The 71,724-nt window shown below is 43.1% G+C and overlaps 2 protein-coding genes and 1 pseudogene across 2 annotated transcripts; all 3 read right to left on the reverse strand.

Moving 5' to 3' along the window:
* Positions 1-6,543: 6,543 nt before the first annotated feature.
* Positions 6,544-25,640, reverse strand: Cfap107 (cilia and flagella associated protein 107). Its single transcript, NM_001109629.1, has 4 exons — positions 25,350-25,640; positions 11,145-11,258; positions 7,851-8,028; positions 6,544-6,953 (listed from the first exon to the last, which is right to left on the reverse strand). Exons 1-4 carry the CDS (start codon positions 25,458-25,460, stop codon positions 6,772-6,774), a joined length of 585 nt encoding a protein of 194 aa, NP_001103099.1. The 5' UTR covers positions 25,461-25,640; the 3' UTR covers positions 6,544-6,771.
* Positions 16,809-18,551, reverse strand: LOC101241876 (ubiquitin-conjugating enzyme E2H pseudogene; annotated as a pseudogene).
* Positions 25,641-36,340: 10,700 nt separating the features above from the next.
* On the reverse strand, positions 36,341-46,374 carry Aadacl3 (arylacetamide deacetylase-like 3). Its single transcript, NM_001191768.2, has 4 exons — positions 46,152-46,374; positions 40,300-40,516; positions 39,553-39,616; positions 36,341-38,977 (listed from the first exon to the last, which is right to left on the reverse strand). The coding sequence occupies exons 1-4, from the start codon at positions 46,320-46,322 to the stop codon at positions 38,203-38,205; spliced, it is 1,227 nt and encodes a 408-aa protein (NP_001178697.1). The 5' UTR covers positions 46,323-46,374; the 3' UTR covers positions 36,341-38,202.
* Between the last annotated feature and the right edge of the window lie 25,350 nt (positions 46,375-71,724).

Raw genomic sequence — 71,724 nt, forward strand, 5'->3', positions numbered from 1 at the left:
TCTTGCCCTGAAACTCCCTTGGGAAAGTGGGAAAGCCCCCAACCCTGTTCTAGAAACTCAGGGTCAAAAATACCCCAGCCAACTATATGGACTTGGCTCTTGTTAAACTGTTTGCTTGCTTTCCCTTGCAATTGCCAAGCAGAATGCAGTTTTTCTGTGTTCTTTATCTTCAAAATCCCTGTAATATGCATTGGGGCTGCTCTGTGAGAAATGCTTCTCTCTTCAGGCAGTCACGGTCTCCAGACTCTCTCTTTTCTTCTTCTTCTTCTTCTTCTTCTTCTTCTTCTTCTTCTTCTTCTTCTTCTTCTTCTTCTTCTTCTTCTTCTTCTTTTTCTTCTTCCTCTCTCTCTCTCTTTTTCTTTCTGACACACAAGACACAAGCAACCATTCGGTTGCTGAGAATTGAACTCAAGAACTATAGAACTATAGAAGAGCAGTCCGTTCTCTTACCACCCCGCTACCCCCAACCCCAGCCACTACAGACTCTCAATTCTAACTTTAGCCATGGTCTTTGGGCCTTTAGCTTGTAACAGGAACAGCTACTTGTGAATGCATTCTGCTTTAGACCCGGGCCAAAATTATTTGTGCTTGTTTTCTCTCTCTCTCTCTCTCTCTCTCTCTCTCTCTCTCTCTCTCTCTCTCCTCTCACTATGCTTTGGCTGGCCTGAAACTTGTAGATTAGGGTATAACCTTGAACTCACAGAGATCCATCTGTCTCTGCGTCCAGAGGGCTGGGACTAAAATGTGTGCACGACTCCCACCCAGGTTCCTAGCTATGCCTATAGTCTTTGTGTATCAAACATTAGCAGCTACTATGCCCAGCCTTGGGCTCTATATTACTTTGCCTTGTGCCTTGATCTGACAAAATATCTAACATAAACAGCTTAAAAGAAGGAAGGAAAAAGAAAGAAAGAAAGAAAGAAAGAAAGAAAGAAAGAAAGAAGAAAGGTGTCGTTTAATTACCTCAGCTAACTGTGTCTAGAAATTTCCTCACAGTGGTGCTCACGGATGTCTCCTAGGTGATTCTAGAGTCTGTCAATTGGGTTGAGAATTCCATATTAGTCACCACAGGCTTAATATTTTTGTCTGAATTAGCAATTACTACTGTGCCCATTAATAAATGAAGACACAGATTCAGCAGTAACATTGTAGACCTATTACAGCTAGGGAAACCTTTAGGATATCTGGTTTGGTGTTTAATATATATATTTTTTCTTCCTTTCCTTCTTTCTTTCTTTTTTTCATTCTTTTCCTGTGACAGGATCTTATCGTGACAGGGCAAGAAAAGGCAACGTTTCCTCCATCTTGTGTTCTTGCCGAGTCAATTTCAGGATTAACTAGAATTGGATCTCCTTGGTGGAGAAGTTATCCAATTCTGTGTTAAAACCCAAGGTCAGGATGTCCTGGCTGTCTTGTTTCAGCTTCTGCTGAACTGCCTTTCTAGTCAGAACTCCCTCCAGCTCACTGCTTATTTTAGCCTATATTAAAACTTCTTCCTTCAAACTGCTTACTTCTGCAAAGCCCCCCCCCCCCCTGCTGAAGCTGCTCAGAAGGATGTCAGGATGTGGTTTATAAACCTGTCTATAAAGTGCGTGGCTATAAAAGTCATCTCTGGCGGCCTACCCATAGCATCATGTAGCTCAGGCTAACCTCAAAGTCACTGTGTAGCTAAGGATGATCTTGAACTTCTTACTCACTGGCTTCCACCCATTGGGTGCTAGGGTAGAAAATATACATCAGGGTTGGGGATTTAGCTCAGTGGTAGAGCGCTTGCCTAGCAAGCACAAGGCCCTGGGTTCGGTCCCCAGCTCCGAAAAAAAAAAAAAAAGAAAAAAGAAAAAAAATACATCACGTGGGTCAGTTTATGTCATACTGGGAATGGAACCCAGAGTTTCACGTGTACTAGGCAAGCACCCCACCCGCATAGTACCACCTCTAACCCTTTCTCTTTTCGCTGTAGAATCCATTATTTCAGAGAAATTATATAAATAGAAGGAAGAATAGCTTCTAGGAGTGATTGTCAGCTACAGCAGCAGTGGCAGCCTGTGAAAAGTTTGTTGGACTAGCAATGGCAGCAACTCCCCTTTGTCCTACTGATCTAGAAACTGTAGAGTGGGCCAGTGACCCCTCCCCCCACCCCCAGGGCATTCTGTTGCTGGACAAGGGAGAGACTGGGAGCAGAGGAGGAAGGGCCTCCCTGGAAAAGAGTTTGAGAGTCAACCATTCACAGATTGTTTGAGACAGGTTCTGTATCCTGTTGTGATTTTCTTTTGTGTACAGATTTTAATCTGTTTTTGAAGAATATGTTCTTGTGGCGATTATCTCTGGAAAATATGTAACTTGGGGCTATGCGGTAATTTTCTTCCCAATAGAAAAAAACTTTGTCAACAAGGGGTATAAAATGGGGTTAAAAGAAGAGATAACTTGTTAGAACTTGTCTTTGCTTCAGCCATCCTGTGTGTGTGCACGCACGCACACACACACACACACACACACACACACACACACACACACACACAAACACACATCCCTTGCTTTCTTTTCTCTTACTGCTAGCTACCGTAGACATTGGCTCCTGTAGGTATCTGGATTCACCTCTATTAGCCAGCTGCTCTCAGTTTACTCTTTGGTGACAAAGCTGGTCTCTGACATTCAGTGGTAAATAACAATATCAAAATATGAGCCAAATAAACCCTTTCCTCCCCAAGTTGCTTTGGTCATTGTACTTTATCACAGCAATAGAAACCCTAAGACACTGCATATGCATACGTTAGGCAGTCCTAGTCTCCAGGGCCTAAGGTCAATTCTTCCCACAGGTCCAGCTCAGCTGTCTGCACAGGATATGCTATAATGGCCTAGAGGGAATAGGAATGGAACTGTAAATGTTGAGTCGGGTATAGTTGTCCCAGCTGGGGAAAAAGAAAGAAAGAAAGAAAGAAAGAAAGAAAGAAAGAAAGAAAGAAAGAAAGAAAGAGAGAGGAAAAAAGAGAGAACCCACAAGGGAAGAATTCATCCTGAAACCCTGCAGAAGGAATGAAGCCCTCTAGACCACATCCCTTGTAGCTGTCTCACCTCCAGAGCTGTAAGAGCATAGGCGTTCATCCCTTTAAGGCAATGGGGCTCTGGTGTTTTGTTACAGCAGCTGCAGCCAATTAACTACCGTGCTGAACTTTTCACAGCTGCCCAGCAACTGAAACTGGAAGAGTTTTTCCTCCTATGCTTGCTACAGGCTGAGCTACCTTTCCTCTCTCCGTCCCTTCAGCATTGCCGTCTTGACTTAAACATCTTTCCTCAGGAAAACCTTCATTGGCAATACCTGGTTAGATCAGATTTCTCCATCATGGGGGTCATGGCCTCTGCTTACTCTGACACACCCTCATATTTTTCCAAGGTCTCCAGTCCCACAGGTCTGTTCCCCAACTCCTGTGTCCTGTAGGTATTTAATAGGCCTCTTCTCCTGCTGGAAGGAGGTTCTGTGAGGGCAGCACCAGATCAATCATAGCTCAGTGGATGTTTATGGGTTCACAGTCTGGGTGCTGGAGCAAAGAGGCAGTCCAGCTCTGTCTTCTAGAGCTTTCTTGACCTAACCTTTCTCCATCACCTGATTCCCCCTTCTGTCATCCCTCCCTCCCTTTAGTCATTCAACAAACATTTGTCAAGCCTTTAGTACGCGTCAGTGTCTGAAGTTCTGGATACTTGGAAAAATACGGAAGGAGCCAGAGTAGGTGCAGAGGTTACCCTGGAACAGAAGGCTGGAGGCCAGCAGGCTTCCTGCGAAAGGGATGACACAGACTCAGGCTCTAAATGTTGAGTCACACTATTTGCCTGCAGTGTAAAAATCACATGCTCACTCTGGCTTGTGAGCCAAGCACAGAGAGGACCCCAGCTGTCATGTGGAGAGGCACAAAGACAAGGGCTCAAGGAGCATGAGCGCAGCCACTTCTCTGAGTCCAGCATCCAGCTGGCTCTACACCTCAACAACTGTGTGACCTCAGGCCATTCAGTGAATACTATCTCTTCCTCTGCCCCTGTAAAACAGGACTGTCCCCAATGATTCTGCAGCTTGGAATGTGGCAGTTAATCAGTGAGGGAGTCCACCCTGAGGCAGACATAATACTCAATCCTCAACGAAGGTTACGCTCAGTCAGCTAAGCCCTCTCCTCTCTGTTTCAAAAATGTAAGAAAATGAGTTTCTATTAATTGTTTTTCTGCAAAACAGGTAAACAGTTGCTGTTTGTTTGGTCGGGAAAATACATAGATAATCAAGAAGAACCAGTTGCTCTGACATTGTTGAGATTCGTGAATGGCTGGATGGACAGAGATGGACAGCTGTATTGTTACACCATGTCCGCTGTATGCCACGAGGAAGGGAAGAGAATACACTAGCAGGCGTGTGAAACAACAAAATCCTTTCATTATTCCCACGGCCTAAGTGGAGTCACTAATGGTTCAGGGCCACTAGACAAGGACCCAGGAGCCTTGTTTCTACTGCCAGACCTTAGTAGTACCAAGGTGTAAAATCCAAAAGCATCTGGGCCAACATATGGTTATAATTTTTACCAGTCAGAACTGAGGGATTAGAGACTTTCTCAAGGGTTCCATCATTGTCACCTGGCATTGAATGTAAGTGTTTTTGCCCAACCAATCAAATTCATTTGTTCTTTCTGTGGTTAGGAACAGGAATTATGTTCAGGGTAACTATTCTTGCTTAGAAGGGGAATTGGTCAGCTTAGGTAAAATGGAGTTTGAAGTCAAATGGCAGTAAAATTTCCTGTTATCTCCTCCCTACAGTATGAATGCATGTATGCATGGATGAATGAATATGTGGGTGGAAAATGTCTATTTATAGAATGAGTGAATTAATGGATGGATAAATGGATGGAGTGATGCATGTATGTATAAGGGGATGTATGTATGTATGTATGTATGTATGTATGTATGTATGTATGATAGTAGATGTGCTGAGGACAGAGCTATCTTGAGGTGTAGTCCTCTCTCGGGTTGGCCAAAAAGGTCCAAAGGAGGAGGCACTTGCTCTGATGCTTGGCGGGAAGATTTGCGATCTGTGAAGAACAGGGTCTTCTGGGACTGGGATTAACCAGTCCTTAGGAATTCCGCTGGAGGCACAGAATGACAGAGACTCAAAGGAATAGTATGCTGGGTCTGAGAGGCATTCCCAAAGACACAGGTTATTCATATGCATTCAGTTAAGCATCATCTATATACAGGGCATTCATTGTACTCACAGTAGTGGATGCCAACAGCTGGAGTTGGGTTGGAGGCCCCACAGCAGAGAAAGGCTCTTCCCAGAAAGACTGGACTGTAACTGTTCTGCCAGCCTGGTGACCTGAGTTCAACTCCTGGGGCCCACATGGTAAAAGGAGAGAACTGACTCCTCCTGTAAGTTGTCCTCTGACCACATAACACTTTGTGGTGTGTGCATGCTCAAACTTGCCCTCCCCTCAGAAGATATGAAAAATATCCTGGAAAAAGGTGCCAAATTAGAATCATATCCTTAATTTGGGACAAGTTCCCATGGCCAGTGGACCACTGTTCTGGGTGAGAACAAGGCTGTTTTCCCCCCCTCAGGAAATCTACTTTATTCCAACATCCTTAAAGATCTCTCCTTCCCAGACCCCCAAAAAGATCTGGGAACCCAAGGCAGAGGACAATGTCCCATGACTCCCTTTATGCCAGCATACCCATTCTGTAGCCTGAGCAAACATCAGTGAGATGGACGTCTTTCCTATCACCCGCTATTTTGATATACTCCCCAGGTCACTGTCCCTTTTCTCTGCCGTTTCCTCATTGGTCTCAGAGCCAAGAATGCTTCTCACCCTTGGGCCCAACATCCCTTGAAAGTACACACGAACTTGTAAAGATCTAAGGGAGTCTGTGGCCTCTCTCTGCCTCAGTTTTCCCTTCTGTGGAATATGGGAAAATCAAACAAGGACCTGTGATGAGGGTTGCCGAGAAGGTTCAGGGAGTAAGGTTGCTTGCTGCCAAGTCTGGCCATCTGAATTCAAGCCACAGAAGCCAGAGAGAGGAGAAGCCAGAGGAGAGAACCTGCTCACACTAGTTGTCCTCTGACCCCCCCCCCCCATTTAGGAATGCACACACGTGCATACCCATAAACAAACGAACACATTTTAAAGGGCTTTGTGATGGTATTAATCCTGATGGTCAACTTGACAGCTCTAGATTCATCTAAGAGACAAGCTTTGGGCACGCCCATGAGGGATGATCTAGATTGAATTAACTGTAGGTGGTGTCACTCCATGGACTAGGATTCCGAGACAAAAAGAAGTCAACTGCTGAACCTACCTCTCACTTGGGACGCAAGGGACCAACTACCTCCTGCTTCTGCCCCCAGGCCTTCCCCAGCTTAATGAACTGTACTCTGGACCCATGAGCCAGAACAGAACCTTTTTCCTTTAAAGCATTTGTCTGTCAGATCACAGTGACCAATGCAATGGACTCAGGACCCTTTTGCTTTTCTCCTATAGTGTCTCTTTGTCCTCTGTACACACTTGGCTTGACGGTCGTGTTAAAAAGCTTTAATTATGGGATGTAACCCAAAACAACCTATGAGTTTAGAGACAAGATACCATAAAATACAAATCATGATTCCAAGAGATTCCTACACTCCACACAAAACAATGGTCCATAATTCATTCTTGGGGTACATCTGCAGATGTTTGCTATCTCTCAAGTCCAGTGAGGTTGTGGGGTCTTCTGGCTCGGGCCAGACTGTAAGTGGAGTGGTAATTCTCAGGAGCGTGGCATAGGCTGCAGTCGAGTGGGAGGGACTGGGATGGCATGCTCCCTTCTGGACATAGCACACACGGGTAACCTGGGGTAGGATGTAGTGTAAATGCTCTCTTTCAGGCCAGTCTTGGGAGCAAGCCACTTTTGCTGCAGTTGCTCTAATAGTCCATAGTTTGTGGGAGGTCCTGCAAGAGAAACCAGGTTTGAGTGACACAGGGCTTCAGGAGTCTTGCACATAGTGGTTATAAGAACACGTGGAAAGGGCAGTGGTGGGTACACGCCTTTAATCCCAAAACTTGGGACGCAGAGGTAGGCAGATCTGTGTGAGTTGGAGGCTAGTTTGGTCTATAGAGAACACACACCGTAGTCACATCACCCATCAGAGCAGTAAAGCCAATTAGTTCTGGAATGGCATATTAGTTGCCCACCATGGCAATTTTGTGCTAATGGAGACATCTCTAGGAGCTGCCGGGTGTGTGTGTGTGTGTGTGTGTGTGTGTGTGTGTGCACAATTGTTCACACTCCTGTTACATTTTCCAGGCCATTATAAAAGAACTAAGGCTAGCAAAGTGAGCAGAGGCCAGAGAGGGCATGAAGGCATGAACGAATGTCTCAAAAGCTCTACCACTACCTGTTTTATGTTTTTGTACACTATACACCCCTATCTTGTTTATTCAATCTCCTCTTATTTATTAATAAGATAAATATGTTTCCTTCTTGGATCAACACCCTGAAGGTGAAAATGTATGCTTAGCGTCACTATGTCCCCTAGGTACCCTAACGAAGATTCAATTATTGTGCACAGAGGGAAGGCCCAGCAGAGGAGTAGAGAATGTGTTGTTTCTGACCACTTTTGGTCCTAGTAAACAGTCCCCATGACATACAGGTGAGGCTGTCATTACAGAACCATCCCTGATGTCAAGGAAAGGAGGCAGGTGTAGTTCCAAGCCACACACAAACCTCATTTTCCTTTGACCTCACCCTCATGTAGGTCTTTGTGATAAGAGCCCACCTCAGCCCTGTGCATCTGTGGTCCCCTCATTGAATAAAGACAGGGGTACAATCTCCAATTATAAAAGTACCAAGAAGGGGAAAGTCAGACTTCTCTGGCAGCCACAGCAACTTCTGTCCATTCCAGGTACGCAGGGCAGGCAAGCTTGGGTTATAATTGTGCCGATTGTAGTGGTCATCATAGGTGCTGATCAGATAGCGATGCCAGGGCTCCTGGTGATGGGTCATCAGGTAATTGTGTGGGAGACCCTGGAAGGACACAAGCAGTCGCCATATTATCCATCAGAGCAATGTGTCCCTTCCAGCCCAGGATAAGGGCAGTGACCACCTCCCAAGAATCTCCAGGGGAAAGAAAGCCTCCATCGGTCACCAGAGACTTCTAAGGGCCACAGAACTGTCTATCTCACCGGACCCCTTCCTCTTTCAGTTATATACCCCTGCTCGCTGCTTTCACATCTCTGGCCAAGTACATTCACCCCCAGGGTGAACTACAATGGTAAATTAGTATTAAAATCAGGACGATCTGCTGAATGGAAACTGTCAGGGCCGCTCAGGGTGCAGCTTTGGGATCTGACATCACATCCTTTGGTTCAATCTTTCCTTGTCACCCTACCTGCCTGTTTCCAAGGCAAGGGGGCATTTGGGCCTCACGGTCCCTTCATTTACTCTTGGAAGACCCAGAGAAGTGTCTGCAAATCGCCTTTCCCCAGGAAGGGTTTACGATACCCTCAGCTTCAAAGCAAGGAGCCCTCTCTTCGGTGAAGAGTTATTTACCAGGAAGGAGAAAACTGTTTTTCTGCCTTTGGGATGCCTGTCTGAAACTGGAGTTTCCCGAACGAAATCCTTCTAGCTTCGAAGGGAATTCTAGGGAACAGGACTGATTGAGGGGATGGCGTGTTTGTCGTGGGCTATAGAAATCCTGTACCCCAGACTTCAAAAGGTGATCCCATTAATTAAAATCAGAGCACAATGCCAGAGAGAGACGAACGGGTTAGACTGGATATGATGCAGAGTTCCCAAGCTGCACCAGGAGGGACTAGGAGTGGCTTTGTCATCTAGCCAGTGAGCTGGTGGTATTCCCTGGGTGATAGAAGGTCAGGGGCTAACAGAGTTTTGTTGGCGTTTCTTTGGGTTCTGAGTGCCGCCCTGCTGTCTCAAAAATGATACGGTGGCAAAATATTTTCTTAGACCCTTCGGCTCTCATGAGGAGGGGCATGCAATACCATTTATGGCCACACGAGGTGGCAGAGAGCAGGCCAGGGACAGCCAATTAACCTTGAGAGAGGGACTTGGCGAATCCTTAGGAACAGAGAGAATATTGAGGAAGGAAGTTCTGGTTGTTTGGCTGTGTGTGGGTGTATGGTGGTTGTTGTTGAGTGTCAGGGAACTTTTTTGAGAAACAGTTTCTCTTTGTAACAGCCCTGGCAGTCTTGGAACTCACTCTGTAGACTAAACTGGCCTCGGAATCACAGAGACCCACATGGTTTCTACTTCCAGACTGCAGCAATTAAACTGCTGGGCCTTCAGGGGAACTTTAAAATAAATATGTTATTTTATCTTTATTTATTTGCGTGTGTGTGCGCGTGCACGCGCGCCTGCGTGGAGATCAGAGGTCAACTGGCAAACCTTATGCTCTCTCCTTTCACCAAAGAATAGTCAAGGGATGGGATGTCAGGTGTGGTGATAGGAGCCTTTTGCCGAATAAGCTACCTTGCCAGCTGGCCCTCATGAAGGTTTTGTTTTGTTTTATGGTTGGTGGTGTTTGTTTTTGTTTTTAAAGATTTATTCATTTATTATATATAAGTACACTGTAGTTGTCTTCAGATGCATCAGAAGAGGGCATCAGATCTCTTTACAGATGGTTGTGAGCCACCATGTGGTTGCTGGGAATTGAACTCAGGACCTCTGGAAGAGCAGTCAGTGCTCTTAACCGCTGAGCCATCTCTCCAGCCCTTGGTGGTGTTTGTTTTTATTTTTTGAGACTGTGCCTTTCTGTGTAGGCCCAACTGGTCTGGAACTCCCTATGCAGACCATATTGCCCTAAAATTCATAGAACTCCACCTGTCTCTTCCTCCTGAGTACTGGGATTAAAGGTGTACGTCATCACACTTAGAATCTCCTGAAGTGTTTTATTGTCATAAAACAAATCAAAGCCATAAAATGAAGTATTTTCCAAATGCATCAGTTGGAACATCAGGTAGGTAAGTTGTAACAAAATGGAGAAACCTCTGGGACATGTCTCAGATGCTGTGTGATGAAGTTCTCAGCTTTGGTTAGGGGAGAGCTAGGTTAATGCATTTCAAAAGGATTTCCCCAGATAGCTAGAAGGATGTTGGGTCAGACACAAATGCAGTGAGTGGCTGTTAAGAGGAAGAAGTTGGCTCTGTAGCTGTAACATTCTGAAACATTTCAATCAGAAAGTTCTGATCAGTCAATCAGGCTTGTGGAACCTTTTAACACAGGTGCAACACCCCCCCCACCCCACCCCACCCCACCCCCCGGGGACTTCAGTCCCTGCTAAAATGAAAAGAATTTCAGTTCATGATGAAATAAAATTAAGTTGTGCTGGAGAGACGTTTCAGCTGGTAAAGCTGCTTGCTGTCTGGGGACTGGGGGTTGATCCTCAGGTTCCACATGGGGGATGGAGAGAACTGATTCCTGTAGATTGTCCTCTGACCTCCACACGTGCACACATCCATTGGTGTATCCCACAGCGAAGGAACAGATAATTTTTTAAGTTAAAAAAAAATTAAAAAAGGGCTGGAGAGATGGCTCAGTGGTTAAGAGCGCTGACTGCTCTTCCAGGGGTCCTGAGTTCAAATCCCAGCAACCACATGGTGGCTCACAACCATCTGTAAAGAGATCCGATGCCCTCCTCTGGTGTGTCTGAGGACAGCTACAGTGTACTAGTATATAATAGATAAAAGAAGTCTTTTTAAAAAAGAGAAGAGATACATGCACGGTCTGATTTATAGAAAAGCCACTCACTTGTTCCTTTACCATTAAGCCACACAATTTGAAAGAGTTTGTTCCCTGCCTTTGGATTCTGAATAGCTGATTTCCAGGGTCCCTCCTTACACTAAAATTCTGATTCTTACAAACCACACTTTACTCCTTCCTTTCACCCACCTAAGTTTGAACAGGTGCCAGGCAGATAGAATGGGGAGGCAACAGGCTGGCAAAACAAAACACTCAGGATTCTCACTTGGGATTCTCAGAGTGTGGTGGCACAGAGCACGACTATGTCCTATGGATGAATGCTGACAAGCTTGTCCCCATCGGAAGAAAGTCTGGTAGGAGATGACCCTCCCTGATGTACCCAGAGTCTCTGAAACACTCCCACCTGCTAATAAATGTCACTTTACCTCCATTTTCCTTTTTGTATACCACCGAGAAATGTAGTCTGGTCTGTGGTCTGGGAGGGGAATATATTCCATCCTGTAATTGCACTGAGGTGTGTGCTCAGTGGCTTTGGTGAACTGGAAAAGAACATATATTCATGAGAACATCTGAGATGCTGCCTTTCATACCCCTGCTTTATCCCTCAGAATATAGGCAGGTAGAGAGTGAATTAAAAAGTCCAGGATAAGAAGGGCTTGAGCTAAAGGTCTCAGAGTCTGTCTCAGACTCACTTGGCCACTTTCCTTTGTCCTTTCTTTTTTCTTTCATTTTATTCCAATTTTTATTTTTATTTTATGTGCCCTAATGTTATACCTTCATGTATGTGTATAGGGGGGTGTTTGGTCCCTTGGAACAGTTGTGAGTTACCATGTGGTAGCTGATAATTGAACCCGGGGCCTCTGGAAGAACAGCCAGTGCTCTTAACCACTGAGCTATCTCTCCAGCCCAGATCTATACTTTCTCATTTTGTTCTTGGCATTCCTCTATGCTAGTAGTTCTCAACCTTCCTAATGCTGCAACACTTTCATACAACTGTTATTATAACTACATTAACATGTATAGTATGTGGTGACCTCTAACTCTACAGTTACTCTCATTGCTATTTCATAACTGTAATTTTGATACTTTTATGAATCATAACACGAATATCTGACAGTCAGGTTATCTGGTATGTGACTCCTGTGAAAGGACCATTCAATGATAACTGACCACTGCTCTAAAGTCTCTTCCTTTCCTTTCTCCTTTCTGTTCCTCATTTTCCAACCCCTTCTTCCCTTCCTTCCTTCCTTCCTTCCTTCCTTCCTTCCTTCCTTCCTTCCTTCTCCCCCCCCCCCCCCAGTTTGGTTCGGTTTTTCGAGTCAGGATTTCTCTGTGTAGCCCTGCCCTGAAAGTCACTCTGTAAGCCAGGCTGGCCTTGAACTCACAGAGATCCCCCTGCCTCTGCCTCTTGAATGCTGGGATTAAAGGCTTACACCACCACCGCCTGATCAATTTTAGTCATTCACATTGTTATTCAGTCACCCCCAATATTCCTATCCAGAATGTCCACATCCCAAACACCAGTGCCCATTCTTCTGGCCATGTTACTTTCAGTTTCTATGAGTGTGCATATTCTGGACACCCAGAAAAGGGGTCACATAGTGTTTGTCCTGTTACACTGAATGCATTTCACTCATGTCTTCAAGATTCATTCACGAGGGAGGTTATACAAATTTCCTTCCTTGTAAAGGCTGTATGACCTGGCATATCTTGTTGACCCATCAATCCGTGGGTGAGTACCCACATTGTGTGCCTCTCTCTTGGCTAAATGTGAAGAATGTTGCTCTGCACGTGGGTACAGCAGCATCCTTCTGAATCTCAGGTTTCATTTTTTAAAAAATATTTATTTAATTCATATGAGTACACCGTCACCGTATTCAGACACACCAGAAGAGGGCATCAGATCCCATTACAGATGGCTGTGAGCCACCATATGGTTCCTGACAGTTGGATTCAGAAACTCTGGGAGAGCAGTCAGTGTCCTTAACCACTAAGCCATTTCTCCTGCCCCCAGTTCTCATTCTTTTCAAGTTATGTACAGAAGAGCTGGAAGCTTATGTGGTCATGATATGTTCAATTATTTCTATTCCTTCCCCCCTCTTATTTTAAAAACATTAAAAAATTAATTTTATATAATAAAATTACATATATATATAGTTTATGGGTGGTTGTGAGCTAACTTGTGTGGTGGGAACTGAACCTAGGTTCTCTGGGAAAAAAACAAACAAACGAAAAAACAGTAGTCTTAACTACTGAGCCATCTTTCCAGGTCCTCAAAATTTATAATTTTAGATTTATTTTTATCATCAAAATATATTTAACAAATTCTCAAAGAATAAATAAAAACACCTCTAGTAGATTTATTTGTTTTTATTTCATGTGTATAAGTGTTTTGCCTGCATATGCCACTTGTGTGCCCAGCGTCTTTAGACATCAGAAGAAGACACTGGATCTCCTGGAAATGGAGTTGCAGATAATTGTGAGTCTCTGTGTGTGCTAGGAACTGAATCCAGGTCCTCGGAACAACTATGCATCTAACTATTGAGTCAGTACTCCAGCTCTATCTTAAAAGAAATGTTTTTTGATTTTTATTCACTATAATAATTGTATGTATGTCATCGAGTGTGCATATGTACAGGTGCCTGAAGAGACCATTAGTATTAGAATGTACTGATATACTGAATATACTGGAAATATAGAGGCAGGGGGAGCGCTGCCTGATGTGTGTTGTAGTAAAATAAAAAAAAAAGTTTCTTTTATCCCACACTAGATCCAACATGACATCTGTTGGACATCTTCATCTCAGTCAGGAAAGTGCCTCACCCGCTCTGCTCCATCCCTTATCACTCTGCCGATGGCCTCCCTCTGAGCCTGGCAGCAATCTCTCTACCCATCTAGTTCCCAAGGCAGGTTGCCACCATGCCAGACATACACATCCCAATTCTGTGGCGGCCCAGTGGGTCCAGCCACCACACACTCTCTCAAACTCAATTAAATCAAGAACACAGAACATGATAACCTCTAACCCAATTGATAAGATATAATTTGCTCATCTAGACCTACAAAGTCCTGTATCCCTTAAGAATATTCATTAACAACCTGTAAATGTGCAGAGAGGAATCTAAACATTGGCCTCCATGTTCTCTCAGCTGCTTCCCTCTCTCTTGTTCCTGTCTCCTCCTCATCCTCTCTAAAACTTTTCTCCTACCCATCCTTCCTTCTCGTCCAATGGCAGGCCTTGTTTATCTTGTACCTGCCCTCACGTGCATAATGACATCATCCTACAGATGTGGGTATTGGGAATCAAACTAGGGTCTCTGGAAAAGCAGTGCATGTTCTTGACTGCTAAGCTATCTCTCTAACCCCTTAAAAACAGTTTTTAACATGTATTTATTTGACAGGGTGGGGGAATGTGGCGTATACGTGTGTCTGATGCATGTGTGGGGGTGAGAAGACAATCTAGGAATCAGTTCTCTCTTTCAGCCGTGTGGGATCTGAGGATTAAACTCAGACCATAATGCTTGGCAGTAATCCCCTTTACCCACTGGGCCATCTTGGTAGCCACCCCCCCCTCTCTCTGTCTGTCTCTCTGTCTCTCTGTCTCTCTTTAAAGATTTAATTAATTAATTAATTTTATGAATATGAATACACTTAGCTGTCCTCAGACACACCAGAAGAGGGCATCAGATCCCTTTACAGATGGTTGTGAGCCACTGTGAGGTTGCTTGGAATTTAACTCAGGACCCCTGGAAGAGCACTGACTGCTCTTAACCTCTGAGTCATCTCTCTAGACCCCAAATATATATTTTAAAAAAGAAAAGAGGGCTGGAGAGATGGTTCAGAGGTTAAGAGCACTGACTGCTCTTCCGGTCCTGATTTCAATTCCCAGCAACCACATAGTGGCTCACAACCATCTGTAAAGGGATATGATGCCCTCTTCTGGTGTGTCTGAGGACAGTTACAGTGTACTCATATACCTAAAATAATTAAATCTTTAATTAATCTTTCAATTAGAAGTTCATCCTTGAGAAGGACTCTTTGTCTAGCTCCCAATGCTATTGCCTGAAGTTTGTTGTATGTGGGTAGGGCCCAGTATCCTGCTCTCATCATTTTTCTTTCCTTCCCTCTCTTCTTTCCTTCCCTCCCTCCTTCCTTCTTTCTTTCCTCCCTGCCTCCCTGCCTCCCTTCCTCTCTTCCCTTTCCTTCCTTTCTTTTTTATTCTGAGACAAGGTCTCAGTATACAGCTCAGGCAGGCCCCAAACTCAGAATGCTTCTCTGCCTAGGCCTCCCACATACCAGATTAAGTGTGAGAAGGTAGATGGGTCTCTAACCACTGAGCTACATCCCTAGCTTTTTTTTTTCTCCTCCTCCTCCTCCTCCTCCTCCTCCTCCTCCTCCTCCTCCTCCACCTTCTCCTCCTCCTTCTTTTGACTCAGGCAAGTCTTGAACTGATGATCTTTTGTCTCAGGGTCCTGGGGTTTTGTGCCACCACACCCTCTGCACCATTATTCTTAAGAGGTTATTAGTTTGATTTTTTTTCTTCACATCTTTGCCTTGATATCAGGGTAATGCTGGTTTTATTTTTTCATTTTATTTCCTCCCCTTCAAATTTGTAGAGTATTTGAGAAGGATTGGTGTTAGTACTATTTTTAATTTTTATTTTATAAAGTAAAACACGTTAAGTTTTTTACGTGGATGCCTGTCTGTTCACCAACTGCATGCAGTACACACAGAGACCAGATGATGGCGGCATTGGACGCCCTGGAACTGGAGTTACAGATCCTTGTGAGCGATCGCGTAGGTGGGTCCCATAGCAGAGCCGCTTTAACCGCTGAGCCTTCTTTCCAGACCCCAGTGTTATTATTATTTCTTTTTTATTTTCCTTCTTTTTTAAATTTTTTCTCCATGTTTGATGAAGTTCCCCAGTAAGTTCTCTGTCTTGGAGTTTCCTTTAAGGTTCTGATTACAAATCCAGTTTCCTGATAATTATAGATCTATCTCAGGCTTTTTTATTGATTTAGAATTCAGTCTGATAGATTGCGTGTTTCTAGGAATTTACATATCGATTTTCCAGTTTTTGCAGGGGTTGGGAAGATGGCCCAGTGGTTAAGGGCATTTGCTGCTCTGGCAGAAGAAAGGAGCCTCCAGTACCCATGCCAGAGACTCACAACCTCTTCTGATTCCAGTTCCCAGGGTTCTTATGGCCTCTTCTGATCTCCATAGCATTGCATTCATGTGGCGTGTGATTAGATACACATAAATAAAAATCAAATCTCAGAAAATAATTTTTAGTATAGTGATTTCCCCACTTTCATTTTACTATCTAAAGTTGTTTTCTTTGTCATCAATGGACTATGAATTTTGTCCATTTGTTTCTTTTTAAAAATATTTATTAGCGCTTGTGAGTTTGTACAGCGTGGGTGGACTACATGGTGTGGTATAGAGTGGTGCATGTACATGTGTGAAATGCATGATGTCTGTGTAGAGTATATGATGTGTCTAATATATGGTGTGTGTGCATCGTATGTATGTTGTGTGCAGTGTACATGGTATATATAATCTATGTGGTGTGTGTGGAGCATATGGTGTGGGAGGTTTTTATGGTTTGTGTAGTGTGTACGGTTTGTCTAGGCTGTATGTATGTAAGTGTTTTGTGCGAGTATGTTGTGTATGGTGTGTGTAATTTGTGTATGTGATGTGTAAGAAGGCACATGTTGTCCCATGTTTGTATGTTGTATATGTGGTGGTCAGAGGACAACATCTGGTGACATTCTTTGCCTTCCCCTTGTTCAAAGAGCGTCTCTTATTGCTGGCCACTGCACTGTCCAGCCTGGGCTGGCCTGCAAGCTTCAGAGAATGCTTGTCCTTTTCCCTCCCCTTTGGCTATAGGTGCTGAGATCACACACTTGCCACCACAGCCAGCATTTACAAGGACTCCTGGGATCTGAACTCAGGTCCTCAGTTTTACACCATGTGCTTGTAAACTGGGTTAGAATCATCGGAAAAGAGGGAACTTCGATTGAGAAAATGCCCCCATCAGATTGGCCTGTAGACTAGTCGGTGGGAGTATTCTCTTAAGCCAACAAGTGCACCGGATGGCAGTTACTGGTAGCAGTGGGTCAGGCACTTCCAGCTGTCTGACTGGCTGTTATCACAGAGGGAGAAAGTGTTATCCCCTCAACCTGCCTCCGTGACAATTCACAAAAGTGGTTCTTCCCCACTTCGAGACACTTTGGTACAAAACTTCCGTTTGTTTCAACTGTTACCCATTTCAAAATTTAAGATGTTTTGGGTCTCAAATATCCCCATTACCCACTCCCATAAGCAGCTGGAAGCTTCCAGGAGCAAAACTACGGCTGAAGTTCAAGGGCCATGCAAGGGCTCAAGTAACGAGGCCAGCCTTCCTCCATCTGATGCTCCACTGAGCGCCTTGTCCAGGAAGGAGACTGTCTCTTGGTAGGTGGAAATTAAATCTGTAATCTGTCTAAGTACAATTCACACAGATTTTAAAAAAAAATTGAAAGAAAAAAAAGAGGGACAAACAAAAACCAAAACCCCTTCCAGTTTCACGGCTCAGTCCAGGGGAATGGTCTCTAACAGGCCCAGCTCTAGATCAGATGTCACTCTACATCTTCTTGTCACCTTTCTCCTCCAGTCCTGTTCTCTCAAGGTGCTCCTCTGGATGACAAGCTGGACACCCAAAAGGAAATGGGTTCAGAAAATACTTCCCAGATGTCCTCCAAGGCAAAACCAATGTGGTCGCAGGTCTGGTAGTAGAGAGGGCGGAAATCTACCTAAAAAAATTGCATTTAAATCTGAGTCAAAAACCAAAAGCCCTGAGTCTCACTTCTCATCAACTTTGTCTCATGTTGTTCCACACCCTGCTTCTCACACAGGGCCACTTAGGACTAGGGAGCAGCTAACATGGACAGAGCGGCTAGCTTTGCAGACTCTCAAAGCACAAACCCCTTCCTTTTCACTCTGAAAAAGCACGGTTCTATCTTCATCCAAGAGCTGGAAGATTTGGTGTGTTTTTTTGGAACCATCAATGAAAAGAAGCAAACTTTTCCTGTTATTTTTTTTTTTCATGTTTACCAATCAGAGCGGCAATCTCTTGACAGTTCAGTAGCACACAGGCTGACTTGGCCAAATGGACTTATGAATGGACGCATTTGGAACGCATATCGCTACCGAAACGGAATGTGGGAATATTCCATGCACTTCGCCTCTCATGTTTAGGATACAATAGTCTTTCTGAAAAGCAGATGCCTTTTCTACTACAACTCCTTGTCCTGGGCCTCAGCTTCTGATTAGTCAGACATAGAACTCTCCAATGAGCTGTCACCAGTGCCCTTCTTCGGTTCCTTCAGGCCTCCGTTGCATACTTCAGGACGTACTCTTTAATTTTCTGCTTGTATTTCTCTGGTCGGTGGAGGTACATGGCTGCAGCAGTGACACCATTGAGAGGATCTATGGGGTTAGGATAGGCCAGCAACTGGGGCACAAAGGCCTCAAATATATTGGTAAGATCATAGAGAGCTGTCCAAGTTTGATTAATTACATCTAGACACACAGTTCCTGACGCTTCATCAATGTGAGGAAGGAAAATTTTATTCATGAATCCTACAGATGGAGATTTGAAAGGGTATTTATCACGAAGGTCCACTCTAACTTTCCACACCCCACCTTCATATGGAGTTCCCTGTGGTCCATAAAACTTGTAGGATTGTAACTCCATGTTTGCTTTCAATGAGCTTGACTACACCCGTGTTATCCTTCTCTTGCAGGATGGCGTGGTGTCGCTGCTGCTGCTTCCTCTCCGCCTGCCCTGCTGGCTCTCCATCTTGGCTCCCTATCTTGGCCCCGGGCCCGGCTCGCAGGGCCCCGCAGTCTCGCCCGCTCCTCGGCGGAGGTGGCAACATCCGCGCGGTCCCGTGGGGTCCGCTCAGCGGCCGCCGCACCCGCCCCGGGGAGGGGAACACCCCGCACTGTCCCGCCCAGTGGGGCGGGGACCGAGGGGCCCGCGTAGCTGCCAAACAGCTGTGGCTCCGCCCGGGTCCAGGCAGCCGCTGCTCCACACTGTGCACCGCCCCCTCCCGCCTGCGCTCCCTTGTTTGCTTGCCTGCCTGCTCCCTGATTTCTACATGGTGTCAGAAAAGGATCTTTGTTGGATTTCGGGTTTTTTGTTTGTTTGTTTTCTGTTTTTTTTTTTTTTTTTGGTGGGGGGTGTTGTGAGACTTGTTTTGTGACCTATGACATGGTCCTAGGAATTTGTCATGTGTGCTTGAGAAACGTGTATCCTTGGACCGAACCCAGGGCCTAAGCGCTCTACCCCTGAGCTAAATCCCCAACCCCTAGATACATGCATATATTACGTTCAAACAGTTTGCGGTGGTGCTCAAGCCCTTTGTTTCCATGTTGACCTTCTGTTTGATTGTTAAATAAAGCATTAAGATATTTTTTTTCTTGGTTTTTCGAGACAGGGTTTCCATGTGTATTTGTAGCCTTGGCTGTCCTAGAACTTACTCTGCAGACTATACTGGCCTTGAAGTCAGAGAGCTGCCTCCTGAGTGCTGAGATTAAGGGCAGCACAACCACCCAGCTTGGGATAATTTTAAAAGAGAGATTGTTTTTGTTTTTATTTTACATGTAAGAATATTTTGCCTTGGGCTGGAGAGACCACTGGCTGCTCTTCCAGAGGTCCTGAGTTCAATTCCCAGCAATCACATGGTGGCTCGCAACCATCTGTAATGGGATCTGAGTGTATTCATCTACATGAAATAAATAAATAGATATTTAAAAAAAAAGAATGTGGGGATTTAGCTCAGTGGTAGAGCGCTTGCCTAGGAAGCGCAAGGCCCTGGGTTCGGTCCCCAGCTCCGAAAAAAAGAACCAAAAAAAAAAAAAAAGAATGTTTTGCCTTTATGTGTTTGTGTGTACTGTGTATGTGGCTGGCGCCTGTGGAGGTCCGAAGTGGGCATCAAGTTACAGATGATTGTGAGCCACGATGTGGGTGCTGGGAATGGAACCCAGGATTCTCTGGAATAGCAGCCAGGGCTCTTAACTGCAGAGTCATCTGTCCAGCCCCTGTTTCAATCACTTAGTGAATATTTATTTCGAGGCCTAAAGCAGGTTCAGACTAAACAAAATGATACTGTAATTTCTTATAATATAAGCCCTTAATACAAAGTTTCTGAAATCGAGAAAATCAAGCCCGGACCACAGGACTTGAAACTTGCCATGAACCCTGATGACCAGAGTCTGATAACTGGGACCCACCTGGTAGAAGAAAAGAACTGACTTCTAAAAATTGTCCTCTCACCCCCACAGTGTATCAGCAAAAGGCACCACGCCCAAATACACATAATTGAACAATATTCGTTCATTTGTTCGTTTGTTTGCTTGTTTGTTTGAGACAGGGTTTTTCTGTGAAAGCCTCGACCATCCCAGAACTCATTCTGTAAATCAGGCTGGCCTTGAATTCAGAGATCCACCTGCCTTTGCCTCAACATTGCTGGGATGAAAGGTATAAGCCATTACGCCCAGCTAAAAAATTTTAAATTCTATTTTCAGGGCTCAGGGAATATAGGTCAATGTCAAAGCGCTTGCCTAGAATTCACAAGACCCGGTGCTCCGCCTCCAGCATCAAAGTAAATCTATCTTGAAAATTTACCTCCCACGCACTTCAAGGTCTCCTTTATGCCTGCCGCTTCACCAGTGCCTCCTCATGACCTACCTGATAGGCACACGGCATTCTGTAAATGAGTTTCCCAATTAACCACAATGCCAGTGTTCTACCAATGTAAATAAACAAACACAAAAGCCCTCAAGGAGCTCAAACCCACAGTTTATAAGAAGAAACGCACACAGCGTAAGGACTGTTAAAACTGTAAACCTCTTGTCTCTAGCTACAGTTCGTTAGATGTGCAGATGGGACTACACGAGGCTTCAATTCGCTGCAACAAATGAGAGCAACATTTTAAAAATTCTATTTCCTGATTTAATTGGCTATGATATAGGTTTCCTGTGATGAAACAAGACTGTGTGTGTTTTCAAAGCTTGTCACATATTTTCTACATAGATGCGCGGAGCAGGGGTGGCTGGGGTGGAACATGCCATATATGGGGAACTCAGAGGACAATTTGTGGGAGTCAGTTCTCTCCTTCCACCCATGTGGCTTCCAGGGATCAAACTTAGGTCATAAAGCTAGGGGACTGGCACCTTAACGCACTGAACCATCTTGCATGTCCTGTTTTTTTTTTTTTTTTTCTTTTTTTCGGAGCTGGGGACTGAACCCAGGGCCTTGCGCTCGCTAGGCAAGCGCTCTACCGCTGAGCTAAATCCCCAACCCCATCATGTCCTATTTTTATTTTATTGCTGTCACCAATGACACCAACATGAGTTCTGTGTTCGTTTGCATAGATCTACAGCTTTTATATATTTCTCCCCTAAATTGTGTAGGAAGTAACAGGTAGTTACAAATTTTAAATTACATAATATTGTTTTTTTTTCTTTTTATCTTTGTGTATTTTCATTTAAGGGAGCTATCGTCCCTTTGTCTTGACTTGAATGATTACGTTGGAAGGCGGGTCTCTGGCTCTCCAGAGCTCCAGCTGATAAACTCCCTCAGTTTTTGCCTGTCTCGAAATATCTTCATCACTTCCTTGTTTTTAAAGGGCAGTTGTGTGAGCTATAGAATCCTTAATCGACAGTTCTTACTCTTTACTTTGAATATGTTATCCCACTGCTTCTAGATTTTTTTGATGTAAAACCTCCACTGATATACTCTGGTAAGTTATCATTACTGTCCCTGATATATTATTGTTCATGGTCTTTCTATCTTCCTTCCTTTCTTCCTTCCTTCCTTCCTTCCTTCCTTCCTCCCCTCCCCCTCTCCCTCCCTCCCTCTCTCTTCCCTTCTTTTCTCTCTTCCTTTCTTCCTCCTCCTCCTCCTTCCTCCTCCTCATTCTGTAGATTTATTTAGTTCATGTATATGAGTGTTTTGCCCGCATGCATATCTGGGTACCATACACATAGCCTGTATGCCTTGAAGGCCAGAAAAGGGCATAAGATCCTTTGGACCTGGAGTTACAGGTGCTTGTGAGTCACCATGGGTGCAGAGAACTGAACCTGGGCCTTCTGCAGGAGCACACAAGTGGTCTTAACTGCCGAGCCACTTCTCCCACTCACACTTCTGAAGCTTTTAGGACGCCCTGCTTCTTTGGTTTCTAATAGTTTGATGCCATGGGTCTCTAGATGCATTTATTCTCCTCGGAATTCCTTGAACTTCTTAAAGTTCATAAAGTCATGTCTTTCCTCAAGCTGTGATACACACACACACACAAACATATAATATACACACATATATATATAATATACACACACACATATATATAATACACACACACACACACACACACACACATGCACACACACACACAGGACCTCTTACAGATCACAAACTCACACAGATCTGCCTGCCTCTACCTCTTAGAGCTGGATTTAAAGGTGCCACCACACACATCCATACTTCTTCTTTACCTAGAGAGACTCTGCTATCTTGTTTATTCCTTTGCTATGCTTTCCTTTTTCTTTGAATATCTAACACTTTTCATTGCTGAAAAATATTAAAAATTAAAAACACCAACTCTCTCACTCTTTGTTGACCAGATGTATACAAGGGAGAGACTTTTTTATTCTTTTAAGCTAGCTGGTCTTCAGAGTCAGCTGTTAATGAAGGCTGACTCAAGTCTCAAGCTTTTTCTTAGAACATATCTTGCCTGGGTTTCTGTATAGTTCATCATATTCACATACACACTTCCTACTAAATGTCTCAATTTACCTATAAATTTTCACCTCCCCCTTTCTTTCTTTTCTTGGTGTGGTCTTAATATATAGCTTATGTTGACCTTGAATTTACAATCCTCTTGCCCAGCCTTTTCAAGTGTTGAGATTATAGACATGTGTCACCAAGCTCAGCTTTTTTCTTCATGTGTTATATTGGATTCCTCTAATTCCCCTTCCCCCTCCTCATTCTACCCTGTCCCCAGACTCACTCACAAAGTCTCACTATGCAGCTACACAGCCTTGGGTGGCCTGAGGCTCCCTGTGTACATCAGGCCTCAACTCCTAGAGATTGCTCTACTGCTTCCTAAGTGCTGGGATTAGGGGTACGCACTACCTTTGGCCTTCTCTACCCGCTGTCTCCTGTTTGAGACTGTCCAGATTTCCTTCCAGCTTTTTCCTATAGGGATTGTGACTGATTATTTACAGACTGGAGTCCCTTGTAGCTTTTTTTCTACAGGAACCCTAACTCCTTGCTGATCTGGTCATTTCCCCTGCACTCCTTGGTGCTCCTCTTCCTCATATCCGCCAACCACAATTGAAGCTAATGATGACTCATGCTGTGTCTGGTGATGACGAATGTTCTCCATGGAAACTATCTTTTCTAGTCCAAAGTAATGGAACTCGGTTAAAAGAATGGTGATCAGTGCCCGGGGGTGGGGGGGAACTGTGAGAAACATTTGCATTCAATTTTTAAGACATTTATTCCTTTTGGATGTCAGAACACAGCTATAGAAACCAATCTGAGAAGGGATATTCTGAGTGCGGTCCTCAGGGTACCCTCAATCTGGATGTGGACTTCTGCCTTACTTTCATGCATTCCCAGATGTAATCTATAGTATGTGCCAGGCAATCGTCTTTAAATTGGTCTGTCCTGAGAAAGTCCTGGGAAAGGGCTGCTATGTTAATATTTACTGCGTACTTATTGGCATTTTTTACATGCTTTTCTGAACTCAAACGACCTTCCTTGGATCATTGCTTTTGGTGTTGTTGTTGTTAGCTTTGTGTGTAAAAGTACACTAAAACCGCAGTAGAGTTTGCAGCATTAGACTGTAGTTCACCTCCTTCTTTAAGGTCCGCAAATCTTAGGTCTCCCAGAGATTTTCATAAGTGTCTGAAGGATGACACAAAACGACCATCAACTTTCCCCATTCTCCCCAGATCAAAGCTGGCAGTTCTATCTTAACCTCTTTTGTTTTTCATTTCTCAAGATTATATGAGGATATCTAGGAATTGCTGAAAAGAAAAATATCATACACACACATTACTATACTATATAATACTATACATACATACATACATACATACATACATACATACGTACGTACATGCAGACAGACACACACACATATTAATCTTGGCCTGGCTTTGTACTTGATTTGCTATCAAGAACGACCTTGGATATAGATCCTTCTGCCACTATCTCAGAAGCGCTGAGTGCTCTAGAGCACAGACATACCACACCTCACCTAGTTTATGCTCCTCTGGAAATTGAACCCTGGGCAGGTCCTGTGCATGTTTGATAAGCACTGTGTCAATTGAACAACCCAGGCCCAATCCTGGCAAAACTCTAAGTGGCTCCTTCTTTCTATCCAAAAAGGTAAAGTTTCAGTTTCCAGTGTCCCATTCAGTTGATGCCACCACCAAGAACCTGTCCTGTTTTGAGAGATAACCATGAACACAGGCAGGAGGACTTGTGGAACTAGTGCAGTGAGTAGCAACATAGCCATTAACGTCACTGCAGAGAGTGCTATGCCTGCTTTAGTAGGTGCTACGATCAGAGAAGGGCCAGGATGAGAAGAGTAGAAATTCTCCAAACAGAAGTGTAAATAATGACCCAGAGTTAAAAGTGTTTACTGTTCTTGCAAAGGACAAACTTTGGTTCCTATTACCCACAGTGGGCTGTTCCTAACTGCCCATAGCTCCAGTTGCAGTGGATAGGACTCCCTCTAATGGCTTCTGCAGGTATCTGCATGCAAGTGCACACGTGCATGTGATCACAGAGACATAAACGTACACACACACTCAAATTATTGTTTTTAAAGATTTACACATTATTTTATTATATATTATGTGATATATATGATATAATATCATGTGATATGTACATATCAGCGTTTGTATCATGTTTATGCAGCATGAGGAAGTCAGAAGAGGACATTGGATCCCCTGGAGTTGTATGTGAGCTGCAATGGGGACTGGGAACTAAACTCCAAACCCAGTCCCCTGCCACAACATTAAGTGCTCTTACCCATTAAGCCTTGTGTCCAGCCCAGTAAAAACAAACAAACAAACAAACAAACAAACAAACAAACAAAAAGAGAAAACTTTAAAGAACTATAAAGCTGGTGGCACACAACTTTAATCCAAGAACTGGGGAGGTGGAGGCAGGAACTCTGTGAGTTCAAGGTCAGCCTAGACTACATAGTGAGTTCAAAGACAGCGAGGGGATATGTAAAAAGATTATCTCAGAAAGCAAAATAAACAAATACCTAAACAAAAACAAAATTTAAAAGTACAAAAGAATTGGGGATCTCCTGGTACTCTGAAATTCCTCAGTGACAACAGTGTTAGCATTACAACTTTATTAATACCCCTGCTATAGTGTCTTTCAGGCATAAGGAGGGACCTTAATTATTGCTTGAATGCATCTTTTCTATGTAGAGCACGAAGGCCCTGCCTTACGTCAGGGTCTTAAGTTGAACCACACACTACCTCACATTTCAGAATAGCAGTGACTTTATTCCTCTCTCTGAGTTATTTTCCCACTGGTTCTTCCTCCTTACCTTCCCTCTTTCTTCTACCCAGTTCCCAACGAGCACTTTCGTTGAATACTTCTTTTCAATCTGCCAGCCTGGAGTGGAAAATGCCTCGGGAACCACTGAGGTCGAAAACATGACCAGGAGCGATACCACGTCTCTTTGCCTTGGCAGATTCAGGGACGAGAGAGACGTTAGGAGGTTATTAGATTCTTCAACTCCTCATCTACCCTTCATGAGTGGGTAGTAGTTGATACTCTGCCAAGCTTGGGAAACTTGAAACAAAGCCGGAGAGCTCACTTTCCTCTGGGGAGAGTGATGTGATCTTGGATTGCCTTCTGTTGACTGTCTCCATGGTGACAGAGTCTGGGCATAAATATTCTTTACCAGAAGCAGTTGATTCTGGGGGAGCAAATCTCTGGTCCCACAGCACAAGCCAAAGTAAAAAGGCACCACAATGAAAAGAGTAGTGAAAGACCAGGTCTCTGTTGTCACACCAAGAGGGCCACCACCCTTGCTGCTGCAGTCTTTTATTATTATTATTATTATTATTATTATTATTATTATTATTATTATTATTATCATCATCATCATCATCATCATCATCATCATCATTATCATTATCATTATTATTATCATTATTATATTTACATTCCAGATGTTGCCCTCCTTCCTGGATCCACCTCCTTGGGTTCTTCCTCCCTCCCTTTCTCTTTGCTTCTGAAAGGGTGCTCCACGACCCAGCCACCCACCCCTACATCACCCCCACTTGCCTCCCCCTTCTCTGGGGAATCAAGTTTTTTGTTTTGTTTTGTTTTTCTATAGGATTAAGCACATCCTCTTCCACTGGAGCCAGACAAGGCAGTCATCTGCTGTGTATGTGCCGGGGGCCACGGACCAACCCATGTGTGCTCTTTGGTTGGTGACTTAGTCTCTGGAAGCTTTGAGGGGGTCCATGTTAGTTGATACTGTTGTCCTTCCTATGGGTTTGCAATCCCCTTCAGTTTCTTTAGTCCTTCCACTAACTCTTCCATAGGGGTCCCGGACTTCAGTCCAATGGTTGGCTGTAAGTATTTACATCTGTCTCAGTTAACTGCTGCTAGAGCCTCTCAGAAGACAGCCATGCTAGGGACCTGTCTGCAAGTACATGACATCAGTAATAGGATTAGAGTTTCATGCTTGTGCATGAAATGGAATGGCCTTTCCTTTAGCCTACTCAATCTTTGCCCTTGCATTTCCTTTAGACAGAAACAATTCTGGGTAAAAAATTTTGAAGATGAGTGGATGGCCCCATGCCTCAACTGGGGCCATATCTATCTACTGGAGGGTGGTTTCTTCAGGCTCCATTCTTCCCACTGTTGGGCCTTTAGCTAAAATCATCCCAACTGGGTCTTGGGAGCCTCTAACATCCCAGGTCTCTAGAACTTTCTAGAGCTCCCCCCAAGACCCCTTCTCTACCCTACACTGCTGCATATTTCCGTTCATTCTCCTGCCCCCTGGGCTTCTCTTCTGTTTCCCATCCCCATACCTGATTCTGTTCCCCCCTCCCCTTTCCCACCCATGTTCCTCCCTCCCTCTGCCTCCCATGATTATTTTGTTCCCTCTACTAAGAGGAATTGAAGTAGCTACACTTGGGTATTCTTTTTTGTTAAGCTTCATATGGTCTGTGAGTTGTATCATGGGTATTCTGATCTTTTATAATATCCATTTATCAGTGACTATATACCATGCATATCTCTTTGGGTCTAGATTACCTCACTCGGGATTAGTTCCATCCATTGACCTGCAAAATTCATGATGTCCTAATTTTTAGTAGCTGAATAGTATATTATTGTGTAAATGAAACACATTTTCTGTGTCCATTCTTTAGTTGAGGGTCATCTGGGTTGTTTCCAGCTTCTGCGTATCACAAATAAGGCTGCTATGAACATAGTGGAGCATGTGTCCTTGTTATATGGCAGAGCATCTTTTGGGTATATTCCCAGGAATCTTATAGCTGCATCTTCAGGTAGAAGTATTTCCAGTTTTCTGAGGAACCACGAGATTGATTTCCAGAGGGATCGTACCAGTTTGCAATCCCACCAGCAATGGGAGAGTGTTTCTATTTCTCCACAACTGGAGTGAGTTGGAGACTTTCTCGAAGGTGAGTCAAATGGTAATATTACTTGGTGTTAATATGCAAACCTATGCTAAGATACTAACAGGCATTCACTCACAGCACCCCTTGATGCTGGTAATGTAATGGTATCTGCTTTGGAGTTGAGGACACAGAAGCACATAGAAAGGTTCAGCTTTCTAAAACCACAGGGTTACCTGGTAGGACACCTGAGAATTTCATCTATTCCAACTCGAGCTTAAATCATTGGCTTCCATGTACTGCTTTCCTGTCACCCTGCTTAAGAGGTTTCCATGAAGAATCCGGTATCATGCTTGCAGCTAACTACCATATGGTTCATTCATTCACTCAGTTTCCATCCATCCATCCATCCATCCATCCATCCATCCATCCATCCATCCATTCCATAAGCTCATCACATTCTCTATCTTAGGAGTAATGATGGTTTGAAAAAATGGTTCTCATAGTCCCATAGGGAATGCCACTGTTAGGAGGTGTGGCCTTGATGGAGTAGGTGTGGCCTCGTTGGAGGAAGTGTGTTACTTGGGACTGGCTTTGAGGTCTCAGATGCTCAAGCCAGGCCACTATCTCACAGTCTCCTTCTGCTGCTTGCAGATCAAGATGTAGAATTCTCAGCTACCTGAGATGTAGAATTCTCCAGCAACATGTCTGCCTGCGTGGCATCATTCTTCCTGACATATTGATATGGACTAAACCTCTGAACTATAAGTCGGCTTCAATTAAATGCTGTCCTTTATAAGAGTTACCATGATCCTCTGTTATGCTTACAGACAGGAGCCTAACATAACTGTCCTCTAAGAGGCTCTACCCAATAGCTCACTGAAACAGATGCAGAGACCCACAGACAAACATTGGACAGAACTTGGGATGTCCTGTGGAAGAGTTGGGGGAAGGATTGAGGGACCCGAAGGAGAGAGGGACTTCACTAGAGCTCCCACAGAATCAACTAATCTGGACCCTTGGAGACTCCCAAAGACTGAATCACCAACCAAAGAGCATACATGGGTTCCAACCCCTAGAACCCCCTCCTACACATATGTAGCAGATGCACAGCTTGGTCTTCATGTGGGTCCCCCCCAAAAACTGGAGCTGGGGCTTTCCATGACTCTGTTGTCTGCCAGTAGATCCTATTCCCCTAACTGGGCTACCTTGTCTGGCCTCAGTGGAGAGGATATGCCTAGTCCTGAAGTGAGTTGATGTGCCAGTGTGGCTTGGTGCCCAGGGAGGCCTTCCCCTCTCAGAGGAGGGAAAAGGCAATGTGGGGAAGAGCTGTGGGTGTGTGTGTGGGGGGGGACTGGGAAGAGAGGGATGCTAAAATCTGGATGAGAAGTTTTATATATATATATATATATATATATATATATATATATATATATATATGTAAATAAAGACAAAAGGGGTTGCCATGGTCAGAGTGTCTCTTCACAGCAATAGAAACTCAAAGTAAAACAGGTGCTAAGGTGAAGTTGCAACACATCTTGGCTCAGTTCAACAGGACAGAGCCCAGTATCTTGATTATTCTCTAGGCCAAAGGATCAGAAGCCACCGAGATAGCTATCTATAGAGGGCTGGTTCGGTCTAGTGGAGTATGCTTATATGATGTAATGCTCTACAGCTCTTAAGAAAGCCTGGTCTAGGGGCATATTATGTAACTCAGTGGCAGAGCACTTGCCCAACACGTAAAAAGGTCCTTAGCTTAAACCCTAGTGAAGGAAGGAGAGAAGGTGCTGAATAGGAGAGGAAGAGCAAAGAGCAAAGAGAAAAAGGGAGACAGAAGAAAGGAACAGGGTTAACCTAAAAGAGGCACTAATAAATAGAGGAAACTGTTTACAATTTAATTTTATTTTACTTTATGTGTATGGATGTTTTGTTTACATGTATCTCTGTGTACCACATTCATGATTATTGCCCATGGAGACTAGAAGAGAACATCATCTGTATTGAGATTTGATCCCCTTTTCTGGTTCTGTCTGAAGACAGCTATGGTGTACTTATATATAATCAATCAATCAATCAATCAATCAATCAATCTTTAAGGCTGGTTGTCAATTCCCAGAACCACACATAAAGAAACAAACAAAAAAAGATACTGATTTTAAGAATGTTTGTAAAGTGGATGGGTGAGTGTGTGTGTGTGTGTGTGTGTGTGTGTGTGTGTGTGTGTGTGTGTGTGTGTGTGTGTGTGTATGCCTTATAAGACTATATGTAGTACATGAGTACAAATGTCTGGGCATGCCAGAAATAGGCATCAGATCTCCTAGAACTGGAGTTACAAGTGGTTGCATGCTGCCTGATGTAGGATCTAGAAACTGAACCTGGGTCTTCTGTATGACCAGTAAGCACTCTTAACTGTTGGTCCATCTGTCTAGCCTGAGGTGTATCTTTAATACTACTAAAAGACTCTAAAAGACTTACAATGTTTTGTGCAGGAATATGAACCCTGACTAAGATAATTACCACAGTACTATCTCCTGATGCCCAAGTATAGTCATTTCCCCATTGCAGTGGTACAAATATTACTCCCTCTCCCTCTCCCTCTCCCTCTCCCTCTCCCTCTCCCTCTCCCTCTCCCTCTCCCTCTCCCTCTCCCTCTCCCTCTCCCTCTCCCTCTCCCTCCCCCTCTCCTTCTCCTCCCTCTCCCCCTCCCCCTCCCTTTCCCTCCCCCCTCTCAAATAATGGTTAAATTTGCAACTTTATGCATGTGTGAATGCATATGTATCAGTTTTGGTGTATGTGTGTGTGTGTGTGTGTGTGTGCGCGCGCGCGCACGTGCGTGCCTGCCTGCCTGTGTGTGTACATGAGTTCAGGTGTCTATGGAGGCCAGAAGACTGTAGGATCTCCTGGAACTGGAGTTACAGACAGCTGTGAGCCACCACATGGGTGCTGGGAACTGAACCTGGATCCTCTACAAAAGCAACCAGTTTTCTTTTTTTCCTCATTAATTAATTTATTTATTCACTTATTCGCTGTTCCCAATCTCTGCCTCCTCGTATTCCTCCTCATACTGTCACTTTCCCAGGAAATAACACAATTAATTTTACTTGCCCAAACAAAAATGTGTGAGAATGGCATGGTTTTATGTATTTATTTCTTGCAAATGTGTTTAATCCCCTAGTTGATAAGAGTGGATGGAATTCTCATTTATCTGTTGTGATGGGATTAAAGGTTTGGACCACTGTAGCTACTGGTATGTTCTTGTATGTATCTGGTATGTTCTTTTCTTGACATTGTCATATATAAATATATACATATATGCTCACCTCTCGAAACAGCTAAAAGAAGCCTCTGTCACCATTCATGGTGAATTCCCTTTGGTCAGTTCTGAGTTTTATGCTGGCGAGCTGAGTCTAGGTGCCCTCTTAGATGAGTCAAAGCCAGGAGGCAGAGGTTGAAGGCTAAATTAATCACAAGTAGTTAATGATGATTTCGGCCATTTCTACAAGATGCCTGGAAAGCTAGAAACGGACACGTTCAGAAGCTTCTGGGTTGGCAAGCGGATCTGGGTTTTTAGAAAAGTGGGCCATCCCCCAAATCCCTTGTCCACATGCATCGTGAGAAGAGTTCCAAACAGGGGCCAGTAGGATGGCTCAGTGGGTGGAGATACTTGACAACAAACTCTGAGTTCTGTCCGAGCACCCACTTGGTAGAAGAAGAGACCTGATGGTCTTGGCTTATCTTCTGATTACCATAACCAATGAGCCATCTGTCCAGCCCATCTTTCCTGACTTTTATTGTTACTTCTGAGAAAATAACCAACAGTCAAAGTACTAATTCTTTTACATTTTTTTCTTCCATTAATTTAGTTTGTGGGTATGATGTACATGTTTGAATATGTATATATTGTTTTTTTTTCCTTCCAGTGTGGGTCCAGGGGCCACACTCAGGTTCTCTGGCTTTTGTGGCAACTGTTTTTATCCCCTGTCCTGGTCCTGTTAATTATTTTAAGGCAGTTGTGTTTTTTGAATTGTTTTTAAATGTGTGTGTGTGTGTGTGTGTGTGTGTGTGTGTGTGTGAGAGAGAGAGAGAGAGAGAGAGACATGTCTGTGCATGAGAGAGAGAGAGAGAGAGAGAGAGAGAGAGAGAGAGAAATAGAGGAGAGGCAGGAGGAGGTGAGGGGAAGAGGAAATGCATGAGCCAGTGTAAGTGCATTTATGCCACAGTAGTTAGCATAAGAAGGTGAGAGGACAATGTGTTCAGGAGTCAATTCTTTCCTCTCACCACGCTGAAGTAGATTTAAGGACAGAATGATACTATCTTCCTGCAGAGATAATTTTTCAGCCATGTGTGCATATGAGGCATTAGGAGCCACTTTTATTCAATCTAGTCATTGTGCAATCGGCGCAGCACAAGCCCATGACTGTCAAAGAGGAATTGCAGTGTCACGCAAAGCCCCTAGGAAAAGAACCTACCACTGCTAGTACAGAGGCGATTCTGAGAACATAACGTCTACAGCAAGAACGAAGGGTCGAGCACTCCATTAACTTCTTCTACTCCACAGGACCAAGGAAAGAAGCCATTAACCCCGCCAGAGGGTTTGCTATGAGCCTGATGTACCTCTTTCCATATGTCTGATAGAAGCATGGATCTAATCACAGCTCCCACTAGGGAAGTAAGCGTTCCTTAGGTGTATTAGAGATGAGCCCCTCTGCTGCCAAGCAGGAAAACTAAGAGATTAGGAGGGCAAGCAGGTGGCCATCTTCCTCCCATGAGGCCTTGCAAAAACAGTAGGAGAGACCAGAGTCTCTTTTCACTGCCGCCATCTTCTCTTTCCCTCTTGCATGGCCTCAACTCATAAGTCCAAGGCTAGTCTCGAGCCCTGGAATCTCCTGCCTCTACCTTCCGAGTGTTGGGATTACTGGTGTGCATCACTATGGCCAGTTTTATTTGGCTACAGGATTTTGTGCAGAACAGGCAAGTACTCTAACAACCACATCACTTCTACAGTACCAGAAAGTGTTGCTTCACATTATAATAAACGTGGTTCTTCTGGGGATGAAGAGATGGCTTAGTAGTTAAGAGCATGCAGTTTTCCTGCAGGGGACTTGAGTTCAAGCACTTCCTGAAACTGCAGCTCCAGGGAATCTGAAGCCTCTGGCCTTCAGTGTCACCTGTACTCACATGTACATAAGCCTTCCCCCACGTACACACAATTCAAAAGAATAAGAATACATCTCTAAAGAAATGGTTCTGGAGGGATGACACAAGCCAAATGTCATTACATTATAATAGAGACCACCCACTGAAGTCGTCTTGTCTTTTGTGAGGTTTTGTTTTGTTGTCTGTGCTGGAGATTAAACCCAGGGCTTGCTTGTGCTAGGCTAGTGCTCTGCCTATGAAGCCTTCTTGGAGGATTTCTCCAGGGATAGAAATACTAAGACACTGAACCCCAGGTTCAGCAATTTTCTAAACAAGACAACCAGTTGTGGCACTGGGGCTGGTGGTTCTGTGTGGAGACCAGAACAAGCGTTGGCAGGTTAGGTAGGGAGAAACTGGCTCACTGATTCCAGGCATCTTTTGCTTTGTAAGATGAAGGTGAGGATATCAGAGATGAGACACATGCTGTTGTTTATGTGAGTTGGGAAGCTGGAACATTCTTAACTTAGCCTGACAGGCTTGGCCTTTACCCACTGAGCAACCTAACCAGACCTGACAATTGATCTTGATGAGATTTAGAGTATCTATGGAAACAACTATCTGGACATGTCTGTGTGGGGACTGCTGGATTTGCACAGTTGAGAGCAAGCAACATCACATCATAGATGGGGATCTAGACTGAATGAGAAAGACAAAGGGGTTCAGGGATGGGGAGGTGGCTCAGTGGTTAAGAGTACCTTCTGCTATTCCAGAAGACCTGAGTTTGGTTCCTACCCATGTCAGACAGCCTGTATCTACAGCTCCAGGGGAATCCAATGGCTGGCCTCCTTTGACACCTGCACTCATATACATGCGCACAAAGATACATACATACATACATACATACATACATACGTTAAAAACTAATAAAATAAGCCAAGATAAATTTCTTTACTAGATTAGATTTCTAATATAATTTGACTGAAACAGTATAAGACAGGCAACATGTAGAGAATGATATATTTGGTAAATAATATTTACCAAAATCTTCTCTCAAAATTACATATGTATATAATTCACACACACACACACATATATATGCATATATATATATATATATATATGTGTGTGTGTGTGTGTGTGTGTGTATACAGGTACATATTTAAGTATGGAGAAGTATGATTTTAAGGGTTTTGCAAGATCACATTTTAAAGTAAGAAATCAAAGCAGTCAGTTGGTAGTGGTTGTACACGCCTTTATTCCCAGCATCGGTGAGGCAGACAAAGGTAGATCTCTAAATTTGAGGCCAGCCTGACCTACAGAGTTTCAGGATAGCTACACAGAAAAACCCTGTCTCAGTAAAACCAAACAAAACCAAAGATAAATAAATAAATAAATAATAAAATAAAAATAAAAGCAGCAGCCAGGCATGGTTGTGCAAGATTTTAGTCCCAGGACTCAGGAAGCAGAGGCAGGCAGATCTCCGTGAATTCGAGGACAGACAGAGCTACATAGTGAGGCACTGTTTCAAAATAAAATAAAATAAAAAAAATAAAGTAAAATAAAATCAAATCAGGAACAGTGGCTAGACATAGCTAAAAGAATGGATAGGAAAGGAGGTTAATAAAGAAATGTTGAGGTAGGAGACATGGCTCAGCAGTTAAGGGCACTGCTAGTTCTGATAGAGGACACAGAGGACACTCATGCCGGGCAGTTCACAATTGCCTGTAACTACAATGCCAGGGAATCCGATGTCATCTTCTGCGTCCCTCCCCCAGACATTGCATATGTGGTGCATATACATTGTACTGGCAAACATTCATATACATAAAATAAAAATAAGTAAATTTTATGTTTTAAATTAAGAATTAGCCCTATTTCTGGGGTTGGGGATTTAGCTCAGTGGTAGAGCGCTTGCCTAGCAAACGCAAGGCCCTGGGTTCGGTCCCCAGCTCTGAAAAAAAGAAAGAGAAAAAAAAAAAGAATTAGCCCTATTTCTAATATTTTAAGGTTTTACTTAAAAGGAGGATGTGTTTGTGTGTCACTAGTGTCATTGGAAAGTGTTTAGTTTGGGTACTAAATTTAGGAACTCATGCATGTTAGACAAGCCTCATATGGCTGAAGCACACCTTCAGTCATAGGTACAGCTTATTTAAAGCAAAAAAAAAAAATTGACATTTTCTGATTTCAGATATACCAAGTTCTAAAATTGTTTCCTGGGGAGGAATTTGTACCTCTGTCCCACTTGCAATTAGGCTTGGCCACGAGCATGTGAGCAGAAGTCATGCGCACCCCTCATTTCAGAAGTTCGGAGAGATCCGTATCACATTGCTTTTTTCCCTTTTGCCATAAGATCAAAGATATTTTAGCTAGGGCCTGTCTCTTATCCTACTGGGGTGAATTGGAAGGGGGTTGGAACTCCTTTTTGACACATGAAGGCCGTGCAATGTGAGAAATAGATTACTGCAGTCGTAGCCCGGGCTATGGGACTGTAGAGCCATTAGCACAGCCTGACGTATTTTTGCTAGCTTAGGGATAAAATGAGTGAGAGAGCAGTCATTTGGAGCAGAGTTCCAGGGACAAGGGGAGAAGCCAGGGAGTCTTATTTGTCACAGGTGGAGGAGGCAAAGTGAAACAAAGAGCAGAACAGACAAATGTGAGTAGTTGCAGTGTGGCCCAAGCCTTCCTCTCTCAATTGTTTGCTGGCCAAAGAAAGCAATGTGGTGGGCTCAGAATGTGGTTCAGGAGGGCAAGTGCTAGTCCAGCATGCATCAAGCTTTGGGTTTGGTTCCCACCACCACAGAATGTGGATGTGGCAGTACACACCTGCAATCTCTGCTCAAGCTAGGAGGATCAGAAGTTCAAGACTATTCTTGCTCTTTAACAAGTTCAAGGCCAGGTTAGGATACATAAGACCCCATCTCAGGGGTGGAGGAGAACAACTTGGGGTGCATCTCTCTGTCCTTTATCAGATTGTTCTGGCCAAGAGCTAGAAAAATAGGGGGTTCTAAATAAGTACTGATAATTTACTGAGAAAACACTCCAAGCTCAAATTGTCTGGGCCTAAAAATTCATGGACACCCCCCACCCCGTGTCTCCTAAGCACTGTCAGCTGGCCACTTTGGTAATGCATCCAGCAGAGTTTCTATGCTAGCCAAAGCCACTCAGTCTTGAAATAAGACAAAAAATATTTGATGTTTTCTTCCTGACTCACATCTCATAGAAGCTGACATCTCCGTATGGGAAATGACTCGAGTAAGGTGTCTCCTTTATATGAATTCTAGAAAAGAAAAGACCTTCATTTTTGGAGTAACAGGCTGCAGGTTACAACCAAAACTTTCTTGTCAGGCCACAGTGTATAACATGGGGAGCCACTTAGCCTTGGGCGTTGAATCATCCAGCTGGCTTTGAGTTAGACTTGGAAGAATTGAGAAATTAGTGTTAATTACCTCTCAGAGCCTCAGTTCTGTCCTCTTAAAGGTGACTTTGAGAATATTGGGTTCAGTGGCTCACATCTGCCACCTGCAATTGAGATGCTGAGGCAGAAGGATCACTATGACCACTTTTAAGATCAGGTTGGTCTACATAGTGAGTTTTAGGCCTGTCTAGGCTATAGATTATGCCTCTGTCCCTCCAAAGTAATATTTGCTTTGAAGCCAAGCATGAATGCAAGGGCAGACTGGGCTATGCGGTGAGACCCTGTCTCTTAAAATTAAAAGAAAAAAAAACAAGAAAGAGAAATAAGAATACTCACTCTGTAGAACTCAGGTAAAGAAAAAGAAAGTTCAATGTTCTGTACATGTGGAGTTGGCTAGCATGAATATGTCGGAAGAATAAAAGAAATGAATAGGTTAACAGAAAGGTATACAGGTTCGCTCCTGAGGACCCCAGCCAGCTACTAAGGTAAAAGTCCTTTGTCTCTCTCTTGATTTACCGTTGGGAGAAGCTGTGAAAATACACCCTCAGCCCTGAGATGTCCCCAGCCATTTTCATTAGGCACAGTCGTCCAGGAGCATATTAGTTTTTTACCACCTCCCTGGCAAAGAGACAAGTACCCATTTATGTGTAAGGTCAGTCCATCCCCTTCAACATCTTGTAGCTGTAGTAACATTACACAAAACTCACTCCAGGCTGAAGACCTACTCAGCTCAACTCAGAGGTCTGCATCAGAGAGAACCATACTCCCGGGGTTCCGTTGCTTCCTACAATATATGTTTTCAGTGGCTAATTCTTAATTTTTCTACCAAAGCCATCTGCTGGATAACTATGAATGACTCAAGAAGCCACCAATGAGAATTCCTCTCTGACAATCATTTCAACACAATCATTTGAGAACAAGTTAAGGCGTGTCTGGGTTTCTCTGTGGGTGGATTTGGATGCTGGCCTTTGAAAGTTGCTGGTCAGCAAGAGACAAATCCTCCTGAAGACAGGAGGACCACATGGTCATCTCTTTGAAAGGAATTTTTACTCCCAAGGGGCAGGTGGTCATCATGGTGCCACTTCCATGAAACTTGATTCATTTCAGCCTTTACTTCACTTCCATAGTCAAGTGAGTATTAATGCTCACCCAACATCCATCTAGCCTTTGACGAGGAAAATATTCACTACTCTCCTACCTTCAAACCTGACTCAGTCCAAACACCAGGGGAGGCTGTTTTGTACGCTACTCAAAGAGTAGCATAGACCTTGGACTGAACAGTCAGAAATTTCCACTCTCTTATTTGTAACCACCATACACAGCTCAGAAAATCAGTAGAGACAGTAAATTGCTGTGAAATTCTTGTTGAAACTGCTGGGAAAAATGGATATACCCATACAAGTTAGCATAGCTCTTAGAGACCGTAGCAGGGAATTGTTTAGGGCCAACACATAAAGAATAAATACATCAGCCTGGAGCAGAGAAGGGCAGAGGGTAAGCCACTAGTCCTTTCTGAGTTCCTACATCAGACCACACCTGATTTATACCTAACATTTGCTGCTACATATGCCAATCCATTTTATATCTGCATGAGGCAAATGCATTGATTCTTTATCTTAGAACAAATAATTCACAACAATACATCTGTTCCCTTTGCTTTCTCTAGAATTCCCACTGTGGACATGGTCTGAGTTTCACTGAACTTGGCTTCCCTTTAACTCTGGTCTTTTAATATTTATGATGTTTCTTTAGGGCCATTTGTTGGGAACTCACTCTGATACCTAGAATGCCCAAGCTCTCTTAGGCAGGCAACTTTGACTGTTTTCACTTGTCTCTAGGAGCCATGTACCATGGAGAATCTGTCTCCATCGTCTCGTCACTTTCAGCTCAAGCAAGCTGGGCACCCAGAGACTGTCATCACCACTTACCACCCGCCAGACTTGGAATCAAAGCTCTACATTCTGAGCCACATCCAAGATCAACTCAACCAGATACACCTACCATACAGTCCCAACCAGCTCCCACAGCCTGAATTCTAACTAAGGGGACTATGGACAAGCTTCGTGCACAGGTTCATTCTTTCAAATGGGTGCTGAAGATGGTCAGTGTCTATTTTCCCTAATAGTGAACCTGACAGAGAGTCTCACTGCATCCTTCTCACCCTGCCTCCTCTCTATTCATCATAAAGAACATACACTGTATTATTTTATAGCCTAGACTAGGTTGGTGAAGCACCCCCAGGAAGGAATGAGTCAGAATTTTTTAATGAACCGGATAATCAGGTCCATAATTCTCAAGGAGCAAGGGATACTCAGAAGTCCGAACTCAAAGGTGTTAAGCACTCCATGGAAGCCATCCTCCATATGATGCCATGTCACAGGCACCCCTAGAGCTTCCAGCCTCTTCTTATATAAGAGAGAATGGTCCCGAAAAAGGTCATACTCACAGCTCACAATGCAGGTTTCTGGGAGCTGAGACACTAAACTGTCTTCTGCGAGGAGGGGTGAGCAAGTGTTGTTCAGTGCAGTTTTTATTTCTTGGTAAACCTCGTTATTCACCGGCCCCCGAGGTATAGGTTTGTAGCCTTGCTTCTTAAACCTCTCTGGGATGTTTTCTACACCCAACCACTTTCTGTATTTCTCCCAGATTTCTGGAGGCAAATGCCTACCACTCTTTATGACACTTTGCCAGGAAAGCTTCACATCTAGGTGGCAACAGAAGCAGTACAAGGCCAGATTCGAAGTGAGCAGTGGGACATTGAAATTCTGTTGATAAGAAGGGCTCCCAAAATCTACCAGTTGCAGTGAGGGGTAGATCAAAATCTGAGCCCGGATTTGGGGGAGATCTTTTCGGTGCACTACTGTTTGACTAGTCACAGCGGCTGCAGTCCCTCCTACACTGTCACCGCAGACTACCAAACGATCTGGATCCACTCCATACACATCCAATGATCTCAGAAAGTGGGTGGTGGCGGCCACACAGTCATCTTTCATCACTGGATACTTGTACATGGGAGACTTTCTGTATCTAGAGAAAAATCAAGGAGCATAGATTATGTTCAGTGCTTAGTCAAACCAAAGTACTCTTGTCTAACATCTCATATCTCAAATCTCCCTTTGAAGTCTAAATAAGAGGAGATAGGCAAGGCCCCAAATGCATAGTAGAAAGTAGAGCCCCACTTAGGCTCAGAGGGGGCACTTGCTATATTGCACTTGGGAATGGATGTGATATTGTTTAGGTGTTTCAGTGGTCGGTCATTCAGAACACTGCTGACTTTAGGCAGAAGAAATGTTCTGTCTGCCACAGGCAGGGCTATTAGACCTAATGAACTCTTCCACCCAAAAGTAAAGTGCTATGACCATTCCCATCAGCCTCCAAATGACAGGGTTAAATGATGCCTTTATCCACAAATACACCAAGGAAGGAGATCCCATCCACTGTCTCTCTCTCCTCCATTCCTTGCTTCTTCCTATTGGATCCTCACAGCCCAGCCCTCCCCCATTTTCCTTCCCAATTCTATTGGCTTCAGGTTCAAACTTCAGATCCTGTCACTGTGAATCAGGGTTGTCTGCCTGCATGTTTCCATTGTGCCCCTTCCTTACCCAACTGAAATGACAACAGCGTCACAGTCCTTGGACAAACGCAAGCATATGCTGTGGTGGGTTCCTGGAAAACAAAATCGAATGTCACGTTTATTAGGACATTTACCTTTCTCCAGCCTTTGTGGCTATTCTCTTCTGGTAAACAGAGCACCTGAGTTCCCCGAGCAGGTCATGAAATAGCTTCTGGCTGTACAGTAAATATCCTTTCAACTTCTTACTGTTTTGCTTCTGTGAGCTGCCGGAACAATGGTCTCCAAAATGCCCATGACCTGATGCATTCCACCACTTACCAAAAACACCCAAAAAATGAATTACAGTACAGTGACTTGGTGTGGGCGTGGTATTCTCATATCAGCTTAGGAAAAGGTTACACCACTTCATAATATACCACCAAATGATCTGTGCCTACTAATGGCCCTGAGTTTTCCTGGTTCTAACAGTCGACTATCTACCAGGAGGGATGATTTTTTTTAAATATATTTTTTTTTACTTTTACTTATGTGTATGTATTATGCACACATGTATGAAGGTATCCATAGAGACCAGAAGAAGAAGTTAGATTCCCTGGAGCTAGAGTTATAATGCCCGACATAGGTGCTAGGAACCAAACTTGGGTCCTCTGGAGGAGTAGCAAGTACTCTTACTTACTGAGCATATTTCTACCCCCCACAGAATGACCGTAGTTTCAAGCCCATTTAGCAGAGCGACTGGGGACTCAAAGAAGCCAGAAGAAAGGCTCTGTCTTACTTAAGCTCCCTAGGATGGTTCCACCACCATGGAAGAAAATGATTCCAATTCTTGGAACGGAGGAGGGTTTCTTGGGCTTGTATAGCTTCACAGGAATTGTCTCAAAGTGAACATCTTTGACCACAACATCAGGATCTTTTTTGAGTGGCATCAGATCATGCAGAAAACTGGCAAACTGGGGTGCATAACAGAGTCCCAGTTTCTCAAAAAGCATTCCCTGTCAAAAAAAAAAGCAACGAGTTGTGACTGAATTACTTAACATGCAGCCTGTAGCCTGTTTGCCACATCTACCTTCCCCAGATGCCAAGGAGGATTTTGGGAAATATTAATGAGACTGGACCACAGAACTCCTACTCTCTCTCTCTCTCTCTCTCTCTCTCTCTCTCTGTCTCTGTCTCTCTCTCTCTCTTTCTCTCTCTCTCTCTGTCTCTCTCTCTCTGTCTCTGTCTCTCTCTCTCTGTCTCTGTCTCTCTCTCTCTCTTTCTCTCTCTCTCTCTATCCTCATGAAGCACCTGGAGTTAAAGTCACACCTATCTAGGCCTGTGTGGCTTCTCCATCATCAGATCCACTCCTCTTTCTAGATACTTTGCATGCCAGCCATAACAAACCAGGCTTCTGAACAATGCATGAACCTCCCTTTTGGAGACTTCTGCTTTACCTGTGGTATGGGAATTGTTTTCTTTCCAAGGAAGACAGCCTGGGTCTTCCAAATTTTATTGCTATGTAGGTATTGTTTTTGAAGAGGGAGACAAGGTTGTTTCCAACATCTACAGAAATAATTTTGGTAAATGTAGTGCTTAAGGTTTTTCTCTTTAGAAAAATTAAGAATGGGGGGAAGGAGGGGGAAGGTGTGTGTGTTTGGTTAGGGTCCGTGATGTCAAAGCAGATGGTGGTACATGGGGCTTCTTCAGGTTATTTTGTTATATTTAAGAGCTAATGATTTTTATATGAATATAAATAATATAAATATTGAGTATAACAATACTCCTCTATATCCATAGACCCAGTGTTTGGCTCAGCTATCATCAGAGAAGCTGCCTTCTGTAGGAGACAGGAACCAATACAGGGACGCACAGCTGGACAGTGAGAAATATTGGAATATTTAGTCCTAAATGGGACATCTTCCATCATATTCCTCTCCTGAGAATTCAGCGGGAAGAAGAGGCAGAAAGATCATAAAAACCAGTGGGGATAGATAACATCAAGAAACCATGTCTTCCAGGCAGAATAGAATTGACACGCATCTGAACTCAGAGAGACTGTAGCAGCATGCACAGAACTTACACAGGTACAAGCTAGATGGGGTCCCAGTGCTAAGAGGGGGAGTGGACACAAACCTCCACCCCTAACCAAGAAGCTGTCTCTAGGTGACAACAACTCAAAAAGGAAAAATGAGTTTTCTCCAGTGGGGGTCTCAATGGGTATACTCACTTAAGGGAGGTTCCATACCCAGCAGTAGATGGTCAATACAAAATAGATTCAATCATGTATTTGGAGATGTTTTGTGTTACAATGGTTTGTTTGGGCCTTTAAAAAAAGCCTTACTTGTGTTTTGTTTATCTATTATGATTCCCTATTTTCTTTTTTAAAGTATTATTTTTTTTAAGATTTACTAATTTATTTTATGTATATGTGTACACTTTAGCTGTCTTCATACACACCAGAAGAGGGCATCGGATTCCATTACAGGTGGTTGTGAGCCACCATGTGGTTGCTGGGAATTGAACTCAGGACCTCTGGAAGAGCAACCAGTACTCTTAACTGCTGAGCCATGTCTCCAGCCCCAGATTCCCAATTTTCTGTTTGTTTCTTGTGCTCTTTGTTTTTGTTACTTGTTTTTAGTTTTTTGGGACAGGGTTTCTCCATGTAATCCTGACTATCCTTAAACTTGCTCTGTAGGCCAGGCTGGCCTCAAGCTCAGAGATCCACTTACTTCTGCTTCCTTAGTGCTGGCATTAAAGCGTACAACTCCATGCCCAGCTTCTCTCTGTTTTTCTATTTGCTTTGTCTTTTGCTGTATGTTTTTTCCTCTGGGGGGGGGGAGAGAAAGAGAGAGAGAGAGAGAGACAGAGAGAGAAAAAGAGAGAGAGAGACAGAGAGAGAGAGAGGGAGAAGGAGGAGGAGGAGGCATGGAGTGAAATGGGGGGGGGGAAGGGAGAATCTGAAAGGAGAAGAGGGAGGGAAAACATAACTAGAATATACTGTCTTTAAAAAAATTCAAATAAGTAAATAAGTGAATATTCCTGGGTCTTTCCAGGAGTTTCTAGTCCTAAATTACAACCATTTTGCACTCATATCAGATTTTTTTTCTTTTTGGTGTGTATGTCCTGTATTGGGTATATATGATGTATGTTTTGGTGTGTGTATCCTATGTTGGATATGTGCAGTGTGTGTACTTATTATTGTACGTATATGCACATCTGTGTAATCATGAGGAAGCCAGAGGTCAACACTAGGCGTCTTTCCTCAACTACCCCACCATATTTATTTATCCAATTATCTATTATTTTATTGCATTTATTTACTATTGTGTATGTGTGGGTATTCATGAGTCACAGATCATGTGGTCATGTGGACAGAGGACAACTTGACAATAGTCAGTCCTGTTCTCCCACCGTGTGGGACCCAGAGGTAGAAGTCAGGTCGTCAGGCTTGGTAACAATTGACATTAGCCACTGTGTCATCTTGTAGACCCATCTACTTTATTTTTTGAGACAGGGTCTCTTACTGAACCTGAAATTTGTCTCATCAATTGAGCTAGTTAGCTGGCCAATGAGCTTCAAGGATTCACTTGTTTCAGTGCCTCTTTCCGTCCCTCCACGCATAGGCTCAAAACATCATGCTCAGCTCTATGCTTGGTTTCTCATGATCTGAACCCAGGTTCTCATGCTTCAGCAGTAGGCACTTTACAATTGGCACTATCTCCCCAGCACGATGCTCTTTAACAAATACGTCAAATTCATCCAGGAAGGCAGTTCGATTCCCAAATAGCTGTTGGACAAGTAATGTGTGATGGAAGGATGCACACACAAGAAGGGAACAAGTGATGGCTGCCATCTGATGGCATTGTGATGTCAAATGGATGAGGAGTCCACAACTTTCTATGTCTGTAGCAGATGAAAGAATCTTGTACTCAAAACACTTGTGATTCCTCCTGTGCTAGGGTTATAATTCAGCCTATGGTCCAGCCCTGGCGACTGTACTCTGCTAACCTCCTCACTTCCAATCCTCAATGGCAGGAAACCCTACGACCAGAGATTAGTGGTGAAAATAGGGTGATTTTCATCCTATCCATCAAAGCTATGGGCCCTTGCATTCTGACCCTTGAGAAAGCAAGCCCTGGTCTCCCTGCTGTTTGGCTACGCTTTACTCCTGGGTCTGCCCTCTGCATGAAGCTGTTTGTAGCTAGAGTCCTTGTGAGCTTCCTTAAAACTGGCCAGCCTCTGCCTCTGCTACCACAGACTACAAGCTCCCTTGAGGCACTCTACCTAGGACTAACCCCCCCCCCCATCCCTGAGCTCAGATCTTTGGCTGTGACGCACAGTGATTGTATAACACACCGTTAGAGAAAAAATCAATGGTGACAGTGTATGATGTGTAAGGGTTTATTCTACTATGGATGCTGCAATACACCTTCTGAATAACTTAACTCCCAGATCCTTGAAAAATAAGGAAATAGGGGCTGCTAGGAGTTCCTATTTAGCAGACAAGGAAACTGAGTCGTGGTAACTAGGAACTTGAACTGTAGACTACAAAAGAGAATGCCAAAGGGAAAACCAAGGATTCTAGTCAAGCCATTGCAAAAGCAGGCCTAGGGTACTGTTTTAAGTGTGATACATTGGACTTAACATCATGATCTCCAGTTCCATCATTTTCCTAAAAAATATACTTTCTTTTCTTTTTCTTTAAGGTTGGATAAAATTCCATTGTATCTGGGCATGGTAATGCGTACATTTAATCCCAACACTCATGAGGCAGAAGCAGGCAGATCTCTCTTGAGTACAAGGCAAGCCTGGCTTCTAGAGTGAGACCTTGTCTCATTTTTTTTTCATTGTGTGTTTCCTACTGTGCATTTTCTTCATCCTTTCATCTGTTGATAGATGTCTCGGGTGGTTTCATTTCCTGGCTATGGTGACTAGAGCAGCGGTGAACATGAATGCACAAACATCTTTGCGGTAGGATATAGAGTCCTTGGGCTGTTACAATAAGTGAGATGACCCAGATTTCAGAAAGATGTAAATCATGTTCTCTCTCACATCTGAATCCTAACATGATTTTTATATGTGTGTGTGTAAAAGTGGTTCTGAGTGTGGCTATGAGTTACAAAATAGGAAAGAGGCCATGAGATGGGGAAAGGGGATTTAAAAATGGGAAACAGAGCAACGGGACCTATGGGATATGAAGATAAATCAGAGATACAGGGGGTAGAAGATTGTAAGAGAGAGCAGGTTAGGGAGATAGAAGGAGAATCTACAAATTTTTTTCTTTAAAAAGGCTGTTATGAAAATCCAATATTTTCTATAACAATTGCTTAAAAAATAGATATCTTTTTTTGTCTTGTTCTTTCTGAGACAGGATTTCCCTTTGTATCCTTGGCTCTCCCAGAACTCACAATGTAGACCTCTCTGGCCTCAAGCTCACATAGGTCCACACACTTCTACCTCCACTGTGCTGGGACCGAAGACATGTGCCACCATGCCTAGCCTTAAAAAGATAGTTCTTAAAAAGACAAAAAAAAAACTTGTTAAAATTCTGATCTATGCAGCTCAGAAGTTTAGAGCAATGACTGCTCTTTTAGAGGACCCAGGTTCAATTCCCAGCACCCACATGGAGGCTCACAACCATCTATAACTCTAGTCCCAGGGCATCCTACAACACTCTTCTGGCCTCTGCAGGGACTGTGCATACATGGTAAACAGTCATGCATACAGACAAAACGTCTCTACACACAACATAAGTAAATCTTACTGTTTTTAAAAAGATGCGCTCTGTGATTCTGCTCATGTCCTGAGCTAATGTCCTAATTTGCTTTCCGTTTTCTTAATTTTGTTTGCTTGCTGACTCTTGCTAGCAGATCTGTAGCCATCAGAGCTCAAAAATGCATCTCTATCTTCAGCAAACAAAGAAGGAGAATAGCCTTTTCCCCTGAGTACCATAGTTCGAATATTCTCTGTTCCTTTGAGGGCCTGGTGGAAAAGGCCCAAGGGTAATGCTAGTACTAGGTAATAGAGCCTTTGGCAAGAAAGGCTTAGTGGGGGTCACTGAAGACATAGGTTGGTGGGAGAAGGTAGAGTATAAAAATAAAGCCTAAGCCAGGAGGTGGTGGTATTTGTCTTTAATCCCTAGGCAGATTCTGGAGGTGGAGACAGGCCTGGTCTACAAAGTGAGTTCTAGGCCAGCCAGGGGTATACAGGGAAATCCTGTCTCAAACAAACAAACAAACAAACAAACAAACAAACAAACAAGTCCCCAAACAAACACCCCCCCCCCAAAAAAAAGCAAAAAAAGGATTAAAGTCTAATGCTATACACACAATAAAATACACTGAGAAGTCCATTTGCTTTATGATAAATTAAAAAATAATGTCTGTTTTTAAAGGCACTATGGTACCTCAGCTCTCCTTCCTGGTTCCTTGGGACATGAGCAGTTTTCCTTGGCCATATGTGCTCTCTCTTAATCAGGCTGACAGCACAAGTTGCAACCTCAAAAAGCATGATTGTCTTGGGTATTTTGTTACAGTAATGGAAACCTGGTGAAAGCAAGCATTCTTTGAATTGTGTATAGTACCAAAGCATCCAGTATCTGATTTGTCCTAACATCAGGCAAAGGAGGCAAGCGAAGCAGAGACTCACCCATGTCAGTGACAGCTGGAGAAGGCAACTGAGGACTCGCAGCCTCATGGGGTGAGTGATGCCTTCAGGGATGTGTTCAGTCCATAAGTGTCTGCAGATCACCCACAGCACACTGCCCAGTAAGAACACAGCAACTGCATCTACAAGGAGTGTCAGGGCCAGAACCACCATGTTGCCTCTACCTCAGAGGAGGCCACGTATCGTTCATACCTGTCACAGCCATGGAAGACAAAACAGATCACAGGTGTCTTATACATTACCTGTTTCCCTCTCCACCTCCCTGCTTCCTGTAAACACTGGCCCAGCCCAAGAAAGGTGTCACAGATCCAGGGGTGGGTGTGGCTCCTGGCCAGTGTCCGTACAGAGGAGAAAGTGGCTCCTATAACCTTATTCAGATGGAAAGAGGTCTTAGGAGCTCCTACTTGAATACTGGCATCGCTACTAGATATGGCATTGGGTAAGCCAAAGCGTTACTGTATTCATTAGCTACTTGCCCTTAGATCTTATTGCCCACACCCTAATTCTAGTCTTGCCACACTCACTGTTCCTCAACTAGGTGAGGAGGCCCCAGGGCCTTTGAGCTTGCTCTTTCTCTGTGCAACAACAACATCCCGCCAAATACCAGGTGTCAACTGGACTCAATTCTTTTTATCCTGTCTGTAGCTGTTCAAATGTCATCTTCTGCCTAGCTAGATATTTAAAATTGCTGTCCCTCCCTGTCGATAGCCCCATGGCCCTATCCCACCACACTGCTTACTTCTTATTTGTGGCTTTTATCATCAACTAGGATGTCTGTACCTTGACTGTAGAACATACCTTTTGAATATAGAAAGGTTTATGTTGTTCTCTTTAAGATTGATTGATTTATTTTTATGTGTATGAGTAGGCGTGTATGTGCATCGTGTCTTTTTGGTGCACTGGATGCCATAAGAAGGCATCAGATCTACTGGAATGAAGTGACAGGTAATTGTGAGCTACCAGTGGGTGCTGGGAATCGAATCTATGTCCTCTGCGTGAGCAGCCAGTGATCTTAACTACTAAGCCATCTCTCCAGCCCTCAATTCTGTGGCTTTAAGCCTAGAGGCTGGATTAGGGTCTTGGTCTCTGTCAGGGCTACGCAAATGTCCACTAAACTGAGGGATTGATAAAGAGCTTGTTTTCTCCATTGTAAAGCACGAACTGTGGACATGCTTGCTTTCTAATCAGGTCAGAGGTAAGGTAGTTTTCACAACTTTTCCTAGCAAGGAGGTTCTATATAATCATACCAATGGGGACAAGGGTCCTGTCTCTTGCCAACCTGTGGTGTTTGGCTTTCATTGTGAAATTAACACAACCTAGGATCAACTGGGAAGAAAGTCTCCATTAGGGATTGCTCACATTAGGTTGGCCTGAGGGCACATCTGTTCAGAATTGTCTCGATTAAATCATTTGACATGGAAGACCCAGGTCACTGTGGGCAGCACCATTCCCTAGGGAAGGGGGGTCCTGACCTATGTAAGAATGGAGAAATGGAGGTGAGCACAAGGAAGCAAGCAGTCAAGTATGCAGGCATGAATTCCTCTGTGCTATTGTCTGTGGGTACAATGTGATTAGTTGTTTGAAGTCCCTGCTTTGATTTCCCCACAGTGACGAACTATGACCTGGAAGTTTGAGCGGAAATAAACCTCTTTTTAAGTTGCTTTTCATCAGGGTATTTTTTTTAACAGCTGCTGAAATAAAACAAGAACATTCTCCAAATGGTAATGGAGCAGAAGCTTTCAAAGAGGTTTTTATCTCTCAAAAGACATTGGGCCAATGCCTGGAGAATTATGGGTCATAGGTGAGCTGGATATCAGCAGCTCATAGACAGATGCCAGAGATCTTGCTAAGCATCTCTACACATATGTTGGTTCTTGAAACATAAACATATCTGGTCTAGCATGTCAACACAGCCGAGGTTAAGAAACTTGGGTCCGGGCCATTTGGATTTGAATGTTGGGTTTGCTCTATGCCAGTATTCTAACAATGAGAAAGTTACTGACAGTTTCTAAATCTTTCTTCATGTGGTAGTTTAGTGCCCCAAACACATCAGCAAATGCAAAGCATAAAATGAGGGTGCCAAGCCACACATTTAACAGATGAACATAGGAACAGTGGCAAACACATCTCCTCCATATTCTCCAGACACATTCATCTTCCTCATAGACACACAGGGGAGCAATGCATGCTCTGGCCCCTGCTACAAGGGCATACGTAGGTAAACTAGAGCCCATACCTAGCCACAGAAGGTCTACACAGTCCTCCAATGCCTGGCTTTAGAGCATCCAGAGTCCCTTATGCCCTTTCTCTCAGGAAAGGAAGGGCTCCTGAGGGTGATTCTTACCAGGTCACATCTTTGTGCCAATCTTGGAGGGGAGTGGCATGAGGTAGGCTTGGAAATGAAGGACATTGCTAGGGACATTCATATAAGATGTTGTGGGGGAAAATACATGAAGCTACAGAGGTGCAAGGTGACTTGTTCTGGCAGCTACTTTTTTGTGGTGGCTATTTTGACGATGGTATGCTTCAGTGGTCCTAGATTCTAAATCTAGTTTAACAGTAAGCTACTTTTGCATATTTCTTTCTGATTCTATCCCTTGTGTGGATTTTGTACCTGTGATTCAAGCTTCTACACAAAGCTCCTGGTTTTGATAGTTGATCAGTATGCACGACCATCCCCATCCCTGGCTGTAGTCTGTATGGAAAGGACCACAGACCAGACATTTTATTCATCTGTAAAATAAATCCTGGGCCAAATCCTTTGCATATGTCAAGGTATGACAATGAATTGAGGTTTAAATTGTTGGTAGATACATCAGGGCTCAGTCATCCTTGGCACTGTTCCAAGGCTCTGCTGCCCCCTAGTTCCTCACTAACATTGAGCTGAATATTAGTTTTGTGAACTTAATTTGTGTTGGATAGTCCTTTGTTAACTTGACACAATCTTAAGTCATTTGGGAAGAGGGACTCTCAAATGAGAAAATGCCACCAAAAGATATTTACATGTAGGCTATAGTGCTCTTTTCTTTCTCTTTCTCTCTTTTCTTTCTTTCTCTCTTTCTCTCTCTCTTCCTCTCTCTCTCTCTCTTTCTTTCTTTCTTTCCCCCTTTCTTTCTTTCTTTCTTTCTTTCTTTCTTTCTTTCTTTCTTTCCCCCTTTCTTTCTTTCTTCCTGCCTTTCTTTCTTCCTGCCTTTCTTTCTTCCTGCCTTTCTTTCTTCCTGCCTTTCTTTCTTCCTGCCTTTCTTTCTTCCTGCCTTTCTTTCTTCCTGCCTTTCTTTCTTCCTGCCTTTCTTTCTTCCTGCCTTTCTTTCTTTCTTTCTTTCTTTCTTTCTTTCTTTCTTTCTTTCTTTCTTTCTTCCTTTCTTTCCCCCTTTCTTTCTTTCTTTCTTTCTTTCTTCCTGCCTTTCTTTCTTCCTGCCTTTCTTTCTTCCTGCCTTTCTTTCTTCCTGCCTTTCTTTCTTTCTTTCTTCCTTTCTTTCTTTCTTTCTTTCTTTCTTTCTTTCTTTCTTTCTTTCTTTCTCTCTTTCTTTCTATTAATGATTGATGTTGGAGGGCCCATCCCACTGTGAACAGTGCCACCTCTGGGTAGATGGCATTGAGTTGTATAAGAAAGCAAACCGAGCAAGTCAGGAGGATCAGGCTATGTCAGGAGCCATCTTGGAAAGGCTAGCAGTTGGCTTTCCTGGAGGTGGCCAACCTTTTTGTCTGGACTAAGGTGAGTAATCCCTGAGAGGCAAGGTCCCCAAGAGGCTTCATCTCAGGATTGCTTCTTGCAGCTGATATGCCTTTTCTGTCATTATTAAATTAATATACAATCTCTGGGCATTAACCCACCCTCTTGATAAGATTTTCTGCAGGTAACATAAAGATGAACTTCCGGGAATTAATGCTGTTTAGATGAATTAAAGATCTTATTGAGTTCCTGATTTGATTCAAGTAATCTTGGAAGAAAGTATTAAGAGATGGTTTTGGCTATTATGTTAAAAGGATGTAATAAAAGTAAAGCCAAGAGTAGAGTATGCCTAGTCCTCATAATAGTATTTAAAAGGTACATAATAAATATGATGAGCTTTCATAATTATACAAAAGGAGCAATAGGCTTGTGACAAATTTGTGTACAAGGAAAAACATTCATTCTAGGTCAGATCCGAGGATAAAACCACAGGTATGCCCTATGATAAGACAAGGTCATATGGAACTGTTACTTTTAATTTATAATGAGCTTCCATAATGAAATTCTGCTTTGAACAATATCAACATCTTTTTGTAACTCTCATTTTGTGTAACATTTTATCCATGAGGTAATTTTATAAGAACTTTTGTCTTATAAAAAGGCCAGAGGCAAAAAAAAAAAAAAAGAAAGAAAGAAAGAAAGAAAGAAAGAAAGAAAATAAAGATGATAAAGATGATGGGCTTGGCTTGAGGAATTCTGTTTTATCCATTCATCCAAATGTAGATATGTCTGTTTGTTTATATGCACATGTGTAGATATATATGTATGTATGTATGTATGTATGTGTGTATGCATGCACGGACACTTGTAGAGTTGATTTGAGACAGGTGGCTGAGGTCAGCCAAAGTGTATGTACATATGAATATAAGAATGTCAGTGCATATTTGCCCATGTAAAGGATTTTACTTCTTTTCCTTTCCTTTCTGTCTGGTTCACAGAGTCATTTCCTTCCTTGCTGATTCACAAAGAGTTAATTAGCCCGGCCTGGGAGGGACTCCAGGCTACCTGATCAGAGAAGGAAACTCTAACATAAATCTTTTACTTAATCCCCCTACAGTTAAGCAAAGAGTGTTAATTTGTCTGAAGTCATTGGCTTCTGGCCCTAGAACAATGAAGAATCAAGGAAGTAAATGGTATTTATACTAAGTAACCTTTACTTTAGTAAACCAAGTTTTGCTCTCCACCAATGCTCCGTCCCCATGACTGTTTTCCAGAGAGAACCCGTGTTTGGGGCTTGGGACTGGCTCCTGGCAAGGCCAATTAAGCATTGTTCCTCTGTGGCTTCTACTTATGTTCCTACATTTAGGTCTTACCTTGCATTTCTGGCCCCATTTTCCCCAGTGATGGAGTGTAACCTGAGAGTCGTAAGCTGAAGTAAACCCTGTCCTCCTCAAATTGATTTTGGACAAGGTGTTTGAGGACAGCAATAGAACCCTAACTAAGATATTCCCTCTGTGGAATATTTAGCCATAACATCCTAGGCTCCCTCTGACCTCCCACACATATGAACTTCATAGAAAAGTTCTAGTAACTACTCCGGCACATGTGGCACAAAATTCATGTTAACTCATCATGTAGAACTCGTTGCTATAAGAATAGAGAGACAGGGGTTGGGGATTTAGCTCAGCGGTAGAGCGCTTGCCTAGCAAGCGCAAGGCCCTGGGTTCCGTCCCCAGCTCCGGAAAAAAAAAAAAGAAAAAAAAAAAAGAATAGAGAGACAGCTCAGTCCATAAAATGTTGGCTCTCAACCAGGGTTCCTGAGTTTGGATCCCCAACACCCAGGCATAGAAGCACACACCTGTGACCATCGGCATTGGAGTGGTATAGAGTCGGGTGCAGGGAGCTTGCTGTGACTCTCTGGCTTGCTAATTGGCTGAATAGCTGAAAGACAAGGTTCAGTGGAAGACCAATTTCAAGAGATAACATGGAGGACTGTCGAGACAGCTCAGTGGGTAAGAGTTTGCTACTAAGCATGATAACCTAAGTCTGATCCCTGAAACTAACACTGAGGAAAGAGACAACCAACCTCTACAAGTTGCCCTCTAATCTCCACATGTATGCTGTCTCACACACAGACATACAGATACACAGACACACAGATACACAAGTACACACAGGCAGACAGATGCAAAAACCAGTTTAAAAGTGGCTAGAGTGATGGCTCAGCAGTGAAGAGTAGGAACTGCTGTTGAAGAAAATCTAAATTCTGTTCTCAGCACCTATGTGGGGCAGTTCACTATTACCCGTAATTGGAGCCTGAGGGGATCTGACCTCCTCTCCTGACCTCTGCAAGGCATGCACACCCACATGGCCCACATGTATACATGCAAAAAAAAATCTTAATTAAGAAAAACAGTGTAGAGAAGTAATTGAAAAAGACTCACATCAATCTCTAGCTCTATAAACACACACACACACACACACATACACACACACACACACACACACACACACAGGCAGGAACACACAGGCATGCACACACATGTTAAATCACTGTTTGAATAATTCCTTTATGAATAATCCTCTGGACTGGAAAAAAAGTTTTCATTTTTTAATTTAAAGTTTAATTATTATTGTGTGTGAGAGAGACAGAGACAAAAACAGTAGAAGACAGAGACAGAGAGATGAGAGAGAGAGACAGAGATACAAAGAGACAGAGGACAGAGTTGGTTCTCTCCTTCTACAGTGTGGTTTGTGAAGCAAACTCAGGCCATTAGCCTTGTGTGAACCACATCGTAGGCCCCCAACAAGGGCTTTGACTCATGGGCACTCCTCTCCCAATGAGCTTAGCTGTTGGTTGCCATCTCTGCTGGCACTGTTGGGTGTGTCAGCTTTCCTCTTCAGGACCTGTGAGCACTACTGTGATTCTGCCTCTGCATGTGTCCCATTGAGTCTACATGTCTCTTGTGAATAGCACCCTGAATTTGGCCTTCTGCTTCCTCAGGACTCTCCTGGCAAACAGCCGTCTTGATTAAAAGAAAGAAAAAAAAAGCCAGACAAAAAAATGAGACAAGAATCACAATTTACAAATACATTTCCAGCTATGGATCAGACCATCAGGCAGGAGAAGTCACAACAAGACGAAGGGAGATATCATGAGAAACAGATTTTGCTCATGACCATGATGATATCTCGAGGACAGGGTTAGAGGCCATCTCTGTTCCAAACTGCTTAAGACCAGCAAGAAGAGAAAAAAAACCACACATGCTCAGTTCCTCTGTCTAGACTTTTGACCAATTCATGTCTCATGCTCGTTTAAGAAAATTAGCCTTGATAAAATTAAGCAGCTTTCAGAAGTCTATGGAAACTACTAAATAAACATCACAGTGCCCTCTTATTTTATGCAACAATATTTCAGATAGCAAAGAGAACTCCAGGCAACTTTACCAGGTTAGCTGTCTGTCGCTCAGCTCCAAGCAGAAACATGAGTAATCAGGATACAATCTAGGCAGGAACTGCCTGTGGGTTTCTCAACAGGCAGCTGGTTGCAAATCTATGTTAGGCTAAAGTTTGTTTCACAGCAATAGAAAAAATTATCCTTCTATCTATGCAGACATACTAATGTAAAAATGTATTCAGTGGGGCCAGTAAGATAGCTCAACAGGTAAAGGCACTTGCTGTGTAAACCTGACATCTTTTTGGTTTTTTTGTTTGTTTGTTTGTCTTTAATTTTTTTTTAATTTTTATTTTTTATTAACTTGAGTATTTCTTATTTACATTTCGAATGTTATTCCCTTTCCCGGTTTCCAGGCCAACATCCCCCTAGTCCCTCCCCCTCCCCTTCTATATGGGTGTTCCCCTCCCCATCTTCCCCCTATTACCGTCCTCCCCCCAACAATCACGTTCACTGGGGGTTCGGTCTTAGCAGGACCAAGGGCTTCCCCTTCCACTGGTGCTCTTATTAGGCTATTCATTGCTACCTATGAGGTTGGAGCCCAGGGTCAGTCCATGTATAGTCTTTGGGTAGTGGCTTAGTCCCTGGAAGCTCTGGTTGCTTGGCATTGTTGTTCATATGGGGACTCGAGCCCCTTCAAGCTCTTTCAGTCCTTTCTCTGATTCCTTCAACGGGGGTCCCGTTCTCAGTTCAGTGGTTTGCTGCTGGCGTTCGCCTATGTATTTGCTGTATTCTGGCTGTGTCTCTCGGGAGAGATCTACATCCGGCTCCTGTGGGCCTGCACTTCTTTGCTTCATCCATCTTGTCTAATTGGGTGGCTGTACATGTATGGGCCACATGTGGGGCAGACTCTGAATGGGTGTTCCTTCTGCCTCTGTAAACCTGACATCTTGAGTTCATCTCTGGGACCCGTAGTGGAAGCAGACAACCATTCTAGAAATTTATTTACACTTTCATCTTCACACCTGAGACTTGGTATGTGCACACTCACATTCCCACACACATACTGTAAATACATTAAAATCCTCTGTGTGTGCCATGGTGGGAGGTACGAAGCGCTGAGGGCTAACTGTAAAGACTCTGAGCTGCTATGCAAGCACTCTACTATCGAACCATTCCCAAAGTCCCTACAGCAGTCTTGTTTGTTTGTTTGTTTGTTTTACGGGATGGTTTTTGAGTTAGGATCCCCTCCCACTCTCTGTATCCCCAGCCTTCCTGGAACTCACTATGTAGACCAGGCGATCCTCAAACTCACAGAGGTCCACCTGCTTCTGCCTCCTGAGTGATGGAATTTAAAACAAAAACAAAAATTAATACGTAACAAACAAGCAAAAACTAATACAGGAAAGGAAATTAACAACAACAAAAACAACAACACCACCACAACAACAACAATAAAAGAATGGGAGCTGAGCATGGTGCTTGAACCTGTAAGTTGAGGCAAGAGAAGTCCACAAGTTCAAGGACATCCTGGGGTGCATCACAAGATTGAATCTCAAGAAACAAGACTGGAGGTGGGCACTCCTGAGGCTGCAGAGCGGAGGAGACCACCAACACTGCCCACCCCTGCCCACATCCCTGGCCCAAGAGGCAACTGTATAAGGCCTCTGGGTTCCCGTAGGGGAGGGCCCAGGAGCGGCAGGATCCCTGCGCCTGAGACACCGCCAGAACCTGAAGGAAACAGACCGGATAAACAGTTCTCTGCACCCAAATCCCGTGGGAGGGAGAGCTAAACCTTCAGAGAGGCGGACACGCCTGGGAAACCAGAAGAGACTGCACTCTGTGCACATCCAGACGCCAGAGGAAAACACCAAACGCCATCTGGAACCCTGGTGCACGGAGGCTCCCGGAAAGAGCGGCGCAGATCTTCCCGGTTGCTGCCGCCGCGGAGAGGACTTAGGCAGTACCCCACGAGCAAACTTGAGCCTTGGAACCACAGGTAGGACCAACTTTTCCCCTGCAAGAAACCTGCCTGGTGAACTCAAGACACAGGCCCACAGGAACAGCTGAAGACCTGTAGAGAGGAAAAACTACACGCCCGAAAGCAGAACACTCTGTCCCCATAACTGGCTGAAAGAAAACAGGAAAACAGGTCTACAGCACTCCTGACACACAGGCTTATAGGACAGTCTAGCCACGGTCAGAAATAGCAGAACAAAGTAACACTAGAGATAATCTGATGGCGAGAGGCAAGCGCAGGAACCCAAGCAACAGAAACCAAGACTACATGGCATCATCGGAGCCCAATTCTCCCACCAAAGCAAACACTGAATATCCAAACACACCAGAAAAGCAAGATCTAGTTTCAAAATCATATTTGACCATGATGCTGGAGGACTTCAAGAAAGACATAAAGAACTCCCTTAGAGAACAAGTAGAAGCCTACAGAGAGGAATCGCAAAAATCCCTGAAAGAATTCCAGGAAAACACAATCAAACAGTTGAAGGAATTAAAAATGGAAATAGAAGCAATCAAGAAAGAACACATGGAAATAACCCTGGACATAGAAAATCAAAAGAAAAGACAAGGAGCTGTAGATACAAGCTTCACCAACAGAATACAAGAGATGGAAGAGAGAATCTCGGGAGCAGAAGATTCCATAGAAATCATTGACTCAACTGTCAAAGATAATGTAAAGCGGAAAAAGCTACTGGTCCAAAACATACAGGAAATCCAGGACTCAATGAGAAGATCAAACCTAAGGATAATAGGTATAGAAGAGAGTGAAGACTCCCAGCTCAAAGGACCAGTAAATATCTTCAACAAAATCATAGAAGAAAACTTCCCTAACCTAAAAAAAGAGATACCCATAGGCATACAAGAAGCCTACAGAACTCCAAATAGATTGGACCAGAAAAGAAACACCTCCCGTCACATAATTGTCAAAACACCAAACGCACAAAATAAAGAAAGAATATTAAAAGCAGTAAGGGAAAAAGGTCAAGTAACATATAAAGGCAGACCTATCAGAATCACACCAGACTTTTCGCCAGAAACTATGAAGGCCAGAAGATCCTGGACAGATGTCATACAGACCCTAAGAGAACACAAATGCCAGCCCAGGTTACTGTATCCTGCAAAACTCTCAATTAACATAGATGGAGAAACCAAGATATTCCATGACAAAACCAAATTTACACAATATCTTTCTACAAATCCAGCACTACAAAGGATAATAAAGGGTAAAGCCCAACATAAGGAGGCAAGCTATACCCTAGAAGAAGCAAGAAACTAATCGTCTTGGCAACAAAACAAGGAGAATGAAAGCACACAAACATAACCTCACATCCAAATATGAATATAACAGGAAGCAATAATCACTATTCCTTAATATCTCTCAATATCAATGGCCTCAACTCCCCAATAAAAAGACATAGATTAACAAACTGGATACGCAATGAGGACCCTGCATTCTGCTGCCTACAGGAAACACACCTCAGAGACAAAGACAGACACTACCTCAGAGTGAAAGGCTGGAAAACAACTTTCCAAGCAAATGGTCAGAAGAAGCAAGCTGGAGTAGCCATTCTAATATCAAATAAAATCAATTTTCAATTAAAAGTCATCAAAAAAGATAAGGAAGGACACTTCATATTCATCAAAGGAAAAATCCACCAAGATGAACTCTCAATCCTCATCTTCTATTGGTTTATATACAAGTGTGCAATTTCTAGGCTTGAAAGTAAAATGATGCTATCTGGTGCTGGATAGAGGAGCCTTGTTTTTTATTATGGCAGCTTGCTATTTTTGTAACATGGTGATTTGGTTGAACACAATAAAGTACAGTAGTAACTGATCTCCCCCTCTTCCTGGATGAGTGAGGAGATGATTAAATGTTGATGTCAGCATCCATGAGCATATTCAGATGAGCTTCTGCTTCTGTTGAAAAGGATGCTGTGTTTGATTGTGGTCCGAAGCTTTGAAGCACTACTTGGCATCTCCTTCCTTGGAGGTCTCACTGTTTAAACATAACAGATTTGATAGCTTGTTGGTAAGGTGAGGTCCAGCTTGTGTCCACTAGGTCATCTTCATGTGAATCCGGTGGTTATACGGTTTTGTTCTAGGGATATTTCATTTTTTTAATAACGGTTTTAGCTGACATTCATGGAGAGAATGAATCCTTAGAAGTGTGCCACTAGTGAAAGGAAATCCTGTCTAGAGTATGTTTCTTTACAAAGCTGTGTCACACCATCCTTTGGGCCCTCTGCTGGAAAAGTAGCATCAAGTCTCAAATAATGCCTTTTAAATTGTATCCTCTAGTATTATAGATGTAGGACAGTACTGTATCATACCTCTGTGGATGTAAAATAGCTTGTACCTGCTTTATGATACGTAGTAGTGACCGTGCTTTATCAGAGCTGTTTTTAATGATGTTGATCAGAATGTTTTCTTTCCAGATGATGATTGAGAAGCTAATTTAAAAAAAAATGGTGCCAGTTACCACAAGAGTAACAGAACTGTGCTGTTTTCTCAGGTTTTGTTTTTTTACTTTTTTTTTTTAATGGAGTGTGCTGGATGTCTCTACAGTTTTGTTCAGATGACTGCAGAACCTGGAAAAGCTGTTGCTGCTGTTGATGCATAACACACTGCTATTATTGGTCTTTTTATATAAATATAAATATATATATACAGATATATAATTTGAATTTTTTGAAACTTTACCTGTGCTGTCAACTTTCGAAAAAAGTATCCCCGTTTACTGTGTTGAGTTGGCACTGTACAGAAATTAACAGCCATATTGGTCTAGAAATGTTGAACTTAAGTTTTTTCCATTTGTACAGGGGTAACACACTGTATTAAATATGTAAGGTCTTATATACGTGGGTTTGATTACAAAAACTAATAAAGTATTCTCTAAATAAAAAAATGAAAAAAAAAAAAAAGAAACAAGACTGAAGTGGAAACTTAAGGGTTTTTTTTTTTTTTTTTTTTTTTTTGGGAAGTCAGTTGGATGGTGTGTTGCCTGGGCAAACATATGAAGGAATGTTTAGCTGGAGTGGACACAGGTGAAAGACTAAGACAGACAGGTGAAGGAACATTTTATTAAACCAGAGATAGGAGAAAGGATGTTCTGTGAAAACAAGCATGTGAAAAGATACATAATAAAGGATTCATCAATGACATACAAATATTGGTCTACCTCACACTGCATAGTTGAGCTCTATTTGTCCATAAAGAAAAATATACCAAAAAAACTGTGGCTTCCGTCACTTTTGTGGACTCCCGATAATTGACAAGAGTGATATCAGCTGAGGCAAGACATGTGCCGAGACAAGACCCATGGAGAAAGGGGGTATAAAAAGGACTCAATAGACAGTGACTGAGGATGAGCTTGACTTAACTATAGAGCTAGCTGTGCAACATTTGTTGGTCTGGCGTCTTCGCTGATCTTTGCTTCACTAAGAAAGGCATAACCAAGAACATTTTTTGATGTTCCTCTCTGGTTTCTTCTGTTGACTTGTGTCAAGGTTGAGACCTGGCTATCCCCGTTAGGTCATAGCACTGCTATTGTTAACTGGATTCTACCAAATTAGACTACTGATATATCTATAAAGTGTTTGTGAGTAGAGAGAGCTGCCATGGCCAACTCCTATAAACTAAACTGCTGATTTCCTGAAAATACAGATTAGATTTTCTCCAAAAAAAAATCTTTTCTAAACAGGTCCACTTCCTCCGTATTATTTCTTGTCCACTGTCTCTGGTGGGTGGTGAGCTAAAAGAGAGGTTAACATGTTTAAAAACCATCATTAAAAATAAGATTGAAAAAAAAGTTACACTAGACAGTGAAAAAGAAAGGAAGAAGTCAGTATCAATGTGCTGGCTAACATTAGTAATGTTATTGTTACTGTTTTCAGAGAAGGTCTTACAACAGTAGCTCAGGCTGACCTAGAACTTACTATATGTTCCAGGGTAGCTTCAAACTTGTGGCAATCTTTTACCCTCAGCTGCCAAGTGTCATTATTACTGACAAGTACCACAATATTTTCCTTAATTTTGAATTTAAGTCAGACCCACACTTTTACAGTTTTTAAAACTAAAATCCTCAAAATTGTATGAACTCAAACCAAAACTAGAAGTGTGTGTGTGTGTGTGTGTGTGTGTGTGTGTGTGTGTGTGTGTGTGCCACCATGTGGTTGCTGGGAATTGAACTCAGGACCTCTGGAAGAGCAGACAGTGCTCTTATCCTTTGAGCCATCTCTCCAGCCCCTTAGTAGAAGAAAAAAAAACTCTAAGTAAGGATTGACAAATTAAAAAAAAATACTTCTTAGCTTCATCCATCATATCTAGTTTTGGTGGCTGTACATACATGGGCCACATGAGGGGCAGGCTCTGAATGGCCATTCCTTCAGTCTCTGCTCCAAAGTTTGCCTCCCTATTCCCTCCTATGGATATTTTCATTCTCCTTTTAAAGAAGGAGTGAAGCATCCCCATTTTGGCCATCCTTCTTGAGTTTCACTGTGGTCTGTGCATCTTGGGTAATTCGAGCATTTGGGCTAATAAGCACTTATCAATGAGTGCATACCATTTGTGTTTTTCTGTGATTGGGTTACCTCACTCAGGATGATATTTCCTAGTCCATTCATTTGCCTATGAATTTCATGAAGTTATTGTTTTTGATAGCTGAAGTACTTCATTATGTAGATGTACCACATTTTCTGTATCCATTCCTCTGTTGAAGGGCATCTGGGTTCTTTCCAACTTCTGGCTATTATAAATAAAGCTGCTATAAACACAGTGGAGCATTTGTCTTTGTAGTATGTTGGAGCATCTTTTGGGTATATGCCCGAGAGAGGTATAGTTGGGTCCTCAGGCAGTGCAATGTCCAATTTTCTGAGGAACCTCCAGACTGATTTCCAGAATGGTTGTACCAGTTTGCAATCCCACCAACAATGGATGAGTGTTCCTCTTTCTCCACATCCTTGACAGCATCTGCTGTCATCTCAGTTTTTGATCTTAGCCATTCTCACTGGTATGAGGTGGAATCTCAGGGTTGTTTTGATTTGCATTTCCCTGATGACTAAGGATGTTGAACATTTCTTTAGCTCTTTGTTTAGCTCTCTACCCCATTTTTAATAGGGTTATTTGGCACTCTGGAGTTTAACTTCGTGAGTTCTTTGTATACTTTGGATATTAGTGCTCTATTTGATGTAGGATTGGCAAAGATCTTTTCTCAATTTGTTGGTTGCCGTTTTGTCCTAATGACAGTGTTCTTTGCCTTACAGAAGCTTTGCAGTTTTATGAGATACCGCTTGCCAATTCTTGATCTTAGAGCATAAGCTATTGGTGTTCTGTTCAGGAAATTTTCTCCAGTGCCCATGTGTTTGAGACTCTTCCCCACTTTTTCTTCTATTAGTCTGAGTGTGTCTGGTTTGATGTGGAGGTCCTTGATCCACTTGAGCTTAAGCTTTGTACAGGGTGATAAGCATGGATCGATCTGCATTCTTCTACATGCTAATCTCCAGTTGAACCAGCACCATTTGTTGAAAATGCTTTCTTTCTTCCATTGGGTGGTTTTGGCTCCTTTGTCAAAAATCAAGTGACCATAGATGTGTGGGTTCATTTCTGGGTCTTCAATTCTATTCTATTGGTCTCTCTGCCTGTCTCTGTACCAATACCAAACAGTTTTATTACTGTTGTTCTGTAATACCACTTGAGGTCAGGGATGGAGATTCCCCCAGAAGTTCTTTTATTGTTGAGCATAGTTATACTTCCACATTTTTGGCATATAGAGACACGTTATCCCTCAGAACAGCTGTGTCAATTTGTATTGCAATCCAGAATAGACTGGAAGTCATCATTCCTGTACTTTCAACACATTAAACAGTATCATCATTCTTTCATTTGACCTTCAACTCACTATGTAGCTGGGGATGACGTAGAACTGAGGATGAATCTGATCCTCTTGCTACACTGTCCAAATGCTGGTATTGCAGCACCAAGTCCAGTTCATCAGGCTTGATTTAGTTTTTTTTTCTCTTTAGTTCTCAATGTGTATGGGTTTTGCTTGCATGTATGTCTGGGTACTATATACATGGAGTGCTCAAGGAGGCCAGAAAAGGGTGTGGATTTCATAGAACTGGTGTTACAGGGCTTGGGAGCCACCATGTTGGTGATGGGAACTGAATGTGTGTTCTTTGCAAGAGCAATATTTTCTCTTAATCCTCAAGGAGAACCCTGGAAGCTGTGGGTAAAATGACATATTCTGTTTGCAGAATAATCAGCTGTGGCTGAGGAAGACCAGCTTCTCTACTTTATGGGAATGTTTCCAACAGGGCAAAAATTAAACCTGGAAGGTTTGAATGTTCTCAGGATCAAAAGGAAGTCCTTTGTATCAATGCTAACAAAATAAACAAAACCAAGTGGCAATAAAAGGAGATACCCTATCACAGGTTATGTGATGGGAACTATTGCATATGATTCTCCATGCCCAAAGGCCACCACAATTTGACACCCACCCCATACACACAGGCATGCACAATACTCTCCTTGCAAGAACAGCTGCCCAGTAATTATCTTCAAACTCTGAACTGATATCACCCTTAATGTTGTCAAATTGTTGTTTCATGATTGAGCAGCTTTGAGCCTTTGAAAATGCTTCCCTGCCCCTTCAGGTAATGCCCATGCTTTATTTCCCTATTTCAGTGCTATTCAAATCAGTATTCTTTGCAGAATCTCTCTCTCTCTCTCTCTCTCTCTCTCTCTCTCTCTCTCTCTCTCTCATATCAGAAATATGGTCTGGGAATGTTCTACTTTCACATTGTTTCTCCTGTGCACAGGAAAAGATAAAAGTCTCTCAGCCTCTGGCACACAAGAACACACACTAATTTCACCATGATGGTTGGAATCCCCAAGGCTCAGCCACGCTCTGTCCAGAAGCATGAGGTCAAGTGTTCTTGCATTATAGATTCATGTAGTGCATCTTAATGCACTTACTTTTTTTTTGGAGTCATCCAGAATTTCTAACTATATTTATATATATATTTCTAACTATATATTTTTATAAAATGCTACAGCCTGAGAGGGTTAAACAGTCAAACAGTCTCTGGCAGTTCAGGGAAGCTGGCAGGGCAAGATCAAGGTGGGAGCAAGATTGGCCTTCTGGGGCCTACAAGGGAGAGATTCACTGCAGTCTCTAGCTTAGAGAAGGGTGTTCTCTCCCATTCGTTTTTCTGTTTGTCTTCATGTCCTGATTCCCCCTTTGGATAAGTAGACTAGTCACAGTTGGCAGGGCCTTAATGGAACAGCCTTTCTAGGGCCCTCATTTTCAAATGATGTCTCATTCTAGGGCATTTGGTGGTTAGGACTTTAGATACAGATTAGGGGCAAAGGACAAGGTTTAGCTTAAAGTAGTATCTTTTATCATCAACCCTAAATGATTCTACTCTCTTATGATGAATACTTCTTGCTTTGTACTCTACTTAAGCAAAGTCAGAAGTTAGGAATCATTTAAAGGAAGAGTCCCTCCAGAAAATGTTCCCTCAAAGAGGGATGTCAGGCTCTTCCCATCTCTACCCTCACTATTCTGTGAGGGAAAATTGACTTCTTTCAATAAGATTATGAGGGAATGATCCAAGCTTGCACAGCTGCCTGGGGGAATTAATTACCTGCTTGCTCCTCCTGGCCACAGGTGTAAGTGCTCAGTGTCCAGAGCCACCTGGCACAAGTTCCTGATGTCAGCAAAATGCCTATCCACATGTCCGAGTTATACATACTTCTCATAGGCTTAATCGGAAGGAAGGGTAATGTTACAGTCATGTTATTGGAGCCTGCATGGGAAATAGATGTCACTCAGGTAGGATCATCTGAGAAGAGCTTCATAAGGAACTATGTAGACACCATGGATAGTATAGCTGGTAACTGCAGTATTCCACCTCAGTCACAGAGGTGGATCCCAGAACTGTGTGAAGAGAGCTTCTAGCTGGATCAGAGTCTTCAACCCAGTTATGAAGGAAGGCAATCTCACTGGGCTTAATAACCACATCCAACATTCCCCTTTACCCTCCCCAAATGTTCTCATTTATCTGTACTCCTCATTATCCAGAACTTTCATGGTGACAGAGGACAAAGAGACTTACAAATAGACTCGGAAATCAGTTTCCAAAGTCACAGAGAAGGTAAAGGAGAGTGGAGGGCATATCCAGAGGACTGAGGGACAATATCCAGCACTGGGATAATTTGATTGACAGCTCTTTACAATTTATGATGCATCTCAATTAATAAACTCATGTGAAGGAAGAATAGGGCTGAGGTGTATTAGTTCCCCGTAGATGCTGTAATAAATTACCACAAACTTAGGAGCTTAATTCTCTTTCCATTCTGGAGGTAGAAGTCACAGACTCAGTGTAGAAGGCATAGTACCTCTCTGGATGCTCATACTCAGATCTTTCTCTTTTTCAGCTTCAAGAGTCCATCTCTGTTCCTCATCTCATGATTAACCACCCTTCAGTGATTCTGTCATCTGCTTTGGTCATTACATCCCCTCTCTGACCCTCAAAGCTCCCTCCTAGAAGGACCTGTATGATTGTATCAGTCATTCAGAGAACACAGGATAATGTCCTCATCTCAGGTCTGGCTTTTCCCCTCTCTCCTACTGCCACCTCAGACTAGAGATTACCTTCTGCAAAGGTAGGGAGGCCTACAGTGAAGGTGATGAGGCTATCATTGTTCGCCAGGAGGGAAGTAGGGTTCACAGGACCCGCCCTTGGAGTTGTAGCCACTGCTTCTCCATTCCTTCCTCCAGTTGCAAGTGATCTTGGGAGATACTAGAGTACAGAAGAAGCATGTTAACTGAAAGATCAGTAATTGTGAAAATGAAGTAAAGAGAAAAAATACAATAGAAAATATTATAAATAAAAGAAGTATCCTGTAGTAAAATCAGAATGCTGAAACAGTGTATTATTCATAAATGATTTTTTATAATTATAATAAACATTTTACTCACCCATTCCATCTTTTGAAAGGGGTCACCCCCCTGTGTCACCCCCCACTCATCCCTCACTCCCCACTCCCCCATAATTCCTTTTCACCCCCACCCTCCACTGAATCCCCCACATCAAGTTGCTGTAGGACATGGTGTATCTCCTCCCATTAAGGCCAGACAAGGCTATCCATTTAGGGACTGGGGTCCACAGGCAGGCAGGCAGGCGACAGGTTCAGGGACAGCTCCTGCTTCAGTTGTTGGGTGACCTGCATGAAAACCAAGCTGTTCATCTGCTACATATATGCAGGGGGGCTGCGTTCGAGCCTGTGTTCACTCTTTAGTTGGTGATTCATTCTCTGGGAGCTAAAGGGTCCAGGTTAGTTGACTCTTACACTTTCTGTGGCGTCCTTGTCCTCTTCGGTTCCCTCAATCCTTCTCCCAACTATTCCATAAGACTCTCTCAACTCCATCTAATGTTTGGGTGTGAGTCTGCATGTCTTTCCACTGTCTGCTGGATAGAGCCTCTCAGTGGACAGTTATGCTAGGTTCCTGTCTCTCTGTAGGCTGTTCCGGGCAGACCAACTACAATCTGCATGTCTATTTTGTGCCAGTACTCTTTAGTGCTGCTGCTGCTACTGTGTCTGTTTATTGTCATGGCTCTGTAGTATAGCTTGAGATTGAGAATTGTGATGGCTCCACCATTGCCCTTCTGTTTAGAATTGTTTTAGCTGCTGGGGGTCTTTATGCTTCTATGGGAACTTTTTGTCTGGCTCTGTAAAAAAATGTCATTGGAATTTTAGTGGAGATTTTACACCGTATATATTTAGCTTTTTGAGATAGGGTCTCATTCTATAGCCCTGTGTGGCCTGAAGCTTTTTAATTTTGGCCTTGAAGATATAGCAATCCACCTACATCTGTCTCTCAGGTGCTGGGATAAAGGTATGAGTCACTGTGCCTGGCATATCACAAGGATTTGTTTTGTTTGTAGTCTATAGTCGTAGTTGGCTTGTAATTTGCCATGTATACCAGGATGACCTCAAACTCATAGAGATAAGCCTGTCTCTTCTTACCAAGTGCTGGGATTAAAGGCATTTGTCACCATACCAAGCACTGTTAGGTATTTCTTAAGCTATGGTAAGTGGTATCTTTTTTCCAGTTAATTTCTCAACAAGTTTGTATTGGTATATAAAATGGCTACTTAATATTGTGTGTTGATTTTATATTCTGTTACCTTGACAAAAGTATATATCAAGATTAAGAACTCTCTATCGGAGTCATAAGAGTCTTTCAAGTACATATATATCATTCGCAAGTACTTTTGTGTCTTGTTTTCCTATGTGTCCCCTGCTTCCTTGCTTCTTTGTCTTACTGCAGTAGCTAAGACTTTAGTCATTTAGTCATTATGTTGAGTAAGGATGAGGCATTTCCTTAGAATAAAATGCTGTCAGTTCTTTCTTATTTGGCATAATGTTGGCAATAGGTATCTTGTAGGCAGCCTCTGGTTTGCTTGGATGCATCTATCTAGCCCTAGTTTCTTTGGGGCTTTTTATCAGGAAGATTGTAATATAAAATGTATGTTAAATTCTGTGTACTGTTTAAGCTCACTAAAAACTACATCTGAGGAACCTCCAGACTGATTTCCAGACATTGCACTACCTGAGGACCCAGCTATACCTCTCCTGGGCATATATACCCATAAGATAGTCCAGCATACAACAAAGACACATGCTATACTATGTTTATAGCAGCTTTATTTATAATAGCCAGAAGCTGGAAAGAACTCGTCCTTCAACAGAGGAATGGATACACAAAACATGGTACATCTACACAATTGAATACTACTCAGCTATTAAAAACAATGACTTCATGAAATTCATAGGCAAGTGCATTGAACTAGAAAGATGTCATCCTGAGTGAGGTAACCCAATCACAGAAAACCACACATGGTATGCACTCACTGATAAGTGGATATTAGCCCAAAAGCTTGAATCACCCAAGATAGGAATCCACAAACCACATGAAACTCAAGAAGAAGGATGACTAAAATGTGAATGCTTCACTCCTTCTTAAAAGGGGGGAACAAAAATATTCATAGGAAGGGATATGGAGGCAAAATTTGGAGCAGAGACTAAAGGAACAGCCATTCAGAGCTTGCCCCACATGTGGCTGATAGGTATACAGCCACCAAAACTAGATAAGATTGATGAAGCTAAGAAGTGCATGCTGACAGGAACTGGATATAGATGTCTCCTGAAAGACACAGACAGAGCATGTCAAATACAGAAGCGATTGCTAGCAGCAAGCCACCGAACCGAGAATGGGACTCCTGTTGGAGGAATTGGAGAAAGGATTGAAAGAGCTGAAGAAGCTTCCAACTCCATAAGAACAACAATGCCAACCAACCAGAGCTCCCAGGGACTAAACCACTACCCAAAGACTATACATGGACTGACCCATGGCTCCAACTGCATATGTAGCAGAGGATAGCCTTATTGGGTACCAGTGGATGGAGAAGTCCTGCCAAGGTTGGACCCCCAGTGTAGGGGAATGTCATGGGGGTGGAAAGGGGGGTAGATGGGGAGGGGAACACCCTTATAGAAGAATGGGAGGGAATGGGATAGGGGGCTTATGTCTTGGAAACCAGGAAAGGGAATGACATTTGAAATGTAAATTAAAAACAAAAACAAAAACAAAACCAACAACAACAACACAAAGCTACATCTCAAGGTAAGACCCACAACACTTGCATTTCAGACCCAAACACCTTCTAGTGTTCCCAAGCATCCTTACTTAGGAATGGGCAGTCTCTTGACCTTGTTTGTGGTAAAAAGAAAGGAGAAAAGTAAAAACAGCTCAAGAGTAAAAATAGTGTTCTCAGGGTTGGGGATTTAGCTCAGTAGTAGAGCGCTTGCCTAGCAAGCGCAAGGCCCTGGGTTCAGTCCCCAGCTCTGAAAAAAAAAAAAGAGAGAAGAAAAAAAAAAGACAGTGTTCTCTTGATAATGGAAGGAGAGTGAGTTGTTTGAGTGAAAACATTGTGCCCTTGAGAACACCTGAAAAGAGAAAGTGTTTCCAACCAAGGCTACTGTCTTTTATCCCACTGTGGGAAAACATAAATGGTGACAATAAGAACACAGAGGATCATCAGTGGAGAACTGTTTGTCTCTGCCTGGGAATTTCTCAACTGATACTCCATTCCATTTCAGCAGTTTCCAAGCCATTTCTACAGGATACATAAGTGTCCGATGTGATAAAGTGATTTCACTTGCTCTCCTGATCAGCCTACTCCAATTGCTTCTAGTGGATGTTGCAAGCACCTTATTTGATGATGTTTTGTGGTCTGACAACTGTTTTTATCTACTTGCTATCTATTTTCTTGCCTCATGCTTAATAAACTCAGTCACTTGAAACTGAGTGTACCTATCTCATGTAGATCATTCTCTGGGCAGAAAAAGGTAAGTTGCAATTTTCAAAGGTCCTTTCTGCATCTATATGGATAACTGTATAATTTCACCCCTTGAGCCTATTTATGTTTTGCATTACCTTTATTGATTTGTATTTATTGAGTCAATCTTGAATCAGTGGGATGAAATCAACTTAGTCATGGTGTACAACTTTTTTTTTTAACGTGATCTTAAATATGGTTTGCAAGAAATTTCCTGATTTATTTTAAGCTACGGACATTGAGTAGATTGTCTTGTAGGGATTTTTATGTTGTTATTATTGTTTCTGTATCTGATCTGGGTATGGAGTGTTGCTGGCTTTGTAGAACGGCTGGGTAGTGTTCCTCTTTCTGCTTCATGGAATGCCTTGAGGATCTTTGGCATTAGCTCTTCTTTAAAGGTCTGGCAGGATTTAGCAGTAATTCTATCTTATCCTGAACCTTCTTAAAGGGTCTTATTGTTTTTTTTGAGGTTTATTTTCTTGTGAATTATGTGTATGGGGGTTTTGCCTGCATGTATGCCTTTGCAGAGTTTGCAAAAGTCAGAAGAGAGCATCCAATTTTCTGGGACTGGGGTGGCAGATAGTTGTGGGCTATCATATAGGTGCTGGGAATTTGACCCAAATCCTTTGGAAAAGTAGCCAGTGCTCCTTTTTCCCTTTCTTCAAAAAAAAAAAAGAAGAGAAAGAAAGATAAGAAAAGAAACACCTTTATTACGTGAGCTATGGATGACAACTTATTTGCTTTTCCAGGCTTTGATCTTCCTCAGAAAGAACTCTACCTCCTTGCCCTCAAGCATGTACCCCTCTGCTCTACCACACTGGTCCAGCCTTGTTAACTACTGAGCAATCTTTTTAGTCCCTTGGTGGACATTTATATTCTGACTCCGTCTGTGGGTGTCTTTAGTTGTGAACTCTGTTTTTTATAGACAGCATAAATTTGGATCTAGTTTTTTAATCTAGTCAACCAGTTTGCAAAAGAAAAAAAAAGTTTGAAAAAAGTGACTTTTAAAAAATATATAGGTAAGAAAATATACCACTGAAAGAGTAATGAAGAGAGAAAAATCAAAAGGAGATTAAAAGAGGAAGCATAAGAGAGAATCTGTGTCTTCAAGAACTGGAGGCTGCCAGTGTTTGGGGCAGGTCAGATTTGTGACACTTTTTCCCGTGTTTTATAGTGGTGTTTACACTCTATTGGACAAGTGTCCTATGTTCACAAGAGCTATCTTCACTTGGTTTTCCTTCTTTGCATGCCAGGGGCCTCTGCTAGCCACACTTACCTTTGTAGTCTGTGCAGTGGGTCTCTCACCCTCCTGAGACTTCCCTGCTTCTACTGGGGTGTCCATCAGGGTGCCTCTCAAATGCAATGGCAGTGTAACTGAAAGACCCCAGCCTAGCAGTAGTTATGCCATTTTACAAGGCTGTATTTAGGAAGACTGGTTCAGAGAAAGGTCAGAACACTGAGTATACAGCGGCTGCCACGCAGGATATGTGTGGAGAGCATGGCGACAGGATGATTGCGGTTGAGCGCCTGACAATGAAAAAGAAATGTAGAAAGCGTAGAAAGCCCTGGGAGAGGTCCCACACCCTGGTGGGAGGCCGAGTCAGCCGTTATGTTCCAAAAAGACACTATAGAGAACTTGCCCCTGGGCTGACCCCTGTAACCATGCATCTGCTTATGTATGCTTGCTTCTGCTTCCCAGAACCCTATAAAAAGCCCATCCCTGGTTCTGCTAGGCGCGCCAGTCTTCCGAATTGACTGAGACGCCCACAGATATCTGTGTATCTTGATCAATAAAAATCCTCTTGCTGATTGCAGCCTGTGGACTCGGACTGGTCATTGGGCTCGAAGATCTCCCTTCTGAGGGAAGATTCTCTCTGAGGGTCTTTCATAACAAGGAGCCACAGCACTGAGCTCCATCCTCAGGAGGGCCTGCCTGTCTTCACCCTTTCGAGATTTTCTAAATCTTAATTACCATGATGGGGGAATGCTGTGTGGCTATGAAGTAGTCTGGTTGACATTCAGCGGCTGCAGGCTCTCAAGGTTTCAAGACCCGCAACTGTTTTTGAGGCTTGTGGGGATATTGGCTTCTCCTGAGGAAGGACCATTAGTGCCTTTTCTACAGGGCTGCCTGGCATCTATTAGAGGAGGCTGCCACTTCCATGCCCCCTCCACCTGCTGTGGATCCCTGGGCCTGGAACTGTGTCTGACTTGGCTTCTTTTTTTTTTTTTTCTTTTTTTGGAGCTGAGGCAAGCACTCTACCACTGAGCTAAATCCCCAACCCATGACTTGGCTTCTTTTCTGTCCCAGTTGTCTTGTTTCTTGCCACACTCTTCAGGTGAATTTCTGAACTTCTTCCTTGCTTTCTTTCACTGGAATAGAGTCTCTCTCTCTCTCTCTCTCTCTCTCTCTCTCTCTCTCTCTCTCTCTCTCGTCTTTCCCTCTCCCTCTCTCCAGTTTCTCCCTCCCCCTCCCCTCCTCCTCCCCCTCCCTTCTCTTCCCCTTCCCTCCCCCTCCCCCTCTCCTTCTCCCTCTGTATATTTTTCTGATACTTTGTCATCTGGCCACACACAGGCAGCCTCTAGTCAGAGTCTCTTACTCAGAGGCAGAAACCATGCATACAGAAGCTTTGCAATTTTATGAGATCCCATTTTTTTTTTTTTGCAATCCGCAAGAGGGTTTATTGTCCAGATACACAGGTACCTGCGGGCGTCTCAGTCAGCTTGGAAGGACTGGCGCGCCCAGAAGAACCAGGGATGGGTTTTTATAGGGTTCTGGGGAGCAGAAGCAGACATACAGAAGCAGATGCATGGTTACAGGGACTTGATTGGTGGATTCAAATGAGGCGCGGATGCATGGTTACACCCAATTGGCTATTTCAAACATATTTAAATGAGGTGCAGAGGTATGGTTACACGATTGGCTATTTCAAACATATTCAAATGAGGTTAAAACACAGCAAAAGAGTACGTGCAGGCTGGGGCGTCCGGAATGTCAGGGGCTAGGGGCTTATCCCTTCCTGCCAGATGGCCTATGAGTACCTCGGGCTGGTTCTGCATTCCTTCTTCCTTATCTTTGTGGTCTGTCAGTTTTAACGGCCGGGCAGGCCCCACAGGGCCTGGGCGTGCCTGGACCTGCCCGAGCCTGTTTCAGCTCTGAGTCTGTGAATCTTAAGACTTACTTTTTACTTTTATAGTTGTGGACCTTAAGCTCGTATAATTTTCCTTTTAAGGTGGCGGGGGGCGGGTCTTTCATTCCCCCATTTTCTTTTAACATTGAGTGAAATCTTTTACTCAACTTGGTTAAGGTATCTCTGTCTCTTGTTGTCTCAACCTTTGATATTGCTGGGTTAATACAAGAGTCTGGATAACAGAGAGCCTGTCTTTCATAAACTGTACCAACCTATTTAAGATGCAGGGGCCAAAAAGGAGGATTAGGAGAAGAATAATTAGGGGTCCCATCAGGGTGGACAGCAGGGTAGCAAACCAAGGGGATCTGTTAAACCACCCCTCGAACCACCCTTGTTGGGAATCAAACAACTTTTGTCTCTGGGCTAAGCGTTCTCGGAGCTTAGCCATATTATCTTTTACTATTCCTGTCTGATCTGCATAGAAACAACATTCTTCTTTTAAGGCGGCACACAGACTCCTTCTTTAAGGAATATCAGGTCTAATCTTCTCCTATTCTGAAGGACTACCTCTGAGAGGGAGGTTAGGTATTCTTGGAGGTCAGCTAAAAAGTCTTTTTCACTCTTTTTATATCTGAGTCAATGGCAGTTCTGAATTCTCTATAAGCCTTGCATTGCAGGGCAACAGCAGATGTCCTTGTGCTGCCCTTGCAGCACCTAGATAGCCTTAAGTAATTCTCAACTCTCTTTTGTGTCTTACTAAGTTGTTAGCATCAGGATTCCAATCTGGACACTATATGAACCTATACACCAAGGTCATGACTGTCTTAGAACTTCTAAATTTATGATCCCTGAGGCACAGTCCCAAGAAGTGTTAGAAGTAGTAACGCACATAATGTCTTCATAGTAAGGGTATGTTACATCATTTGCAATAGAAATC

The sequence above is a fragment of the Rattus norvegicus genome, chromosome 5 (assembly GCF_036323735.1).
Source record: "Rattus norvegicus strain BN/NHsdMcwi chromosome 5, GRCr8, whole genome shotgun sequence".
NCBI classification, from domain to species: domain Eukaryota; kingdom Metazoa; phylum Chordata; class Mammalia; order Rodentia; family Muridae; genus Rattus; species Rattus norvegicus.

Excerpts from the sequence above, each read along its gene's own strand:
- Cfap107 (NM_001109629.1), bottom strand. The coding sequence starts at position 25,460 with ATGTTTTCGACCTCAGTGGTTCCCGAGGCATTTTCCACTCCAGGCTGG. Across the intron at positions 11,259-25,349 it reads GGGTAGAAGAAAGAGGGAAG|TTCACCAAAGCCACTGAGCA; the intron begins GTAAGGAGGAAG and ends GTTCTTTTCCAG. Across the intron at positions 6,954-7,850 it reads GTCTGACTTTCCCCTTCTTG|GACCTCCCACAAACTATGGA; the intron begins GTACTTTTATAA and ends TTTCTCTTGCAG.
- Aadacl3 (NM_001191768.2), bottom strand. The coding sequence starts at position 46,322 with ATGGTGGTTCTGGCCCTGACACTCCTTGTAGATGCAGTTGCTGTGTTC. Across the intron at positions 40,517-46,151 it reads TCCAGCTGTCACTGACATGG|GGAATGCTTTTTGAGAAACT; the intron begins GTGAGTCTCTGC and ends TTTTTTTGACAG. Across the intron at positions 38,978-39,552 it reads GCTGTTGTCATTTCAGTTGG|ATACAGAAAGTCTCCCATGT; the intron begins GTAAGGAAGGGG and ends ATTTTTCTCTAG.